General features: G+C 38.9%; 1 protein-coding gene and 1 non-coding gene across 5 annotated transcripts; both read left to right on the top strand.

The window, feature by feature from the left end:
* The first annotated feature begins 38,201 nt into the window (after positions 1 to 38,201).
* Positions 38,202 to 58,835, top strand: LOC138836083 (cytochrome P450 2C5-like). 4 transcript variants are annotated; one of them, XM_070034567.1, is made up of 9 exons: positions 38,202 to 38,369; positions 40,236 to 40,398; positions 40,566 to 40,713; positions 43,110 to 43,242; positions 44,784 to 44,960; positions 47,563 to 47,704; positions 52,311 to 52,498; positions 55,955 to 56,096; positions 58,654 to 58,835. In XM_070034567.1, exons 1-9 carry the CDS (start codon positions 38,202 to 38,204, stop codon positions 58,833 to 58,835), a joined length of 1,443 nt encoding a protein of 480 aa, XP_069890668.1. The 4 variants fall into 4 exon arrangements, with proteins under 4 accessions (XP_069890668.1, XP_069890667.1, XP_069890666.1 ...); XM_070034566.1 differs by having other exon boundaries at positions 40,566 to 40,715; positions 43,082 to 43,242; XM_070034565.1 differs by having other exon boundaries at positions 40,566 to 40,715; positions 43,082 to 43,242; positions 47,557 to 47,704.
* Positions 54,387 to 54,491, top strand: LOC138836133 (U6 spliceosomal RNA). Its single transcript, XR_011374914.1, has one exon. It is a non-coding gene; the product is annotated as a U6 spliceosomal RNA (small nuclear RNA).
* Positions 58,836 to 69,921: the final 11,086 nt, after the last annotated feature.

Here is a 69,921-nt window from a genome sequence, read left to right as displayed (position 1 = left end):
CAAGCCATATATGGAATAATTTCATCCTTGTACTCCTAGGAAAAAGACAATAAACAGTCACAATTTACTTATGAAAACTTGGTAATCTGTGCTACTGATCTGTTTGCAGCTGGCACAGAGACCACAAGCATGGCCCTGAGGTACGGTCTGCTATCCTGATGAAACACCTGCAGTTTGCAGGTACAACCACAGATGAGAATTAAGTGTTGCCAAGACACTGCTAGTATCCTTCATTTTATTTGTTAACAACAGCTTACTGTTTAACCATCTGTGCCACCAACTAAAGATAACTGGGGAAGACAGCTGAGAGAAGGAAGGATAGCAGTGTGGTAAGAAAGGCAGGGCAATACACTCTGTTGCTATAACTGTTTTTCTTGGAAGGCAATTTTTGGCAGGAGTGTGACAAACTGGCATGGGATCACATATTGGTCTTAATACTAAAAGCCAAGTTGAGGATGCATATAATGGCTCACACCTATAATTCTAGTTACTAAGGACTTGGAGATCAGGAGGTTCATAGTTCAAGACCAGTCCAGGCAGAAAATTTACAAGATGCCATCTGATGGACAGGCCATCAGATGTCATGTTACAAATCTTAATTATAGCTAACCAGATGGCTATGATGAGGAAGATGGCAGTGTTTGCCCAACTGCCAAAATTGCAAGATGCTACCTGTAAAATAAAAAGTAAATAAGAATGGGAGCCAAGGCTTGAGTGGAAGAGCAGCTGCCAAGCTATAGCAAGGCTCTGAGTTCCAAACACAGTACCACAAAAAGTAAAATTCATTTGAATAATAAGTCTATTGTGGATTGATATCTTGTTGTCAGATAATTCTAATGAAGAGAAAGAGAGGGAGACAGAGATAGGCAATCTGTGTTCCTTCAACCTCTAACAAATTTTTCTTTGGAAATAACAGATGTCAGAGAAGATAGGGTAAAAGGCTGACAATGGAGGCTTCCCTTCCCAGCCTTCCTCCGTGTCTCCATTCATCAGGGAACTGGTTTTCCTCCACAAGGAGAGGGTCACTTAGGAGAGGACGTGAGCCTGAAAAGTCCTGCACACTAGATTTTGGCTAGCAGAGAAAGTTGTACATTGGGCTAAATAGGAATATTTGTGAAAGACTTACCTTCAATTTTGACAAATCATCTCTTTTTCCCTCACTCATAACTCCTGAATGTAGGAACCAGATATATTTCTATATAGTTTAAAAAAACAAGCAGGAATCCCTCTATATTTTTATCATCTTACTTAAAACTTTTCTCCAGGTTTCCATAAAATTAAAGGAGTAAAGGATACCTAACCTAGACAGGGTGCCACGGTATTTGATAACACCTTATATAACCCCTCATCAGATTTCCTTTACAATTACAATAAATACATAAAAATAAACAAAAAGTCACCTGTTCTCTTCTAAAATAAAAACAAGCCCAAAAAGCAGGCCTAAAACCTGTTATAATTCAGTATGTTTCAAGTTAAAAAAATACAGAGAATTTTTTTATTGTGAAAATACCATACTGAGGGGTTATAATTACATGGGCAAGATAGTGAAGACATTTCTTATCAAGCATTGTTGCCTCCTCAGAAATTCTTTAGGAAACATTAAGCCTTTGAGGAAACAAAAATGACGCTAAAATTGGAAATTTCATTAGCTTTTTATCATTGTGGTGGGCATCGCTGTGTCAGGCAAAGATCATCAATGAAGCAAAGACTAGAGAGGGTAACTTAGTAGTTATTTCCACACATTAAGTATTTAGCCATGTTTTCATGTTAACATATAAAGGCAAACAGACAGGACAGAGGGATCTGACAGATACCATCTTATCAAATGAGGGAGTTAGCATAGATGGTAGTGAAATTATTGTCCCCCTCACTGATGTGATTACATAACAAAAATGTGAATTATACAGGGAAAAAATAACAAAATCTTTACAAGCTACAGCGCTTAAAACATAGCATTACAACAACAGATGCTGGAGGGGATGTGGACAGAAGGGAACCTTACTGTATGTTGGTGGGAGTGTAAACTTGTTCAACCACTTTGGAAAGTAGTATGGAGGTTCCTCAAAAGACTCCGCATAGAGCTCCCCTATGACCCAGCAATCCCACTTTTGGGTATTAACCCAAATGTTTACAAACTAGACCACACTAAAGCTACCAGTAGGATTATGTTTATTGCAGCATTATTTACTATAGCTAAGATATGGAACCAACCCATATGCCCCTCAGTAGAGGAATGGATCAAGAAAATGTGGTATATATACGCAATGGAATTCTATACCTCCATCAGAAAGAATGACATTGCTCCATTTGTTAGGAAATGGAAAGACTTGGAAAAATTATATTAAGCGAAGTAAGCCAGGCCCAAACAAACATAGGTCCCATAGTTTCCCTTATTTGCAATAACTAGTATATGTCTGAGTCAAGCAGAAAAGGTCAGGTTAGTTGACGTTAGGGGAATGAACCCTAAGATATATATTCAAATGTTTTTTTTTCTTTCATGTGATTATTTCTAACACATTTATGAGATTATTTCTTTGTTGCTTTGTATGTCCCTCCCCACAGTATAACTTCTCTTTTCACTGTATTTGACGTCGGTATAATTTGTGGAGGGGAAGAGGAAAAACAAATCATTTAAATAGGGATACAGGTGGACCCAGTGCAACAATGAGATGTACAAGTCGTTATGTCGAAAACGAACTTTACAACTTTGGTGAGGGGGTCAGATTAGGAGGGGGGGCGGTTGAGGATGGGAAGGGGAAACAAAGGAGGAGGCTACAATGCTTGATAAGAAATGTACTCATTATCTTGCCCATGTAATTGTAACACCTCTGTACAGTATTTTCACAATAAAAAAATTTTTTTAAAAGAAAAAGAAGCACTCTCTGAACGAATAAGGACATAGTATCATCCACAAGTTGCAGGAAATAATAAGCTCTTTTCAAAATGATATATTGATTTGTGTGTGTGCATGTGTGCGTGTTTGTGTGCATGTGTGTGTGCCTGTGTATGTGTGTGTGTGTGCATTTGTGTGTGTGTGAGTGTGTGTGTGTGTGTGTGTGTGTGTGTGCATGTGCGTGTGTGCCCATCTTGGGGCTTTCAGCTGCTTTAACTCATGGCTATAATTCTATCACTTCAGCCACAGCTCCACTTCAGCTTTTTTTTATTTGGTAGTTTATTGCAGGGCTGTGCTCCCTGCAATGTCATCTGTTCCATTGTTTTCCAGAATCGTTTTGATTATAAAGACCAGAACTTACTGAACTTGATGGAGAAATTGGATGAGAACATCGAGATACTGAGCTCACCATGGAAACAGGTAAAGCCAAGATCTTTGCTTCCTAAGAAAACACTTGTCTTTTTTTGTTGTTGTTCAACAGACTCAAATTAAATAAAGAGCCACTAGTAAGGTGAATACCTGGACACAGCTGTGCTGCCTAAAGAACGGTAGAGTGCCATTCAGGAAGTTACTGCCTATGGCAACGTGTTCTAGCGTTTTCCCTATTCTATTTTTGTAGTAGCTTCATTTCTGGTTTTATATTAAGATCCTTGATCAACTCTGAATTCATATCACTACAGGGCAAGAGAAAGAGTTATAGTTCATTTACTGCAGTTCCAAAATAGAGCAATGAAGCTTGTTGGAAGTGGTTTGGGAAGCAGGGAAGGGAAGGATGAGGGAGAGTAGCAGAGGAGGTGAGTCTCATCTAGATATATTGTACAGCTGGGCCCTGTTGCCTCATGCCTAAAATGCTAGTTACCCGGGAGACTGACACCTGGAAGATCAAGGATTGGAGCTAGGCAGGACAGAAAAGTCTGACAGAATCCATCTCCCAAATAGTCACCAAAACTCAGGGCAGGAGATATGGCTCAAATAGCAGAGCACCAGCCATGAGCAAGAAAGCCAAGCAAGAGCCTGAAGCCTTGAGTTCAAACCCCAGTACTGGCACTAAAAGGAAAAAAGCATTCCATTTGCATGTGGACATGTCATACTGAAAGCCTTTGAGAGCTAACTGATGCTAATAGAAAGGGAAGAAACCAAGTATATAGTAATCAGCTGAGAAAGATATCTAAGCCTATAAGACTGACTCAAGCTAATGAACTCAAGCAACTACTTTGATATTTCCCAAAGGATTCGCTTCTAAATTGCATTGTTCAGTTCCAGAGAGATGCCTAGTGGATCAGTGGATATCCAGGTCCTTAGTGAAGCTTTACATTTCCCACAGGTTTGTTTTCCACTAAGACATCTCATATTCATGCGATTCTGAGCAGAAGTATTTTTTCTTACAGAAGAAGCTTATTTTGGACAATGGAAGCTGCTAGAAATCACTGAGTAGAGTCAGAGTGTTAGCTGATTCCACTGTGATCCTAGATGATGAAGTAGCCTTGGGAGAAATGAGAAAACTGAACTATAAAAATTCCTCAAAATGTCTTCCTTTGTACTAATTTGGTAAGCTCTAAACTCTATAAAAAGTAATAATTATGGAGAAGTCAGTTAGATGGTCTGGCCTGAGGCTGAGTGTTAGCACATCCTTGAACCCCTCCTACTTAATATGTTCCATCAAAACTTCCCTTCAAACTGGGCACCAGTGACTTATGCCTGTAATCCTAGCTACTTAGGAGGCGAAGATTTGGGGGTTGCAGTTCAAAGACAGCCCAGGCAGAAAAATTTGTGAAACTATGATCTCCAAAAGAAACTACTGAGAAAAAGCCAGAAGTAGGACTGTGGCTCAAGTGGTAGAGCAGTAGGCTTGAGCACAGAGAGGCTCAGAGACAGAGGCCAGGCCATGAGTTCAAGCCCCGGGACAGGCCAAAGAAAAAAATTTCCCTTCAAGATGGTTACCATATAACATTTCTATTTACAGCCAACTTTTATATAATATGTATAGTATGACTATACAAATGAAATTTTAGTAAATTATTGTTTTTACTTTTAGATCTATAATATATCCCCTGATCTCACTTATTATGTACCAGGGAGTCATAACACAGCAATGAAAAATGTTGCTTATATACAAAACTAACTTTTGGAGAAAGTAAAAGACCATGAAGTATCACTGGGTGTTAAAAATCCAAGAGATTAAATGAAACAGTCAAAATGTTAAAATATCTGCATAGTTATTTGAATCCTTGAGCACTTTATTACACAATGAGTAGTTGGTGTTATGAGAGATGTTTAAACTATCAGACCAGCAGTGCTTGAAAAACTAAATAGCAATTAGGTAAACTACACTACTCATCCTAGGAAACTTAAAATTAATTTATTAAATAATTAGAATACATATGTTGTTTTTCTTCATATTAAAATCTAATTAAGGGGGCTGGGAAAGTGGCTCAGTGGTAGAGTGCTTGCCTTGCATCCATGAGGCCCTGGGTTCGATTTCTCAGCACCACGTAAGCAGAAGAGGCTGGAAGTGGGGCTGTGGCTCAAGTGGTAGGGTATTAGCCTTGAGCTGAAGAGCTGAGGGACAGCGTCCAGGCCCAGAGTTCAGGCACTACAACCGACAAAAAAATCTAATTAAGGAGAAGCAGAATCTAAGGACAAGTGAAATAAAAACAATTGCCATGCAAACAATTGTGTCATTATATAAAGATGTGTGTCATTATTACACATTGTATAGAATAGAAGACCTAATCATTGTGCATGTCCTGCATGTTCTGAGAGGTAGAATTGGCCTTGAGGAAATAATACTGGAAAGATCCTTAACTGGTAAGATTCATCATCCTCTAAAAGTTTTTTTACATTGTAGTATTTAAAATATATGTATATCGGTATTATATTGGTATACTTTTCACAAATTTATCATCTTGTACAATGATTTATTGTGATATTTTATAGATGCACATAATGTATTTCAGTCAATTTTACCTCTTCTATTATGTTTCCTAATTCCTCTTGTCTCTTTGTATATAAATTTCAGTGGGTTTCATTATGATGTATTCACATGAATATATACCTAATATATATGTAGCATGTATGTTCAATAAACATAGATAATGCATAGATTATATATGTATCTATAATTTATAATGTGCTGCAATCAACTACGCATAGTTGATTCCTTATTGGGTACCATGGGGATTACTGTAACAAACATATGCCAGTCTAGTGTGAAATTAGAGCAAATTAGCTTCTGACTACACATTTAATCCTCCTCCCCTCCAATTACATCCTACTTCAGTTGTTTTGGTCAAAAAGTACATCTTTCATATATTGGTACCCATAGCATTCATCCATGATTATTGCCTCATGTATTATCTTTAAAAAGTGTATATAAACTAAATAGAGGTTGCATATAAAAATATAGTATTAACATTCCTGTTCATCTGTAGGGTGATATATAACAAGGATATGTATTTCTTCATATGGCATGGATTTGTTGTTCAATATGTTTTAGTTTCTACTCAAAACCTGACTCCACTTAGCACTTCTTGTATTATAAATCTATTTGTGACAGACTCTCTTTTGTTTATCTTAGGATTATTAATTTCTCTTGCATGATAGCAGGATATGATATGAAATTAATGTTTTAGTCCATGACATGGAATCATTTCCACCTCTTAGATTTTCATTAATTTTTTTCAACATTTATACAGCTTTGATTATAATAGGCTATCTGATCTGTGACTATTAAATCTTCAAATTCATTTCAACAGATGGAAATTTTAGTATTGGTGTTTGAGCACACTATCTAGAGTAATTTTACCATAAGAGTTAAGAGTAATTGTAATTTGATGATCATAGAAAGGTACATAAAGTGGATATTACCTAAGTTGGTTTCACTTGATGAGCTTAGAAAGCACATGAAGTTGATATAGTCAAAGGAGATATCTCTTTTCCTAGCAAGTACAAATGTTGAGAGGTTTTGTATATTTTAATTATTTTAATTACATATTATTAGACACATTACAAGTCATCTGGAGAATTTAAAAGCATGATGGATTTAATGTTGGCCCAAGACCAGCTAGAACATGATGTAGTTTAACCACTTAATGATTTCCTCATTCAACATTTAAAACTGCAACCTTGTTGACAACTTAGTTTCACGCCATCTTCTCAGTCCTTGGCACTGCTTTATGCATCCTCTCTCCTTCGTACCAATGACAAGTTAATGTGAACACTTTTTGTCTTCATGATTACTGTCTCTTCACCTCATGAATTCCTAATCATTCCTTCTCAGGTTCCCTAGACCACCTGACTTGGTGCTTCCCATCTGCTGGACCATCTTGTTTTGATGAACCCATTCTGAATCCTTGTGACTCCTAAGTTTTGCTGCCTTTTAGCATTTTCACATGTAATATTTAGCATGTGCAAATTTTTGATACAAGAAGTTAAATTGGAACAAGAAGCTCAGTCCTATAATCCTACTACTCATGAGATTGAGATCTGAGGATCAAAGTTTGAAGCCAGCCTGGCCCAAAAGTCTTTGAGACTCTTATATCCACTTACCAGCAAAAGTGGGAAGTGGAGTTCTGGTTCAAGTGGTATCACACTAGCCTTGAGCAAAAATGCTCAATGACCACACCCAGGCCCCGAGTTCAAGCCTTAGGACCAACAACAGCATCAATAAGAAAGATGATTGCAGAATTTGCTTTGGACGTGTAATACCCATGTCCCTAATTTTCCTACTTGTTTTGTTGTTGTTGTTATTGTTGTTGTTGGACATAGGGCTTGAACTCTGGGCCTGGGCACGGTCCCTGAGCTCTTCAGCTCAAGACAAACAGACTTCCACTTGAGCCACAGAAACATTAACAGTTTTCTTGTGGTTAATTGGAATCTCATGGACTTTCCCACCCAGCCTGGCTTCAAACTGCACTCCTCAGATGTCAGCCTCAAGAGTAGGTAGAATTAAAGGCATGAGCCACCAGCGTCTGGCTACTTTTCCTACTTCTATTACTCAATTTTCTTACCCATTAAAAATTAGAGAAAATATAGTTATTAGTGGCTTAAATGAGTGGTGAGTTTCATGGTTTCAAATACAGAGTCACAGTATCATATCAGTTAGAGTAGAGACAACACAGTAGCCCTGAAGCCTTGGACTCAACTAAGGTCACCCCTGCCATGACATTGTGCATTTCTCTTAGTGCTTTACTCTCCAGGTTTATGTAAAATAGTGTAGATTCACTATAATCACTTCTACTGGTAAATAATGTATCAGATAATTATATCAATCCTAGGAGCAGGAAAATCAGAAGGAGCCACTGGAATTTAATAATGAAAGTTTGATTTCATACTGAAAGTTGCATCTGCTTTATTTGGTGCTGAGACAGAAATGACAAACAAAACACTGAGATACTCCCTGCTACTCCTGATGAAGCACCCCCACATCACAGGTAGTAGAATTTCAGGAAAACATGGGTAAGATGCTGCTAGAGATTTGCAGATATGTCTCACAATTCAGCATCCTGTGCCACTAACTGTAATCAAAGAGAAATGATGAGAAAAAGCAGTAGGAAAAGCAACAAGCTTCTCCTCTGGTGTCTGGATTTTATGGAATGTAATTATTGGAAAACTGCTCCAGCACAAGTTGATATACAATTTTACATGAATTTTACACCAAAAATGCCAGTTTTTATAATAGGTAAGTTCTTCTATGCCACGCCTACTCCGGTGAAGTCTGCTTCACGTGGGAAACCTGCTTTTAGATCTGAGAATGGGGCTTCAAAGAGGGCTACCTCCTGGAAAAGGCTGGCAAGCCCCTGGGAAAGATTTCTTGCTGTTTTTCTTTTCTTCGCTATATAGGAGCGCCTATTAATCTTTTACTGTTCCTGCTGCTTATTGTACTTACTCATGCTCAACGTTCCCTTATTCAAGGCTCTTTCTTAAAAGTGTTGATGACTCCAACATCTGATGAGTGTCTTGAGAATATGACTAACTCACCAGAGTTAAGTGCTACCCTGAAAGCCCCTCTTATGGAGGCTAGTAGACAAGTCATAAGTAAATATAAAAGTATTGGGGGTTTCATGACATCACTTCAGCACAAGGAATTGTTTGTAAGAGATTTACAAGAAGCTATAGACACGGCTAGAGCAGAAAGAGTATATGGCTACTGGAGACTTTCCTTTAATTCTAAAGCATATACAATAGATTCATATAGATATCCTGTAGATAAGAAAGGTGTAGAGGGATATTTAGACCAAAGCTAAATAAGATTCCTAAAAGGTTGGTAGATGGAAGGTGGCAATTTCTTATCAGAGGAAAATGGTGGGATCCTCCATTATCTAGAGGACCCCAGAGACTTCCCCCAGATCCATAGCTTTTTACAGATGTGTATAATAAGGATGGCAATCGTTGGGAAAACTACTTAGGAGAAAGAACTTCCTATTACTCTCTTTCATTTACTGAGAGACTTGCTAGATCTAGGTCTCCTTGATGCTTACTATTAAAGAAGGAACAAGAATGATCTTCTGAGACAGTTAAGGCCTCTATAAAAAAGAGTAAACAATTATGTGAAAGGGTTACAGAAAAGACACTATGAGCTTAAATTTCATATATGGCCAGATTTAACTAAGTATACTGAATATCAAGATTTTTGGCCACAAATTGGGAACCCTTCAAGCACAATTGCTTAGAAAATATTTAAAATGTATAAAGTACAAAACTAAACAAAAGTAACTATGAAGTACTAGAGTTCATGCCTTTCTGTTCAACACCTTGCCCATATGCTCTGGTTAATGGTTAATAGGTGATAAACATCAAAACCCATTGTATTTCTTAAAAATAGAGGTAAAGCCGAAAACAAGTGCCTATAGTCATAGCTCATCATCCAAAAAACAAGATTCGGTGACCAGCTGGTGACCACCCAAGAACGAAGCCTTGCAGCAAGATTGTGTAACCTTTTGCCCTTTCGCATGGAGACTTTTGCTATAAAAGCTTGTCATCCTCTGCATTAAATCGCACTCAGCATTCACTCCTCTTGTGTGTGAGTTGTCTGTTTGCCATCTCCCCACCTATTCCAGTTCCTCCACTAGGTGTCCTCCGTCATCCCATCAGAGCCGGTCCATGGCACTTCTATATACCTTTCCTCATTCTAGCGCTGCCATAAGCCAAAAGAATTCTTGTAATCAATGCATAAGTAGAAGTCCTAGAAATTAATGAGGATGTCTGAGATAAAGTCCATTCTTGGACATGTTCTAAAAACAGAGACTCATTAGAAAGGTACTATTAAGGCAGGAGCCATACTTGAAGGAATTATAAAATTTCAGAAGTCTATTTCCATAAAACTTACATCTGATAAATTTAGAATTTTATGGAAAGACTTGGAAAAAAATTATATTAAGTGAAGTAATCCAGGCTCAAAGAAACATAGGTCCCATGGTTTCCCTTATTTGCAATAACTGGTATATGTCTGAGATAAGCAGAAAAGGTCAAGGTCAGATAAGTTGACGTTAGGTGAAATGAACCCCAAGATAAGTATTCAAATGTTTTTGCTTTCATGCAATTGTTTCTAACAGATATATAAGATGATTTCTTTGTTGCTTTGTATGTCCCTCCCCCCACAGTATAACCCCTGCTTTCACTGCATTTAATGTTGGTATAATTTTTGGAGGGGAAGGGAAAAAACAAATTGTTTAAATAGGGATAGAGGTAGATCCATTGCAACAATGAGATGTACAAATCATTATGTGGAAAAACGAACTTTACTACTTTTGGGGGGTGGGTACAAGGGATGAGGGGGGAGATGGGAAGGGATGGGAAGGGGAAACAAAGGAGGCAACAACAATGCTTGATAAGGTGCTGAGGAATTGAACCCAGGGCCTCAGCGTTCTACCACTGAGCCACCTTCCCAGCCCCTGTTTGTGATTTTAACTATCAGTATTCTACAATACGGTGAAATATGTGAAATTTATGTAATCACCTAATATCAATTTTTTTTAAAAGTGAGAGAAGGAATAGGTCAGGAGCGATGGGTGACAATATTGTCAGACATCTTGTATTCATATACTATTTTGTACAATTGGAACTTCTTTGTAGAACTGATTAAAGATAATAATAAAAAATTTTAAAAAGAAATATAAATATTAGGCACTGTCTAAATATTTTTTTAATTAGGAAAGAGAATTTCAATATAGAAGGAATGTCTGTCTACTCAGAAAATTACAGAAGTGACAATATGAGGAAGAAAGAAATAGAAAGTCGAGGAGAGAGAGAGAGAGTGAGAGAGAGAGAGAGAAGTAAAAGAGAAAAAGAGATATAGGAAGGAAATCACATGGATTATGGGAATTCCAAGTATTTCTGAATGGTTCAATAGACCATATTATCCTAGAATTATAGAATATGAAGCCACAGAGCCATACGATTTCTCATTCATCAATTAAAATTTAGTCAATTTCATTTGACTACATTTTTTTCTTTTGAGTAGCAATATTTCTGGAGCATAAGTGTTATTTAGGTTCTCAGAAGGGCCTTTGCACAGCTGGTGGTGAGAGAACAGACTTTCATTCAATAAGATCCTGCTGACAGCTGAGAGCAGAACAGTGAATTATGTACCCTTAAGATAATATAATTTCTGAGATGCAATTGGTCTTACTTTCTATGGTGGTAATCAATCTGTGATTGGCATGTCTACTTAGAAGTCTTGGTATGTACAACATGATAGCATTCTATCACAGCATTATAGCTTAAAATAATTTTTAGCAACAGTAAAAGAGAAACATAATATTTTTATAGATAATTCAATTTACCTTGCTGCCAGTATTCCTTGCATAAAGGAAGGGTTTTATTGGGGGTAGAATATCACCTCTGAATGTATGAATATACTGCTCTATTGGTTTTATGGTGTCTCCCAAGACCTCAGTATTTCTGCTGTAATTATTTGATGATTTTTCAAATTGGTAAAGATAGATTACTGTTTGTGTGTATTTTTATTATATTTAGAACACCATGTATTTCAAGCAGGCAGATTTATGTTTTGATGAAAACATTTTTTTCTGCTCCTTTTCCCAACAGAGGTAATTCATAATGGGATGGAATAATCAGAAGACGGGGCTGGGAAGGGGCTCAGTGGTAGAGCGCTTGCCTTGCATGCCTGAGGCTCTGGATTCGATTCACCAGCAACACATAAGCAAAAAGAAAAAAGCCGGAAGTGGCGCTATGGCTCAAGTGGCAGAGCGCTAGCCTTGAGCAGAAGAGCTAAGGGACAGCGCCCAGGCCCAGAGTTCAGGACCCAAGACAGAACACACAAAAAAACAAACAAACAAACAAAAAAAGAATAAGCAGAAGAGAAATGACATCTATTAAAAAAATATGGTGCTTGGTTACAAAGTCAATATAAAATACCATATGTTGTCAGATATTGAAAATATCTAGAAAAATCAGTGCTAATTTCTTTCTTCTTTTTTTATGTTTTTTTTTTTTGGTCAGTCCTGGGGATGAACTCTAGGCTTGGGTGCTATCCCTCAGCTCTTCAGCTCAAGGTGAGCACACTACCGCTTGAGCCACACCGCCACTTCTGGTTTTCTAGTGGTTTATTGGAGATAAGAGTCTCAGGGCCTTTCCTACCCCAGCTGGCTTTGAACCCTGATCCTCAGCTCTCAGCCTCCTGAGTAGCTAGGATTACAGGTGTGAGCCACCAGCTCCTGCTCAGTGTTCTTCTTTCTATAGTATGACATGTGTTTGGTCTTTGAACAATTTTTTTTCACATAGCACTGTCTTCAAAATGTTGAACTTCAAAATGGACAATTAACCTGGATATTTGACTTTTAGCATTTCAATTAGGATTTGTTAATCTTGAACTTGTGTTAGTTACTTTGTATTCAGGAGGAGAGAGTAGAATTACTGGAAATATTAAACCACTCTTTCTATTCTTCAAAAAAACAAGAAATAATGGCTCAAAAGTTTCCAATTCACGGAAAGTCATGATTGATATTCATGTAGGAAATTCAATGAAAGTCAAGACAAAGCCAAAGAGATTCATACCACAGCATATTTTAATCAATCTGCCTAAAATGAAAGAGAAAGAAAACACTTAAAAGCAGCAAGAGGGAAGCAATTCCTCACATACAGTAGTCTCAATATGAACAGCTGGCTTATATTCCCTTAGAAACTGTGGAAGTCAGAATGTGTTAGCACAATATGTTTAAAATAGAGACAGGAAAGCTTTTAAGGAAGAATTTTATACCTAGCAATAACATTTCTATGAAATAAGGTTATTTGGGGGAAGGCACCCAGCATCTCTTGTATACTAAGCAAGTATTCTACTACTTGAGCCATAACCCCAGCCCTTTTGTTTGAATATCATTTTTGAGACAATGAGTCTGGAGCTTTGCTGTGCCTGACCTTAAAATTATCATCATCCTGCCTCAACCTCTCAAGTAGCTGGGATTATAAGAATCTATTACCTTGCTTGTAATATAGCAGTAATTAAGATATTCTAAGCTAATACAAACAGTAAAGTAATCCCATATGCAGATCTGAGAATGCTAAAGAGTGTCAGCTTTTAGACCAAACAAACAAACAACACTGGACAATAAATCAGTGCAATATTAAGAAACAAAAATCCTCATTCAGAGAAACTATATATGCATGATGATTAACACTACTGTTCTTTTATGTTTAACCATCCTAATTTCTATGTGCCTTTAAAAGAATTCATAAGATAATCATTGGAAAGGCACTGATTATACACTATGCATGAAGTGGAAATCATAACAACCAAATGCAAAGTGGGGATTGGATGAGATAAATGTTAAAATGTGTAGTTAGAAGAATCATTTCAAATTGTTCTATGTCTAGGATGCTAACAGTGAACTCTTTCAAATACACTGAGAAAAAAAATCAAGAGCCTTATGAATGCCATTCAGATTTTATTGTATATCTGACAAATCTAAGAAAAGTAAGGGAAAGAGTAGGTTTAAGTGGGGTGAGAATGTGGAAGGGGCTATCACTGATGAAGCTGCATCCTGTTTATAAACTACTTTGTTAAATCGAACTTGTTTTGTACAACTACTTAAAGATAAGATATATTTCAAAAACTTTAAATTCAGTAGTCAGATGCTAGTGGCTCACAACTGTAATGTCAACATATGTTGTATTTTATAACTCACTTGAAAATAGTTTTTATTTTGTCTAGTCTGTACAATCAGTTTGTCCTCAGTGAGAGGATTTTTATGTAAAGAAAGGAAATATGAACTAATTATTGAGCAAATTCAGTTTATGTTTTTCAGGATCCTTGATGTGGAATCACATGCATAATAAAACTTGAAGTGCTTTCAGTCCTTTCTGGCCTGAGCATGTGAGTGTCTCTAGTAATTACAGAAAATCCAGTGATCCACAGAACTCTTAAGCAAGGAAAGGACCAAGCTGATGTAAGCACTTTACCTGCTCCATATTTATCATGAAAGTCCCGAGGACTGTTTACATCCAGCTTCGTTTTGTGTTCTTTCACTTTCTCCACAACAAAATTTTTTAGCATAGTTCGCATTTTCAAGAATTCCTTTTATGACTTCCTGTAGATAATCAATGAGAGCAGGAAATCTGTTATAGATCTACAAGAAGAAAATAATTTATTTAATGAAGTATGCACTTCAATTCATACATATGTATATAATGTGTGTTGTATGCAATATATGCATGTGTACAATGGATATGAAATAATATACACACATATATACAGAAATTATATAGATATACCATAATATACATAAAAAACAAGTATGCCATGGGCAGATTTATTTCTACAAATAAGTATCAAATATGTCTGTCTGCAGCCGTTAGAGTGTCCGTGGGAACCCTGAAACCAGCTCTCCTGGATTTCTCTCCGAAATCCTCCAGAAAGTCAGCCAGCTGTAAAGATGGGCGCTTTAGCGACCTTAATACCCCCCCCCCATGCCCCATTCTGAGGCCTAGCTGTAGGCTGTGGCTACAGTAGGCTTCTGGAACATGTTCTGCGCTCAAAGTAACTGCTGTGTTCGGGTCCTCTGTGCGAGGCTCTGGTGTATCGTTTACATTTTGAGTTGTCTGAGGCAACTCCAAATCAACTTCCACCAGACTTGGGTCCGCCAGTGGGACAAGGCTGGGAGAGAGATGTTTCTTTGCACGGTGCTTTTTCTGTGTTCCACACGAAGGCTTGTTATTGCTTTGACTTGGAATGAGTCCTTTGACCGTGCACATTAGAACTGTGACCTGTTGGCGAATTCACCAGTCTCGAGTGGAACCAAATAGCCTCCCTACAAAAGGGCGCAGTGCAAGGGGGCGCAGGACGAGGGGGCGCCATCCTGGAATTCGAACGAGGTGTGTGGCGCATGCACTGAAGGAGCTGGCATCTGCATGGAAAGTTCCCGCGTACCCGGGCCTGTCCTGAGCCCTTCAGAGTGGCTCTCTGCCCCCGGCTCTCTGCTCTCTGCTCGCAGCTCGCGGCTCCCTGAAAAAGTGCTGGGTGTTCTGTAGGCACCATGGTTGTCTAACCAGCTCTGCTAACCCCCTTTGCTGAGTCTGCGCCGTGTTCATCAGAGAGTAGGGTGACACATGCAGGGCTTTTGTGCTAATTCTCCTTCTGCTTCTGGACCACACAAGTGTGTATCCAGCTGACTGGATTTTTCTGCGCTTGAGCGGCAAGGCTCCGAAGCGGAGTGTGGATTCAGCATGGCAGGCCTACGCAGTGGGACGTGGGGTCCTCCGCCAGCTGGTTGTGATGCATTGCAAGTACGAGACCTGGCCCCCGGGGCCATGCCTCAGGGCAGCAATGCTAGCTTTAGGTGAGATGGTCATTCATGCATTCAGAGCAAGTCCCATCTCTCTGTCAAGCACACAGACAAAGCAGCACTAAGAGGGATGGTAATCAATTAGTGGGTACCTGGAACATTTTATGTTCAATTAACGATTCAAAGAATCTTGCTAAAGTGTTCTCTGTGAATTTTTTTTTTTTAGTTTGATTCTTTTGTATGTTCTCCTCCCATGTTATAACCCCTGTCTTCACTGTATTTGGTTCTGGTGCCCTGCATCTTGTATATACGTTTTTCTGATTGGGGAGGGGAAGGGAAATAACAAAATGCTGAAATAAGGATACTGGTTGACCCATTGTAACAATGAGATTTACAAGACACTATGTTGAAAACGAACTTTACAACTTCCAAGGAGAGGAGAGAGGAGTTGGGGAGGTGGGAGAGGGAAAGGACAGTAGGGGAAAAACAAAGGAGGGGGTAACAATGCTCCATAGGAAATGTACTCATTACCTTACTCATGTAACTGCAAACTCTCTGTACAGTATCCCTACAATAAAAATTATATACAAAAAAAAAAGCTAAAGTGAGAAAAAGTAGGTTAACTTAAGAGTTGGAGGAAATAAAGATGAAAAGTAGAGCACACTTAAACTATGCGAGTTGAAAGAGTAATGTGAAGAATAGAAAATATAATATGGAATTTTTAGTGTAAACAAGTAAAAGTTTCTTTACTCAAGGTAAAGGAAACAACAGAAGAATTATAAAATGGTGCCTGAGTGTGATGTTTTGTATCCCTAATCTGTATTTAAGAGGCAAAATAGGGTAAAAATAATCTAAGGCTAGACTGGGGCAAAAAAAGCCCTAAGAGAACAATAATTAATGATAGTGGATAGTAGAAAGGAATTAAAAGGAAAGGAAGGAAGGAAGAGAAAGAGAAAGAAGAAAAAAAGGAAAAGGAGAAGGAAGGAAAGAAAGATGGAAAGAAGGAAGGATAATGAAGGAAAATGAGAGTTCCGGGAAGATGTCGAAGGAAAAGCTGGAGTCTAAACAAGCTCTCGCATAGAAAGCAGTTTTAGCGTTCCAGTGAACAGTCCTAAGCCAGAGAATCACACCAAGTGTGCCATCACAGGACAGAGAGTTAAGCCAGAGAGGGAAAATCCAGGCAAGGAGACACATCTGAGCTCTTGCAAGCAGCTACCGTGGGGGCGGCAGCGGTGGTGATTGGCGGCGGTGATCGCCCGAGCCATCCTGAGCCACAGAGAGTCTGGGACGAAGGAGCCAGACTCAGTGGGAGAGCGGATTCTACTCAATACCAGCAAGAACCGACAATGAGCGGACATCTTCATCCTGCAGTTCGCAGACCAGAGACAACCCAGGAAGCAAGACTCGGCCTGAGTAGAAGCCTGATGTCCTCACTCCTTCGCAGGAAGCAGAGGAGGGAAGGCCACCCCTCCCCCCACCAGTACCGGAGATCTCCAGCTCGGATACCGACAAAGCTTGGCGGAGCTGCTAGCTCCAACTCAAGCCTTGGAATAAAACGAGTCATTTAGCAGGTCACAAGAACTTAACGTCAGCGTGACCTGCCAGACTCAGCCCCACCCAGGGAAAAGTCACCCAGCTTGGGCGCCAGCCTTAAGAGTGACTTTCTTCACCGGGTAATCAGAGCCAGAGGCTGCCCCTCCCTCTAGCAGCCTAGACAATCAACTGAAATTCAGTAAACAGAAACCCTGAGAATGGCTCCCGGCTGGGCTCTGTGAGTTTTTCACAAACTAGCCCCCGGGAAAAGCTACTGTTTGTTGCCTCAACTCTACCCAGAACCTAGCCTCATCACAGCATCCCCCTCTTTTGCAATACTCAGGGCAGATCTGCCTCCCTTTGAACTAGCCTGGGAGGAGGTAAAGCAGAGCATTTTCCTACCTGTTCAAACAAACCGACTTAAGAAACCAACCAAGCCACAGGACCACAAGCAGACCAGAGACTCCAGCAAGAGGCTGGTTACGGACAAAAGGGAGATACAGGATTTTTCCCACCCCTCCCAAAAAAATCAAAGAACTTTTTTATTCTTCTTTTTTTTTTGGTAGCTTATAAAAAATTGTTTTTTCTTTTCTAAAACTTTTTTTAATCTTTAATTTTTGCCTTTTTTGAAAAAAATTGTTTTCCATTAACTTTTTTTTCCTCTTATAATTTTGATTTTAGGGATACATGAATGTGCGTTTTTCTTTCTTTTTTGCTTTCTCTCTACTTTAATTATCTTTTTTTTGTTTGTTTAGCTCTACTGAACTTCTGATCTTTTTTCTTCCTTTCTTATCCTTTTCACCTTTTCCTCTCTTTCGTTCTTCTTTATGTGACCTAATTCTTGTCCTGCACAGCCTCAGATAAACCCGTAGTTGATTATTAGACCCTATCCCCCATTGTGTACACACTTAATCCACAAATTTATTACTCAATTCAAAACCTCTGAGACTTAAATTCCTTAATAGCAGTACTACCTCTTTATACCTATATAATATTTTAAGCATTTTTATTTTCAAGTTTTTCACGTCTCCTTTATATCCCTCCCCTTCTCTCAATATATACACATTCTTCTCTAAATAGATTGTTTTTGTTTCTGCATTATATTATTAATTTTTACATTTCTATTTTTTCTGGTCTCTTTTCTTTTCCCTTTCCCTTTCTTCTTTTTTTTTCTCTCTCTCTACTTTCATCCTACCCAACCAATTTCCTGATTTGAGATTAGGACTTAGTTAACTCTCCCTGTGCCTTCCCACATCAATCTATTCCTATTTTTTACCCACATCTCTCCCTAACCCTAATAATTTCTGGTTTTCCAAATTCTTCTTTGTGGTTCATAGCCCATTAACATATAGTTGTTTGATGTTGAAAAGATGTATCTGTTGAACTAGATTGTATCTGTAGACTATTGACTGTGCAAATTCAGACTTTGGTTGATGCTTGCCTTAAGATAGTGTTCTAGCACAAAACTGGTGCTATTTTCATCTCAAATGGGCAGAGTAAGCTGGAAAAACACAAGAAAAATGGCAAATCCAGTATCTCAATTCCCAATCTTGATAATCAGGGGACAGAACAGATAATGAATAATCCAGAGGAGAGTTCCAAAATAGCTCTACAAACACTGCTGGCAAACATGATAAATGAAAAGATTGAAAACATACAAAGGACTCTGTATGAGCATGATAGGGAGAGAGAGGAGGCTATCCAAAAGTTTATACAGGAATATCATAAGCGTGAGGAAGCTACTCAAAAATTGATACAGGATTTGCATGAGCAGCTTGAGAATATACTCAAAGAGAAAGGCAGGAATAGCATGAGCAGCAGAGAACACTCAAAGAGAACTACAGGAATCCCACGAATGGGAGGAAGCTAATCAAAGAGTAATACAGGAATTGAGAGAGCAGGAAGAGAATACACAAAAATCACTAAAGGCATTCATGGAATCCATTAACAAACAGCTGAAGGAAGTCAGGGAGACCACAAAGGGAATGCTGAATGAAACCCAACAGAAGGACTGAGAGTCCAAGGAAACCATAACCAATCAACTAAGTGATTTGAGAATAAACATTGAACACCAAATTAAGGAAGTAAAGAAGTTCATACAAGACCTAAAACAAAGCTTCAACAAAGAATTTGAAGCCATCAAAGCTGACCAATTAGAAGGAAAAGAGATTAAAAAAAAAAAAAAAACCAAAGTAGAAAGTCTTGACAGCAAGTTAGACCATGCAGAAGATCGAAACTCAGGGATTGAAGACAGCCTAAATATTATAGAGAAAGAACATACAATCATCCAAGACAAGTCCAAGAAATATGATAGATCTATCCAACACTTGGAAGACACCATCAGAAAGCATAATATAAGGATAATGAGTGTAGAGGAGCACCTAGAAACAGAAGTTAATGGTCTAGGAAATTTGTTTAACAGGATCCTAGCAGAGAACTCCCCAAACATACAAAAAGATAGGCCTATTCAGATACAAGAAGCCTTTAGAACCCCAAATAGACCAGACCAGAATAGGTCACATTATAATCCACGGTCACATTATAATCCACACAGGATCAACTCAGACCAAGGAAAAGATCCTTAAAGCTGTCAAGGAGAAAAGATTAATCACCTATAAAGGGAAACCAATTAGAATCACCTCAGATTTCTCAGCAGAGACAATCAAAGCAAGAAGAGCCTGGAATGATGTATGCCATGCCCTAAAAACAAACAACTATCAACCAAGAATACTGTACCCAGCTAAACTCTCCTTCATAACTGAAGGGCAAATAAAAACCTTCCATAGCAAAGAAAAATTGAAACAATACATCTCCACCAAACCAGCCCTACAAAAGATTCTTAAAGATATCCTACATATAGAAAACCAACAAGAAAAAAAAGAAAGAAAGAAAACCAACAAGACCACAATAAAGGCCAAGAAACTGCACCCAAACTGAGAATCCAAGAACCATAGGAAGAACTCAGTTTTCGCAGCCCCCAAGAAGGTGAATAACATGGCAGGAACTCTCAAATACCTCTCAGTCCTATCTCTTAATGTTAACGGCCTTAACTCTCCAATTAAGTGACATAGACTGTCTAGTTGGATTAAAAAACAAGATCCTTCTATCTGCTGCCTTCAGGAGTCACATCTTGCCTGTAAAAACAAACACATTTTCAATGTGAAAGGCTGGAACAAAATATACCAAGCAAACGGCCCACATAAACAGGTGGGAGTTGCAATCCTAATATCAGATAAAATAGACTTCAAATTAAAATTCGTGAGAAGAGATAAAAAAGGTCACTACATACTAATTAAGGGATCTCTCCTTCAGGAGGATATTACAATTCTAAATATCTATTCACCAAACAATGGAGCACCCAAATTTATCCAACAAACACTACTTTCTCTCAAATCCCATATAGATCCAAAGACATTAATTGTTGGGGATTTTAACACACCACTCTCCCCACTAGATAGATCAACTCTGCAAAAACTCAACAGAGAAACCACAGATCTAAACAGCTGCATAGATCAAATAGACTTAACAAACATTTCACCCAGCAGCATCAGAATACACGTATTTCTCAGCAGCACATGGAACATTTTCTAAAATAGACCACATTTTAGGCCACAAAGCAAACTTGTCTAAATTCAGAAACATTGACCTTTCATTCTCTCTGACCACAAGGGAATAAAATTAGAACTCAACACCAAAACCACCAAAGAAAGTCTGGTATCACATGGAGGCTGAACAACACACTGCTGAATCACGAGTGGGTCATGGAAGAGATTAGAAAGGAAATTCAAATGTTCATGTTATTCAACACAAATGAACACACAAATTACCAGCTACTCTGGGACACAGCAAAGGCAGTACTCAGAGGCAAGTTTATAGCTCTGAGCTCCTATATCAACAAATTGGAGAGATCTGAAACCAACAATTTAATGACACATCTAAACCTCCTTGAAAAAGAGCAGCAAGATAAACCCCAATCCAGTAGACGGAAAGAAATAATTAAAATTAAATCAGAATTAAATGAATTAGAATCCAAAAAAACTATACAAAGAATCAACAAAACAAAGAGTTGGTTCTTTGAAAAAATTAAGAAAATTGACAGACCCTTAGCAAATCTTATCAGAAAAAGAAGAGAACACACCCAAATAAATAAACTCAGAGATGAGAATGGAAACATCACCACGGAAACAACCAAGATTCAGAACATTATAAGGGAATACTTCTCAAAACTTTATGCTAATAAGTTTGAGAACTTGACAGAAATGGACCTTTTCCTAGCAAATATTGACATGCCAAAACTAAACAAAGATGAGTTAAACCATCTTAACAGGACCATATCAAGCATTGAAATAGAAACAGCAATAAGAGACCTCCCAGCTAAGAAAAGTCCAAGACCAGATGCTTTTACAGCGGAATTTTACAAGGCCATCAAAACAGAGCTCACACCAATACTCCTCCAATTCTTTTTTTTTTTTTTTTTTTTTTTGCTAATCATCGTGCCTGAACTCTGGGCCTGGGCACTGTCCCTCACCTCTTCAGTTCAAAGCTAGTTCTCTACCACTTGAGCCACGGCACCACTTGCAGCCTTTTCTGCTTATGTGGTGCTGAGGAATCGAACCCAGGGCCTCAAGCATGCAAGGCAAGCACTCTACCACTGAGCCACCTTCACAGCTCCTCCTCCAACTCTTCAAGGAAATGGAAAGAGAGAATTCACTACCGAACACATTCTATGAAGCCATCATAACCCTCATCCCCAAACCAGGCAGGGACTCATCAAAGAAAGAGAACTATAGACCCATTTCTTTGATGAACATTGATGCAAAACTTCTCAACAAAATTTTGGCCAATCGACTTCAACAATTCTTCCAAAAAATCATACACCACAATCAAACAGGATTCATTTCAGGGATGCAAAGCTGGTTCAATATACGCAAATCAATTAATATTATTCATCACATCAACAGGAGCAAGAATAAGAACCACATCTCAATAGATGCAGAAAAAGCATTCGACAAGATCCAACACCCCTTTATGATGAAGGTTTTGGAAAAATTAGGAATCCATGGAACATTCCTCAATACGATAAAGGCTGTATATGACAAACCTACAGCCAGCATTATACTTAATGGTGAAAAACTAAAGCCATTTCCTCTTAACTCAGGAACAAGACAAGGATGTCCACTCTCTCCACTTCTCTTCAATCTAGTATTAGAATGCCTAGCTACAACAATAAAGACAAGATGCAGACATAAAGGGGATCCAAATAAGGAAAGAAGAAATAAAACTCTCCCTCTTTGCAGATGACATGATCTTGTATTTAAAGAATCCCATAGACTCCACTCCCAAATTACTCAAGCTGATTCAAAATTTGGCAAAGTAGCAGGGTATAAAATTAACCCCCCAAAATCAATGGCTTTTCTGTATGCCAACAATGAGGAAAGTGTGGCTGAAATTAGGAAAGTAACTCCATTTGTAATAGCCCCAGAAAAAATAAAATACCTAGGAATTAACTTAACCAAAGAAGTGAAGGACCTCTATGATGAAAACTTTAAAATCTTGAAAAAGGAAATCAAAACAGAACTTAGAAAATGGCAAAACCTCCCATGCTCCTGGATTGGAAAGATTAACATCGTGAAAATGGCAATACTTCCCAAAGCTATTTACAAATTCAACGCCATACCTATCAAAATTCCAACCTCATTCCTCAAGGAAATAGAAGAGGCAATCCAAAAATGCATATGGAACAATAAAAGACCCCGAATAGCAAAAACGCTCCTCAACAGTAAGAACACTGCTGGAGGAATATCAATACAAAATTTCAAACTCTACTATAAAGCCATAGTAATCAAAACAGCTTGGTATTGGCATAAGAACAGACCTCAGGACCAATGGAATAGAATTGAAAACCCAGAAATGAACCTACAGACATATAGCCATCTAATCTTCGATAAGGGAGGTAAAACAATAGAATGGAAGAAAGACAGCCTCTTCAGTAAATGGTGCTGGCAAAATTGGTTAACTACATGTAGAAAACTAAAGCTAGATCCTTATATATCACCCTGCACCAGAATCAACTCCAAATGGATCAAAGACCTCGAAGTCAAAGCAGACACTCTGAAAATATTACAGGATGGAATAGGAAAAACCCTAGGTCTCCTTGGCTCAGGCTGAAACTTTCTGAATAGAGACCCGGAAACACAACAAATTAACGAAAGGTTGGACAAATGGGATTGCATGAAGTTGCAGAGCTTCTGCTTAGCAAAGGACATAGCTAGTAAGAGCAATAGAAAGCCTACGGATTGGGAGAAGATTTTCACTAGCCATACAACAGACAAGGGTCTCATATATAAAATATACTTGGAACTCAAAAAATTAAATCTCCCAACAACAAATCCTCAAAGAAACAACTGCCCAATAAATAAGTGGGCTAAAGGCTTAAAGAGAAACTTCTCTGAAGAAGAAAGAAGGATGGCCAATAGACACATGAAGAAATGCTCAACATCCCTAGCCATAAAAGAAATGCAAATCAGGGGCTGGGAAGTTGGCTCAGTGGTAAAGCGCTTGCCTTGCATGCCTGAGGCCCTGGGTTCGATTCCTCAGCACCACATAAGCAAAAAGAAAAAAGCCGGAAGTGGTGCTGTGGCTCAAGCGGTAGAGTGCTGGTGGGAATGTAAGCTTGTTCAACCACTTTGGAAAGCAGTATGGAGGTTCCTGAAAAGACTCCACATAGAGCTCCCCTATGACCCAGCAATCCCACTTTTGGGCATTTACCCAAATGTTTACAAACAATACCACACTAAAGCTACCAGCACAACTATTTTTATTGCAGCATTATTTACCATAGCTAAGATATGGAACCAACCCATATGCCCCTCAGTAGATGAATGGATCAAGAAAATGTGGTATATATACGCAATGGAATTCTATGCCTCCATCAGAAAGAATGACATTGCCACATTTGTTAGGAAATGGAAAAACTTGGAAAAAATTATATTAAGTGAAGTAAGCCAGGCCCAAAGAAACATAGGTCCCAAGGTTTCCCTTATTTGCAATATCTAGTATATGTATGAGTGAAGCAGAAAAGGTCAGATAAGGTGATGTTAGGAAAATGAAACCTTAGATTTGTATTTTAATGTTTTTTTCTTTCATGCATTTGTTTCTAACGCATTTATAAGATTATCTATTTGTTGCTTTGTATGCCCCTCCCCCGCAGCATAACACCTGCTTTCACTATATTTGATGTCAGTATAACTTGTGGAGGAGATGGGGAAAAACAAGTCGTTTAAGGATATAGGTGGACCTGTTGCAACAATGAGAAGTACAAGTTGTCATGTCGAAAACGAGCTTTACAACGTTGGTGGGGGGGAGGGGAGAAGATTGGGTGTGGGGGTGGGGGGAGGCTGGGAAGGGATGTGAAGGGTAAACAAAGGAGGAGGCTGCAATGCTTGATAAGAAGTGTACGCATTATCCTGCCCATGTAATTGTAACCCCTCTGTACAGTATGTTCACAAAAATAAAATAAAATTTAATTTAATTAAAAAAAAAAGACTTTGGGGAGCAAAAAAAGAGAAGGAAAATGAGAGAAAGGAAGAAAGAGAAAAAAAGAAGAACAATGAAAGAAAGAAAGAAAGAAAGAAAGAAAGAAAGAAAGAAAGAAAGAAAGAAAGAAAGAAAGAAAGAAAGAAAGAAAGGGAAGGAGGGAGGGAGGAAAGAAGGAAAGAATAAACCTAGCAGAGAAATGAAGGAAAGGGAAAGGAAGGGAAGAGAGGGGAAGAGAAGGCAGATATTTTTCTCAGTGGTTAAAATGGTACATATACACCCTGAGGGAGTAAACCCACACCAACTCCAATAAAATCCAAATATTAATTAACTTAGACATAGTTGACTTTTGTGGATTTTGGGATACTGTTCTACACAGTTACCAATTGAACAAAATGCTTAGTTTCTCGTGGTTAGTTGAAGAGTCTGATGGACTTTCCTACCTTGGCTGTCTTTGAACCTGGATCCTCACATCTCAGCCTCCGGAGTAGCTAGGATTACAGTCATGAACCACTGGTGCTTGGCATATCTGAGATAAATTTGTGGGCTATTCTGTCATTAAAATTAGAGATTTTATGTAGGTGGCTCATGCCTGTAATGCAACTATCTGGGGAAGGAGTTGACAGAAGGGTGACACAAAAGTCTTCATTCCAGCAGGTCCAATGTAGCTGTCATCTTGCCTCAGACACTTGATAGGCTTCCATCCTTGACTGACTATAGATATCTTTACTTGTTTGTTTGTTTGTTTGTGTGCCAGCCATGGGGTTGGAGCTCAGGTCTTGGGCTCGATCCCTGAGCTTCTTTTAGTAAAGCTTGTGCTTTACCACTTGAGCCATAGCTCTACTTGTGACTTTTCTTTTGGTAGCTTATTGGAGAAAACTGTATACAGACTTTCCTCCAAGATCTGGCTTTGAACTGGCATCCTCAGATCTCAGCTCCCTGAGTAGCTAGGATTATAGGCAGGAGCCATCAGCCCCGATTGATGTTTCTACTTTTTATTTTCCTAAATTAGGAATCTTTCAGTGTTTCTTTCAGTATCTCGACCTTCCCAAAGAAGCAAACTAGCAGCATTTCCCAAGTTCCAAAGGGTGATTTTTGTGTCATTGTTTTTGATGGTTTAGATTCCAGAAATAATTCATAATGAAGATGGCTTGGTATGGCAATCATGTCAGTGAGGGGGACAATAACTTCACCTAATAAAATACCATGTATGCTGACTCCTTCATTTAATAAGATGGTATCTGTCAGATCCCTCTCTTGTGGATGTTTGCATTTTACATGTTATTATGCAAAATGGCAAAGTACTTAATACTGGGTAGAAATAACTAAGTTACCTTCTTTGCTTTTGTTTCCATTAATGACCCTTGCTTGACTCAATGATCCTGACCTGAAAGGCTAAACAGGATGAAATTTCTAATTCTATCTTCACTTTTGTTTTCTCAAAGGTTTACTGTTTCTTAAAGAGTTTTTTGTATTGAAACAAACTGAATTATGACAGGTGTTAGGCCTGCTTTTTGAACTTGTTTTTATTTTAGAAGAACACATCTGATGTTTTTATTAAAATGTTTTTATTGTTATTATAAAGGTAATGTAGAGAGAGGTTACAGTTGCATGCCAGGTAGAGTATATTCCTTTTTGGACAAAGTCTCCCTTTCCCTTTTTCTCTCCAAGTTTGTTCCCTCCCATCTTAACCCATAAGATGATTCATTTTCTTTCATGATACAGGACTTCATTCATGATTCATTCATAAGATGGTTCATTTTCACCATAGAGTCTAGGGAGTACCATTGCTTTCTTTGTTCACCCTTTTGATGTTTATTTTTTAAATCCTTTAATCCTGTGCTCTGAGAAATCGCCCTTAAATCTATCATTTGAATCCATAATCCACGTGAGTTGTGTGGAATGTTCAGCGACAAACTGGAGTGAGAGGTGGGACAGGCCCACTCTGGAAGAAAGCATGAAAGGCTCAGAAGTTTTTGCAATACTAGAGTGATTGGAACTTCAAATGCTTTTTGAGGGCACATTATTCTTCTCTTTGTCCCTATTCTCAGAAACAGTCCCATTGATTGCAACATCTGTTTCAATGGAAATGTCATTGCTCTTTTTTTGAAAAATAGAACTAATTTGTTCCAAATGGAATTCTCAACTTCATACATTTTTTTTATTAGCCTGATGTTCTGTACATGTGGTTTCCAGCGCACAACCATTTTGATGTCTGTGCTATATGATAACAAGGAATTCCCTAACACAGAAATGTTTGACCCTGGCCACTTTCTAGATAAGAGTGGCAACTTTAAGAAAAGTGACTACTTCATGCCTTTCTCAACAGGTATCAGTCTACCATTAGTCCATTTGCCTGTGTATCACCCATTCCAAAGTCCATCCAACAAGCATATTCTCTGGGGCAGATGCAAACACAGGGCTTCATATTGTAATAATTACATACCAGGAATAACTACATGCTAGTGGATTTTTTTGTTTCTCTAGTAAAATGGGCTTGTGTAGGAGAGGGTTGGGCCCATATGGAGCTGTTTTTATTGCTGACTACCATTTTACAGAACTTTAAACTAAAATCTCTAGTTGACTCAAAGGACATCCACACCATCCCAGCGGCCAATGTATTTGCTGTCTTTCCACCCACTTACCAGCTCTGATTCATTCTTGTCTGAGTAGGTGCACTGTGACAGCACTTCTTCTGAGACCCTGGCTCCTTCTTTCCCTGTGCAGGATGCCTTCCCTCCACTCAATGCTCATTTCACCTGCTGTGCTCAAGATCCAGGAAACACATTCATCACTTTGTACATTAGTGGAAGGTGGGGTGAGAGTGGGGGGGTGGGGAGGAAGGGTGTCATCGCACAAACACACCTGCTATTCCTTGTGTTTTATTGCAGTTGTTTTGACCATGCCAATTTCCAGTGCACAGCTGCATCTGTGTGGTTCGTATGCTATCACTGAAAAATGACAAAATGATTCACAGATGATATTTTGGAGCCATTTCTCCTCTGTATGTTCTTGATAACAAATATTCTTAATTGTTCTGACCATTCTTATATCTCCTTTTCTGTGTCAAGGAAGATGAAAGAAAACAGAAATGCAAAGAGGCTCCTTTTCCACTCAATGAAAAACTAAAGAATTTAAGGGGAGGATGGTAGAAAACAGAGTCAACTGAGTGTCACTCAGTGTTTCTAGAGCTTTTATTTTAAAACAGATGGACAATTCTTAAAAGCATATCCGGCCTATAGGGAAATAGAATGGAAATGAAACATAGTTAGGAAAATAAATTAAGGTTAAAAATCATGATCCTGTTTTGATGTTTCTGTGAACATATAAGAAAACTTGAAATACTATTTAGATAACCTAGATCCATGTGGGAATGTGTATTTCCATATTTGTGGGTGTTATTCATATGGGTTGAGTCTTCTTTCTCCCCAAGACAAAAATCCTAGTAAACATCTCCTTTTCTATTATTTTCTACCTTCCATGTAGTTTTACATTCCATCTAAATGAGTACAGCAAGAACCTAAAGTCATTATCCCATGATAGTGTACATCTAAAACAGGACTGAAATTCTTTTCCTTGCCTTTCATCTTAAAATATTATAATGCAAAGTAACTTGTCATTACACTTCCTCCACTCTCCCAAAGGGAACAAACTTGTCTGGCAATTTTCAGTTAACACTAAAGTCTATGTGGAGATGTGACTCTGAAATACATGAGTACACGGACACAGATCCACATATTATACATATTCTTTATAGATATGGCTTTATAAATAGAATTCTTTATAGAATTGTTTGTAGGTTTAGGTGCATGAAGTGTGTACAATGTGTTGTTATGCCACTAAACCATATGCAAAGGAAAACCTTCAAGATTGTAAAAATATGAGACACAATTTTTATATTTAAGTTAATTTCAACTGATATGTTGAAAAGCTAAAATTATGGTATATTTTGGGTATTTTGAAGCATATATGTATTGTATGTAGTTCACATCAGAATAAACATATTTGTATCCTTACATATTTGTAATTTGTGGGTGATAAATCATTCTCAGTCATTTCTTCTCTTTGGAAAATAGACACTATTTGAAAGGTTAAAGTTTGAAGCAGTGACTACCACTTGTTGCTTGTTTCTGTCTAGCAAAGCAACACGTGGTGGTAATCAAAACACCTGGTTGAAGCCGGGCGCTTGTGGCTCACGCCTGTAATCCTAGCTACTCAGGAGGCTGAGATCTGAGGATCGCGGTTCAAAGCCAGCCCGGGCAGTAGAGACCATGAGACTCCTATCTCCAATAAACCACCAGAAAACCGGAAGTGGTGCTGTAGCTCAAGTTGTAGAGCGCTTGCCTTGAGCTGAAGAGCTGAGGGACAGCGCCCAGGCCCAGAGTTCAAGCCCCACAACCGAAACAAACAATCAAAAAAAAAAAAAAAAAAACACCTGGTTGATTGAGTGCCTATATAAGACCTACAATTCTTAGTCCAACAGGAGGGTTACAGGAATCCCAAGACACAATCACAAAGTAAGTCAGCTGGCACTGGCAAGACTGACAATTCTACCAGCATACTAAATACACCTCTTCCACAAACCTTAAAGCCAGGATGGGGATTTAAGGAAATAATGACTACTTTGAGGTATAAGGCTGGCCTCTCTTAAAGAAAAATGTGTCATTGCTCCTCCTGTCTCAGGGGCTTCTAACGAAGGGCAATCTGGTGAGAATAAGTTTGTTGCAGGCTTGAAAACAGTCATAGCTCAGGGAATCTTGGGATAGCTTGCAACAATGTTTGAATGAAATATGAACACAAGAGTTGGTGGTGGACAGGGAGAAGGCCTCACATGGACCCACAGTGAAGTTTCAGTGTCTCAAGTAGTGAAGGGTGCAGTGGTCAGAAGCCCTAAGTCACAGTAGATCCAAAGCACTGAGTCTTGGCTGGCAGAGTGTGTGTACTGAAGGAGAGGAAAGTCAGAGGGCTGAGTACAGTGGACTTATATTCAAGTCTTATGACACATGTACCGTACTCAAGTATTTGTCATAATGGTAGAATAGAAAAGTGTTAATGAATAAAGGCCAAGAGAAGATTTTCACAAATAGGTGAAAATGATCCGTGGCAAAGCCACCCAGTCATTTGGTTCTTTTTTTTTTTTTTCCGGTCTGGTCCTAGGGCCTGAACTCTGGGCCTGGGCACTGTCCCTCAGCTCTTCAGCTCAAGGCTAGCACTCTACCACTTGAGCCATAGCACCACTTCCAGCTGTTTTTTTTCTGTTTATGTGGTGCTGAGGAATCAAACCCAGGGCCTCATGCATGCAAGGCAAGCCCTTTACCACTGAGCCACTTTCTCAGCCCCAGACATTTGGTTCTAATCTTACCTTGTCACCATGTTGGGGAAATCTGTGGGGAACACAGGTAGCAAAGATGGCCCTGAGAGGAAGTTGAGTGGGCAGACCTAGATTTGTTTAGGTTCAGTGTGTAAACCACTCATGGAAGCTTAGGTGCATGATAAGGTATGGCCTTTCAGTGATTGGTTGGTTCCATTTCCTCCCCCCACCCCAGCAGTCTTTTGCATTAAAAAGGGGATGCTGGGGCTGGGAAGGTGGCTCAGTGGTAGAGCACTTGCCTTGCATGCCTGAGGCCCTGGGTTCGATTTCTCAGCACCACATAAGCAAAAAAAGAAAAAAGCTGGAAGTGGCCCTGTGGCTCAAGTGGTAGAGTGCTAGCCTTGAGTTGAAGAGCTGAGGGACAGCGCCCAGGCCCAGAGTTCAGGCCCCACAACCGGACCCCCAAAAAAAAAAAAAGGGGGGATGCTCCCTATTAATAAATGAGTTCCTGTTTGACTTGACTCCCCTCTGCTTCTGATTGTCTCCTGGGCTAAGGGAGGCTGGAGAATGGGCAAGAGGCCGCACTTGGCACTTACCTCTCCTCAGACACCATCCGTCCAAAGACAGACAAAGACCCAACATCTGGCGCCCAACGTGGGGCACGAAAGGTAAAGATATGGGCCAAGGCTAAGCGGTCTTTTGGGGTAAGTACAACCCTAAGTATGGGTAATGCTATATCACAAAAGAAGGAAGAGGGGGAAACATTAGGCCTAGAAAGGGTCCAGGAGGACTTGGAAAGTGAGAAGAAAAAGGAACAGGTCAAATTTGACCAGGAACGCATTATCTGCGCCTGCAGGGGAGGAGGCAGCTACTCAGGTGCCCCTTGACTGTCCTAGGCCCCCTCCCTATTCCCTCGATTGGAAGGGAGGTACAGCACCCTAAGAGACCTGAAAGAGGGACATGCAAGACCCAGACCCCTACCCCATATAGGGGCCGAGGGCTGGGGAAGTAACCTACTCGGATACCTCCTCTGGAAAGGAAGGGCCACCCAAGAGCCCAGACTCTCGGCCACAGGATTTGCTTCCCCAAGCATATCCGGTAAATATGGCAGTAGGGGTAAACAGGCCCTTGGAATGGTATCCATGGAAACTAAGGATTTTAAAGAGCACCGCCAGGCCGTGGCAGAGGATAGCCCAAACTCTCCCTGGGCCACAGCACATACAGGAAAAAGGACTAAACATTCACAAGCACATTTTCTTCAATGCTTTGCCACCTTGGGTCTACTAACACAAGTTAAAACCTATAATGGACCCTGTTTTGTCAATAAAACAATGTCAATGTTTTTTGACAAATGGCATATTAATCATACTACAGGAATTCCCTATAATCCCCAAGGCCAAACAATTATTTTAAAAAATCACCAATGTCTTAAGGAGCAATTAAAACAAAAAGGGGGAGTTAGCCCCCTATATACAGTTAACATTTTCAGTTTTTCAAAAGGGGCAATTGACCGGGGACAACTAAACCCTAATCCCCGAGTGAAAGTGAGGTGGAAGGACCCACTGACACAACAATGGAGAGGACCTGACCCCCTAGTTACCATGGGCAGGGGATTTGGATGCATTTTTCCCATAGGGGAGACAGCCCCCATTTGGATTCCTGCCAGGAACCTTAAGTTTGTACCCATTTCCTCTATACAGGAGGATGCCTAAGGATAAACTAACCATCCCCCAAGGGCAACCAGCCCTTGAGAAGCTCTTGTGTTCTTTAACAACTGCAGATGGTGATATTCCAGCTGATGGCTGTCCTGACTTTCCCAGTCCTGGCAATGGCTATGGAATCCACATCAACCTCAACGGGTGACCTGGGCAGTGATCAGCACTGGCAATGCAGAAATCATCAATAACATCACAAGAGAAGCTGTCCCTTCGACCTGGTGGTCTGACCTTCATTTTGATCACCACCCTATGTCATTACCTATGGACTGTTTAAAACATATTTTTGTAGAAGCTATATATTTTAATGTTACCTCCTCCAATTTTTGCTTATACAACCACCTTTTGTTATGCGTCCTGTAAGTATGTCTAAAACCTGCTCTAGAACAAGCCCCACCTCTGGACTCTAAACTGGCAAAGACTGCTATCCCATCCCTGACCAAAGTTAAAGGGCTAATGACATTGCTTGGCCTGGGAATGCTTTTGCTGATGTTTTTTCTATGCCTTCCTTACATTATACGTGCACTACAAAACTCTTATGAGCCAGCCAGTTACATAAGATCAAGCTCCAAGTAAATAAATTTCCCCCGAGAGGAACAGCAGCCAGAGACGGGTAAGAGCGGGTGCCAGTCTGACTAACCTAAAACAGGGCCTTCAGCTTTGCTCTGAAGAAGTTCCCGATGACGGGTAAGACAGACAAGGCAATCTACCCAACCTAAGATGGGCGGGTTCGCTTCTTTAAACAGAGACGGGGTGTTGGGAGCTGACAGTAAAGTTTAAAGGTCATCTTGACCCTGTGCTCACTTAAAGACACGTACAAGGAATGGGCTTACTTAAAAGACATCAGGTGGCCGGGATTGCTTTGCTATGTCTACACAGTTTGTTTTAATTTTACTGCTTGGGACATTTCTAACTGTGGTGGGGCTAATGTTTATTATTGTGCTAGGTGGGGATGAGAGGTAACTGGGATGGGCTCTTATGCACAAGGGCTCTCCTTCTCCCCAGACTTGCCTCCAACCTCTGTGTGGCCAAATGTAATCCTGTTAAAATAACCTTTACAGAGGAGGGAAAAAAGATAACTGGGAGGTGGATCCGCCATTAAAACAAAAAGGGTGAATATGTGGGGAAATCTGTGGAGAACACAGGTAGCAAAGATGGCCCTGAGAGGAAGTTGAGTGGGCAGAGCCGGATTTGATTAGGTTCAGTGTGTAAACAACTCATGGAAGCTTAGGCGCATGATAAGGTATGGCCTTTCAGTGATTGGTTGGTTCCATTTCCTCCCCCCACCCCAGCAGTCTTTTGCATTAAAAAGGGGATGCTCCCTATTAATAAATGAGTTCCTGCTTGACTTGACTCCCCTCTGCTTCTGATTGTCTCCTGGGCTAAGGGAGGCTGGAGAATGGGCAAGAGGCCGCACTTGGCACTTACCTCTCCTCAGACACCATCCGTCCAAAGACAGACAAAGACCCAACATCTGGCGCCCAACGTGGGGCACGAAAGGTAAAGATATGGGCCGAGGCTAAGCGGTCTTTTGGGGTAAGTACAACCCTAAGTATGGGAAATGCTATATCACAAAAGAAGGAAGAGGGGGAAACATTAGGCCTAGAAAGGGTCCAGGAGGACTTGGAAAGTGAGAAGAAAAAGGAACAGGTCAAATTTGACCAGGAACGCATTATCTGCGCCTGCAGGGGAGGAGGCAGCTACTCAGGTGCCCCTGACTGTCCTAGGCCCCCTCCCTATTCCCCCTATTGGAAGGGAGGTAAAGCACCCTATGAGACCTGCGAGAAGGACTTGCAAGACCCAGACACCTACCCCATGGAGGGGCCGAGGGCTGGGGAAGTAACCTACTCAGAGACCTCCTCTGGAAAGGAAGGGCCACCCAAGAGCCCAGACTCTCGGCCACAGGATTCGCTTACCCAAGCTTATCGGGTCAATGTGGCACCAGGGGCTAACAAGCCCTTGGAATGGTATCCATGGAAAGCTAAGGATTTTAAAGAGCTCCACCAGGAGGTGACGGAGGATGGCCCAAACTCTCCCTGGGCCACAGCACATACAGGAAAAAGGACTAAACATTCACAAGCACATTTTCTTCAATGCTTTGCCACCTTGGGTCTACTAACACAAGTTAAAACCTATAATGGACCCTGTTTTGTCAGTAAAACAATGTCAATGTTTTTTGACAAATGGCATATTAATCATACTACAGGAATTCCCTATAATCCCCAAGGCCAAACAATTATTTTAAAAAATCACCAATGTCTTAAGGAGCAATTAAAACAAAAAGGGGGAGTTAGCCCCCTATATACAGTTAACATTTTCAGTTTTTCAAAAGGGACAATTGACCGGGGACAACTAAATCCTAAGCCCCAAGTGAAAGTCAGGTGGAAGGACTTCTTGACACAACAATGGAGAGTACCTGACCCCATAGTTACCATGGGCAGGGGATTTGGATGCATTTTTCCCATAGGGGAGACAGCCCCCATTTGGATTCCTGCCAGGAACCTTAAGTTTGTACCCATTTCCTCTATACAGGAGGATGCCTAAGGATAAACTAACCATCCCCCAAGGGCAACCAGCCCTTGAGAAGCTCTTGTGTTCTTTAACAATTGCAGATGGTGATACTCCAGCTGATGGCTGTCCCAGTCCTGGCAATGGCTATGGAATCCACATCAACCTCTACGGGTGACCTGGGCAGTGACCAGCATTGGCAATGCAGAAATCATCAATAACATCACAAGAGAAGCTGTCCCCTCGACCTGGTGGCCTGACCTTCATTTTGATCACCACCCTATGTCATTACATATGGACTCCTTAAAACATATTTTTGTAGAAGCTATCTATTTTAATGTTACCTCCTCCAATTGTTCTTTTACTAATTGCATATACAACCACCTTTTGTTATGCGTCCTGTAAGTATGTCTAAAACCTGCTCTAGAACAAGCCCCACCTCTGGACTCTAAAGTGGCAAAGACTGCTATCCCATCCCTGACTAAAGTTAAAGGGCTAATGACATTGCTTGGCCTGGGAATGCTTTTGCTGATGCTTTTTCTATGCCTTTCTTACATTATACGTGCACTACAAAACTCTTATGAGCCAGCCAGTTACATAAGATCAAGCTCCAAGTAAATAAATTTTCCCTGAGAGGAACAGCAGCCAGAGACGGGTTAGAGGGGGTGCCTGTCTGACCAGCCTAAGACAGGGCATTCAGCTTTGCACTGAAGAAGTTCCCGATGACGGGTAAGACAGGCAAGGCAATCTACCCAACCTAAGACAGGCGGGTTCGCTTCTTTAAACAGAGACGGGGTGTTGGGAGCTGACAGTAAAGTTTAAAGGTCATCTTGACCCCTGTGCTTGCTTGAAGACAAGCGAACTGGCTTACTTGGAACTGGCTTACAAGGAACTGGCTTACTTGAAATACACCAGGTAGCCGGGATTGCTTTGCTATGTCTACACAGTTTGTTTTAAATTTTACTGCTTGGGACATTTCTAACTGTGGTGGGGCTAATGTTTATTATTGTGCTAGGTGGGGATGAGAGGTAACTGGGATGGGCTCTTATGCACAAGGGCCTTCCTTCCCCCCAGACTTGCCTCCAAGCCCCTGTGTGGCCAAATGTAATCCTGTTAAAATAACCTTTACAGAGGAGGGAGAAAAGATAACTAACTGGGAGGTGGATCTACTATTAAAACAAAAAGGGTGAATATGTGGGGAAACCTGTGGGGAACACAGGTAGCAAAGATGGCCTCTCCTCGGACCCTGTCCATCCAAAGACGGACGAAGACCCAACAACCATGTGCTCATTCTTTGGGAAAAAAACATTTTTTTAAATAAAATTCAAACTACTTGGTCTGAAAGAATGTTCATATCATTGTAAGAGGAAAAGGGTCATGTGGGATCCTCATTTCACCAGAAAGAAGACCAAACAAAGAAGGGGCATCTGTTTCTCACAGTATAAAAGATGCATCAAAACTACTGAGGTTGTTTTATGCAGAATAAGGTGGTGTGATACTTTTTTCGTCTATAGCTATGTAGGTCAAGCATTGACCACTTCCTCTTTCTACATAACGTGTTTTCCAGCATCTGGGGTCACTCAAACTCTAAAGGTTATAAATGCATACTTTTCTGAACTCTATTAATTATTAACTAAAGGTATATTTATTGGAATGTCACTGATTAAGAACAAAGTCAAGAATTTTTTGTAAACACAATTGAACTGAATGTTTTCATCTGGAGGAAGGGAATGTAGACATCATAGCTAATGTAAGACAAATAGAATCTAAGGAAATGTGTGTTTTAGGCTCAGTTCAACTAACTGGTATTTTGACTTTGACCAATGTCCTCAATATCTAATATTCAGTTTCTAAGCATTAAAAGGAAACAATTTAATGACAGGCAAGGAAAAAGGAGAGAATAAAAATGGTTATGAAAACTATGTAAGATCTCAAAATCCCTATATACCAGGCTGAAACAATGGTAGGCAACTGGATTTTAACAAGTATTAATTTTCCATACAAAGGAAGATAAGAGACCAAGTACAGTGGCTCAGGCCTGTAATTCCATTAGGGGCAACTACCATTTAGGAAGCAAAGATTCAGAGGACTGCAATGAGCCAACTTGAGCAAATAGCAAAACCCTGCCTCAGGCATGGGGGTGTGTGCTTGTAGTTTTAGCGTTGGTGGAGGGCTAGGTAGGATGATTATAGTCCAGGATAGTTTGAGTGAGCATAAATATAAAATTGTATATTTAAAATAAATAACTAAAGCAAGGATGGAGGTGTGTCTTAAGTGTTATAGCACTTTGCACTTGTAAGTGCAAGGCCTGAGTTTCAATCCCAGTACCACTAAAAATTAAAATTAAAACTATCTGCTCTAGTCAACTTAGAACAAATATGATATCCTTACAAACATACCTTTACTTAAGCATTACTTTTGGAACATTATATGTTAATTTAGTAGTATATGAGTCTTTCAGTGTTGCATCCTGTGGTTGTATTTTACTTGAGTTTAGATGTCCTTATGATCCATGATGACTCAATTATGTCCACATAATTCAGTAACTATTACTCTCTATACTGTCCCTTCTTTACTGTGTATTATTTATTGGCATCAATGAGTTATACAAGAGACTTTCATATTGACATGTTCATTTATGCAAACATTGTATCTTGTTTTATTTTCCTTTCCTTAAAAAGAGGTGGACCTGTTGCAACAATGAGAAGTACAAGTTGTCATGTCTAAAACGAGCTTTACAACGTTGGTGCGGGGGGGGGGGGATGGCGGGGGGCGGAAGGGGGGGAAGAGAAGGATTGGGATTGGCGGGGGAGAGGAGAGGCTGGGAAGGGATGTGAAGGGTAAACAAAGGAGGAGGGTGCAACGCTTGGTAAGAAATGTACGCATTATCCTGCCCATGTAATTGTAACTCCTCTGTACAGCATGTTCACAAATAAAATAAAATTAAATTTAAAAAAAAGAGACCAAAATGAGCATAACAGCTTTTCTGGTTTTGAATGAAAAATAGAAAAGCTGTCATTCCTCCTACCCATCCACTAAATCACATGACGAAGGCTTTCACCTCAGTTATACTGAGCAAGTTTCAATGCTGCAGTGGTGGGAAGAGAATTCCAGGACTGTTCTTCAGGAAGCCATGGTGCACGGCAACGGCCATGAGACATCTCCCTGAAACCTAGCTCTTCCACCTATGAGCCATGTGGCATCCACAGCTCTGTACTCCTGCTCCTCCCTTACCTCACTAGACAAAGAAAAATAATAAAGATCTTAGCTATCCATTTTTCTGTTGTATAATGGTCAAGGACCTGCAACTTTTGCTCAGTACTCAATATATATTTGGCTTTTCAAAATGCATGACTGATGCTAGGTAGTTTACATTGAGTTAGAAATAGCAATGGACAAGTCTACCAACTTGTTGAAGAGTCTCAGTAGTGACAACACATTTGGAAGTGTTGTATAGCAAAAAACAAGTTTAAATACACATTTCCAAGAAAATACAGAATACCCTAATTTCCAAAACTTCCCAATGTGACACCAATCTAAGAATCAAGAAATAATCTTTCTTTGACTTATGTAATTGTAATCCCTCTGTACATCTACCTTAGAATAGCAACAATTTTTTAAATGAATGCCATATTTGAATAATGTTCAAGTTGTTGACTTTAATACTTCTTAACCATAGCTGAACATTGAAAGCAGGTAGGTTTGTATTTTAAGTAGCAATATTTGATCGCTAACCAGTGCAACTAAATCACAATTGCCTCTGTGGCCTCTGGAAAGAGGGACATGTGTACAGGTCATTCTACTTTTATCTCTATCATCAGGACAAAGTATAATCAGAAGAGATGTTAAAGTAAACTTCCAGCTAATCATGACTAACACATTGAAGAGGCACACCTACAGTCTCAGGGAGCATTATAAAAGGTCTGCCCTGCAAGCTCACAGTACTCTCAGAAGAGAAGGCCTCAATGGGTCCAGTAGTTGTCTTGGTGCTGGGTCTCTCCTGTCTTCTTCTCTTTTCAATATGGAGACAGAACTCTGGGAGAAAGAAGCTCCCTCCAGGTCCCACTCCTTTCCCAATTATTGGAAATATACTGCAGGTTGATATTAAAGACATCACTAAATCTTTAACCAAAGTAAGTACTCTTCATGTTTGGCCAATGTTCTCTGACAGATATGAATGAAACCATATTTTAAATGTAGTGCTGAAGGTAGAATAGCATGATTTGTTATCATAAAACAAAATCCTTGTAAAAAGTGTAACATGCTTGTGACTTTTCCAGTTTGTATTTTAATCATGGAATGAAGTAATGTATTATGTGAGTGGTTTACTGTCTATTTTAGTCTCAGCCACAAAATTGCACAGGTTATGGATGGCTCCCCCCATCTTAGTTAGATAGTGACATTTATGATGGTTTTTTTTTTTCCTGAAGCTCCATGGTAAGGAAAGTTCTGTGATTAAAAGTTCATATGAAAAACTCATATAGCGGGCTGGGAAGCTGGCTCAGTGGTAGAGCGCTAGCCTTGTATGCCTGAGGCCCTGGGTTCGATTCCCCAGCACCACATAAGCAAAAAGAAAAAAGCCGGAAGTGGCGCTATGGCTCAAGTGGTAGAGCACTAGCCTTGAACTGAAGAGCTGAGGGACAGCGCCCAGGCCCACAGTTCAGGCCCCACGACCGGACCAAAAAAAGAAAAAAAGAAAAAGAAAGAAAAACTCATATAGCATATTAGACATTGATTTTTTTGTAATCATGAAAGCTAACTTCTCTGAGAAGCTATGAGTGATTGAAAAGAGCTATCTGTGAGGATGAGAGAACATAAAGACATGAGACCATTTAGGGGATACTGGTGGTATCAGAGTCTACCTGGATTTTTGCTTAAAACTTTGTCTGGAGCAAAAAATGCTGCTGGGTGAGAAATTGTTTGGGAGGATGTTTCATGTACTAGGGCAGCCTCTGCGGGGCCCACCCTCTGCTTCTAATACCGATAGATCCCAAACTGCACTTGCCTATAGAAACACCTGTGCTGACTTAAACTGCAGTTTCTCTTGTTTGTCAAAGGAAGTAATATTCTCACCAGTCAGAGCTTCAGAGGTTATCTGAAAGCAGTAATCTGACACTGGTTAGGAGTACAAATGAGAATTAAACATATCTTAAGCATGGAATGTCCAATAAGCCTTATCAATGATGCTCTAGAAATGAATTTAGAATCCACAGACCTTTGTTTTGTTCTTTGTGAATCATGACAAGGCTTCTGTGTGTGTTGATGTGAGGATGAATGATAATGTTGTATCAACTGCCTTGTCCATTGAATGGCCAATTATAGGCCATTTCTAAGTAACAGCTATAATAAACCTCCTTTATAACATATGATCTTTGCAATATTTTAAGTTATGTTGTAAGAACCAAACTAAAGCCAATGTATGACAGCTTCTAAAAGTTAACTTGTGTCAGTCCCTAATTCCTGTTCTAAGTTAATGTTGCGAAGGTTGCAAAAATGAGTTAAACAATAATATGTCTGTGCAAAATTTTTGGAAACTTATTTAAAGTTTGCAGAACACCCCAGAACAGGATGGTTTCGAAACCCAGTCAGTAGAAGATTAACCACAGGAGATGTCAGCCTCGATGGTTCAAGCAGACATCGGGTTCCTGACCAATTAGAATAGAACTTGTCCCTAAACCATATCATTGCTGTAATTTTGTGGGTTTTGCCTTTATAAGCCCAGCTATACTGTTACTCGGGGCCCCCTCCCTTCCTCTGCTGTGTCGGGGGGTACCGGACAAGGCCTGAGCCTTGGCTTGTTAAGTAAACCTTGCATTTTGCAGTTTGGGTTCCCTGGTCTCTCGGTGGTCGTCGGAGGGTCTCTGGGACTTGGGTATAACAGTGTTTGCCAAAATAAAGAAGCATAAAAATACAATGATGGTATCAGTTTTGCTCAGGCTCACACTGAGGAACAAATAATGATCTCTGTCTCTAGTATTTGTTTTCTTTTCATTTTCCAGTTCTCAAAAGTCTATGGCCCTGTGTTCACTCTGTATTTGGGCATGCAGCCCACTGTGGTGTTGTATGGCTATGAAGCAGTGAAGGAAGCTCTGATTGATCATGGAGAGGAGTTTTCTGGAAGAGGCAGGCTCCCATGGGCTGAAAAAGCTAACAGAGGCCTTGGTAAGTGTACATATCCATGTGTGTGTATATTTGTGTGTGGACAGAGGAAGTGTGGATAAGGAGGATGGAAAAAGAGCCAAAGCTTGGCCATTCCTGTACCTGCCAACTGTCAGCTTCCTTTTCCTTGCTTGACTTCTCCATCCATGTTTCTGCTTCCCTTCATTTAGGAATTGTTTTCAGCAATGGACACAGATGGAGAGAGATGAGGCGCTTCTCACTCATGACCTTGCGGAATTTTGGGATGGGGAAGAGGAGCATTGAAGAGCGTGTTCAAGAGGAAGCCCGCTGCCTCGTGGAGGAGTTGAGGAAAACCAAGGGTGGGAGCTGCTTTATATCACTATTTTAGAGAGGAATATAAAAGGCTCCATTAAGTCCCTTCTGTTTCAGAAATGGATTCTTTTGTTTTCTAATCAGAAATCATGAATGTAAATTTCCTTTTTTGTTTTATGGCAGTAATTGGGGTTTGAACTCTGGGCTTTAAACTCTTGCCCAGATCATGGCTGGTGCTCTTCCATTTGAGCTATACCTCCAGTTCAAGCTTCTAGCTGGTGAGATAGTATAGGTGTCATAGATTTGCAGCGATTGTTTGCCTGGGCTTGTTCCCAACCACAATCCCCAGATTTCAGCCTCCTGAGTATCTGGGTTTTTGTCAAGAACATCACATCGCCATGTAAAGGTTTCCAAAAGGGCACTCTGGAGTGGTTGAGAGAGGGAGAGAGCAAACTTTAGCCTCACAAAATGGAATTGGGCGGAGCAAGAGAGATTATGAGGGGAGGAGAAAAATTATATAGGGAAGGGCGGGGAGGGGGTCTGTCCACAGTGGAAGCAGAGATGATCTCAAAGGGACCTTGAGCTGCACCCAGGCATGCCAGATGCTTGGGTTTCAAGTGCTGGCCAGGGACTTCTAGGATTCAAGAGGAAAGAACCAAAGGAATAAGCCTCTAGCCTCTGGCTTTCCATGCGGACCTAACACACCAGTGTTTGGCTAAATAGATATTTTCTGTTTCTTTTCTGAAGAGTTAAGGAACAATGCTTCCCTCTTAGCATAATTGAGGGTACGTAATGTAGCCATTGCATCATCGTGTGCGCTAATTGAACAGTGAAGTAACGACCCTGTCTACCCACAAAGATGCAACTATATGGTACGCTTATTATCATTGACATTTCAGTGATTTCTCAGTATCCATGCCTACAATTGTGGATAGTCGTGGTGTGTGTAAGATTTCATTTGCTTTATTGTCTCAATAAACTTCATTTCAAAAATTATTTCTCTGAAAATATAGTACAATTTCTATAGGTCAACATTGCTTATTTCTTCTTACCCAGTACTTTAGAATTTTATTTATGTATTTTGAATAAGTATGTGCTCTATCTGTAAAATACACACAATTAGCTATATTTCAACTATTATGATCAGTTCTTTATCCAGTCTTCTTTTAGTGTATTCTAGTTCATTTTTCAATTTTGTCCGTCTCTTTTTCCCCATGTGTATTGGATTTTATCTTAAAAATCTTCTGTTAATTACACACTTAACAAATCTACTAACCTATAGTTAACAATGGATAGCATTGTCCACTTGGATTCCACATAACCTGGCTTTTTAAATTCATTGTCCCAAATAAAATGAAAGAGTTAAAATCAGATTTAATCTGTGAATGTCACACCTGCAGTCATAGCAAATCTCAACAACTTCCCAAATAACTGCCCCCTTCATAGTTATAATAAAAGTTTTTCTGAGAGCTTAGACTCATTTCAATCATTAACTAACCTACATATATGCAACTAGCTCAATGACACTTGTTTAATCCAAACAATCCACGTCAATTCACAATGTCTTTAATTCATGACTATTTACTTTCAGTTTAAACTCAGTAGCATTTTACATGTTGATGATTTGCTCATAGACATTTCATTGTACAGAGTGCCATAAATAAAATTAATCTGTCAAATAATAGAACCTCAGAGGCAAACAAATTTAAATATATATGTATATATTGTTTATTGCAGAATTCCAAAAATTCAGCCCTGTCCATAAATTAAATTTTGTGTTTGATTAGACTTAGTGTCTACTTATTCCTTAAGGAGGGGAAATTTACTTATTAATTTTGAAATGAAAAAGAATCTCCCATTTATTAATGCTATGTTTTTGTTTGCCTTCCCTGACATTTACATTTAATAACAGGCTTAAATTTAGTTATTACTCTTTTTCCTCATGCAACATGAAAACATTCTGCTTTTTACCTTGGTTCATTCTAGTACTTGAACTCTGGTAAAATCTCTCTTTAGTTTCTCTCCATTGGTGATTTTAAAAAGCTATAGACACCTGATATTCCATCACAGACTTTCTCAGTTTTGTGTAGTCTAGTCTATAGGTTTTGGAAACAGATGTATTGCTACTCTGAATGGTTGACTATTAGGTATGTAAAAGTCTTCTTTTTCCAACATAGCATATATCTGATGGAAAGACTATAGGTAAAGGCAATTAGTATGAACTGACATTATTTTGCTAGTTGGTTTGTACTGGCCAACTCAGGTTCCATGTTAAAGATATGCAGGTTTAATTCAAATGGGATATTTGGCTGTTAGAAGAATTTACAGTAAAACAGTAATAAAAATTGGTAAAGATGACAAAGGCTGAGTACAGTATTTCATATGTATATTTCATTTGTTTCTGACTCTTCAGGCTCACCCTGTGACCCCACCTTCATCCTGGGCTGTGCTCCCTGCAATATCATCTGCTCCATTGTTTTCCAGAATCGTTTTGATTATAAAGACCAGGAATTCCTGAACTTGATGGAGAAATTGAATGAGAATGCTGAATTGCTGAGCTCACCATGGATACAGGTGAAGTCAAGATCTTTTCTTCCTAAGAAAACACTTGTCTTTTTTTTTTTTTAACAGACCCAAGTTAAATAAAGAGCGACTAGTAAGGTGAACATTGGACCCAACAGTGCTACCTAAAGAATGGTAGAGTGCCATTCAGGAAGTTACAGCCTATGACCACACATTCTAGCATTTTCCCTATTCTATTTTTGTAGTAGCTTCAAAGTTTCTGGTTTTATATTAAGATCCTTGATCAACTTTCAATTGATATAACTTCAGAGAAATAGATAAGGGTGTAGTTCATTTTCTGCAGTTCCAAAATGAAGCATGTTGAAACTGGTTTGGGAAACAGGGAAGGAAATGATGAGAGAGAGTAGCAGAGGAGTCTAGATATATTGTCTCATCTAGATGTATTTTATAGCTGGGCCTTGTTGGCTCATAGATATACATTAGTTACTCAGAAGAGTGAGACCTGGAATATCAGGGATTTGAGCCAGCCAGGGCAGAGAAGTGTGACAGAATCCATCTCCCAAATAGTCAGCAAAAAAGAGTCATGACCAAGAAAGCCAAGCAAGAGTCTGGGGCTCTGAGTTCGAACCCTGGTCCTGGCACCAAAAGGAAAAATGCATTTTATTTATATATGGACATGTCAAAATGAGAACATTTGACAGCTAACCTATAATAATAGAAATGGAAGAAAAACAATATAAAGTAATCAGCTGAGAAAAATGTCTAAGCCTAGAGGATTGATTCAAGTTAATGTGCTTATGCAATTAATTTGATATTTCCCAATAAATCCCAAAGGGATTTTCCTATAAATTGTTTTGTTCAGGTCCTGATAGATGCCTAGTGGATCAGTGGATATCCAGGTGCTTACTGAAAGCTTACATTTCCCACAGGTTTGTTTTCAGACATCTCATATTCATGCTATTACAGAGCAGAAGTATTTTTCCTCAGAAAGGGAGCATATTTGCAACAATAGAAACTACTAGGAATCTCTGAGTAGAGTCAGAGTGTTTGCTGATTCCACTGTGATCCTAGATGATGAAGTAGTCTGGGGAGAAATGAAAAAATAGAACTACAAAAATCTTCACAATTGGGACTGGGAAGGTGGCTCAGTGGTAGAGCGCTTGCCTTGCATGCATGAGGCCCTGTGTTCAATTCCTCAGCACCACATAAGCAAAAAGAAAAAAGCTGGAAGTGGCTCTGTGGCTCAAGTGGTAGAGTGCTAGCCTTGAGCTAAAGAGCTGAGGGACAGCGCCCAGGCCCACAGTTAAACCCTACAACTGGACCCCCCAAAAAAATCTTCACAATGTTTTACAGAGTTTGACATGGCTTAAACTCTGTAAAAGTTAATAAATATGTGATCACAGAGAGGTTAGGTACTCTCTCATGAGACTGAATTTTAGGGTATCCTTGAACCCCTCTCATTTTATATGTTCCATTGAAATTTCCCTTCAAGATGGAAGCCATGTGTCATTTTTATTTACAGCCAAGTTTTCTATAATATATAGGGTATTTATATGCAAATATGTTTATTAAGTTATTACTTTTGCTTTTAGATCTACAACCTTTTCCCTGATCTCATTGATTATCTACCAGGAAGTCATAAAACATTACTAAAAAATTTTAATGATCTACATAGTTACATTTTGAAGAAAATAAATGACCATGAAGAATCACTGGATGTTAACAATCCAAGGGACTTGATTGATTGTTTCCTGATTAAAAAGAAACAGGTAAAATGTCAAAAATCACATTTATTTGAATCCTTGAGCATTCTGTGACATATTAGTTAGTCTGTTTTACTAGAAATGTTTAAACCATCAGACCAGCAGTGCTTGAAAAAGTAAGTTATCAGTTATATAAAGGAATCTACATTAATCATCCTGGGAAACTTAAAATTAATTTCTCAAATAATTAGAATACATTTACTCTTTTTATATAAAATAATATAATAAAGAGAAGCAGAATGCACATGGCAGGTAAATAGAAACAATTTTCCTGCAAAATATGTGTCATTATATAAAGATGTGTGTCATTATTATATACTGTATAGTATAGATTATGTAATTATGGTGGACTTCCTGCACGTTCTCTAAGTCAGAATAGGTTTTGAAGAAATAATTTTGGAATGATTCTTAATTGGTCTTGGTTAATCTTCCTTATAACAGATTGTTAATTGTGGTATTTAAAAATATATATCACAATATTATTTTATTATGCCTTTCACATTTTTATTAACAAACTTATTGTGCAAAGGCTTCTATTGTGATATGTTATAGATGTGTATAATGTAATTTAGTCATATTCACCTCTCTGTTAGGTTTATATAGATTTTAGAGGTTTCCCTTATGCTTTTTCACATAAACATATAGAGTATATTATATAGGTAACATATATGTAAAATACATATAGATAATGCATATATAATATGTATTATATATCTATATGATATACTGCAATCAACTAAGTAAAATTAAATCCTCATTACTTACCATGGGATTACTAAAGCACACTTATGACAGTCTAGTGTGAAATTAGAGGGAATTAGTGTCTGACTACACTTTTAATCCTCCCCCCTCAAATGGCATCCTTCCTTGGTTGTTTTGTCACACATTACATCTTTAATACATTGGGTATCCATAGAATTCATCTATGATTATTGCCTCCTATATTTCCCTTAAAAATATATATTAAAAAAACCTAAAACGAGGTTGAAAAAAAGTAATATAATTAACATTCATATTTTCTGTATGGGTATATTTAACAAGGACATGTATTTCTTGACTTGGTGTGAATTTATTGTTGAATATGCTTTAATTTCTACTTGAAAGCTGATTCCCCTTAGCACTTCTTATATGGTAGATCTATTCATGACAGACTCTCATCTCTTTTGTTTATCTTAGAAGCATTAACTTCTCCTGCATGATGATAGCATATGAGATAAAATTAGTGCTTTAGTCCATGACATGGAATCATTAGATTTTTCATTCATTTAGATTTCCATTAATTTTTCAACATTTACACAGCCTAGAGTATAATACTCTAAGTGACCTGCAACTATTAAGTCTCCAAATTTATTATGACAGATGGAGCTTTAATATTGGTGTTTGAACATACTATGCTAGAGTAAGTTGACCTCAAGTTTTAAGAGTAGCTGTAGTTTGATGATCATAGAAAAGTAGATATTACCAAAGATTGTTTAACTTGACCAGCTTTCAAAGCATGTGATGCTGATATAGTCAAAGGAGATGACTCTTTTCCAAGAAAGTACAAATGTTGAGAGGATCCGTTCATTTTCATTGCTTTAATTACATATTATTAGACATACTGTAAGTCATCTGGAGATTACAAAAGCATGATGGATTTAATGTTGGCCCAGGGACCAGTTAGAAAATGATGTATTTTGACCATTTAATGATTTCCTCATTCAACATCTAAAACTGCAGCCTTGTTGACAAGTTGGTTTTGGGCCATCTTCTCAGTCCTTGGCACTGCTTCATCCATCCTCTCTCCTTGTTCCAATGACAAGTTAACGTGAACACGTTTTGTCTTCATGATTACTGTCTCTTCAGCTCATGCTCTCCTAGTCATTCCTACTCAGGTTCCCTAGACCACCTGACTTGGTGCTTCCCATCTGCTGACTCATCGGGTTTTGATGAACCCATTCTCGTTCCTTGTGACTCCTAAGTTTTGCTGCCTTTTAGCATTTTCACAAGCAATATTTAGCATATGCAAATGTGTGATACAAGAAGTTAAATTGCAATGAGGACCCATCCCTGTAAAACTACTATCAAGGTGCTGAGATATAAGGATTAAAGTTTGAAGGCAACCTGAACATAAAAGTCCTTGAGACTCTTATCTCCAAATCAAACAGAAAATAGTGGGAAGTGGCGCTGTAGTTCAAGTGGTATAGCATTAGCCTTGAAGAAAAAAGCTCAAGGACAATGTCCACACCATGTTCAATAACATCAACAGCAAAAAAAGTTTAATTGCAGATTTTTCCTTCAGGCTTACAACACTTATGTCCCTAATTTTCCTACTTCTAGTATTCAATTTTCTGATCCTTTAATATTTAGAGAAAATTCAGTTATTAATAGCTTAAATGAATGATGAATTTCAGACCTCAAATACAGTCACAGCACCAGATCAGTTAGAGTCAGGACAGCCCAGGAGGCCTGAAGCCTTACTTAGCTTAAAGTAGTCACCATGCCACTATCAATTGTACATTGCTTTTATTCTTTTACTCTCCAACTTCATACCACTGTGAGATATTGTGAATTCACTGTCATCACATGTGCTGGTAAATAACATAGTTGCATCAAATCTTAGGAGCAGGAAAATCACAAGGAGCCATCGGAATTTACTAATGAAGGTTTGACAATACTTGCATCTGATTTATTTGGTGGTGGGACAGAAACGACGAGCACAACACTGAGATACTCCCTGCTGCTCCTGATGAAGCACCCTCATGTCACAGGTAGGAGCACAGGGAGAGACCTAGGTGAAACTTCAGAAAATATAGGAAAGATGCTGGTAGTGATATGCCTTGTCAGATATGTCTCACAGCTCAACATCCTGTGCCACCAGCTGAAATCAGAGACAAGTGATGAGAACACAGCAGTAGGAAAAGCAGCAAGACTGTCTTGTGTCTGGATTTTCTGGCAGGTAATCGTTGGAAAACTGCTCTAGAATAAATTGACATACAATAACATATTAATTTTACACCAAAAACTCCAGCGTTTACAATGGATTCTTCTATATATTTTTCCTCATTCTGACTATTCTAATGTGACCATAGGCCCAAGAGATATCTTGTCACCAATGGATAAGTACAAGTCCTAAAAATTAATGAGGAAGTATGAGATAAATTCCATTCCAGAACATTTTCTAAAAAGAAACTCATTAGAAAGGTATTATTGAGATAGATGCCATACCTGAAGGAATTTTAAAATTTCAGAAATCTAAGTCCATAAAACTTATGTTTGGTAAAGTTAGAATTTTACAAGGGCATCTGTAAATTTTATCTTTTTCAATGTTGTTTTGTATTTATAGAGTTTTAGGTGTGGAAACACTATGTAAGGTTTAGGACATAAGTATAAAATAATTTAAATGAGAATTAGTCCCCTCACAACAAAAAACAGAAGAGAATACTAACCAGATAAGATGTCTACCAAAATTCTGATACTCAGAGTAGATGTAATTGTGATAAAGTAACTGAGCCAGACACATGTTGCTTTCACCTAAATGTGGTAACAGGAAAAGTTCTGAGGGAAGAAAAACCAAGCTATGTCTCCAAAATTCCATAAAGTTTCTCCCTTTTTATGTTGCCAGTCCTAGGGCTTGAACTCAGGGCTGGGCACTGTCCCTGAGCTTCTTTTGCTCAAGGCTAGCCCTCTACACTTGAGCTACAACCCTACTTCTGCCTTCTTCAGTGTATGTGGTACTGAGGAATGAAACCAAGGGCTTTGTGCATGATAGGCAAGCACTCTACCACTAAGCCACATCCCCAACCTCATAAAGTTTCCTATTTAGAAATAACAAGTATCGAAGAAGATAGAAAAGAATTTAGCAAACAGACTCTCCATGTTCAAATTCTTATCACACTTCCACTCCTCAGATGAAAAGAAAAACTCTCTCTCCACACCAAGAAAGCTCTTTCTCTCTGTACTAAGAATCTGTGCTCAGAAATTTTGGGCAATCCCAGTGAAGTATAAAGTTGAGAGGCCTGAACAAACCCTCTTTTTTATGCATAACATTTTTTGTATATATCTTTTATTGTAAAGACACTGTACAGAGGGGTTACAGTTACATGAAAAAGGTAATGTGTAAATTTCCTATGGAGCATTGTTACCTCCTCCTTTGTTTTTTCCCCTACCATTCCTTCCCTCCCCACCTCCAACTCCTCCCTTCCCCACCCACAAAGGTGTAAAGTTGGTTTTCAACATAGTGTCTTGTACATCTTATTGTTACAATGGGTCAATCTGTATTTTTCTTTCAGCATTTTGTTATTTCCTTTCCCCTCCCCAAATTAGAAAAAATGTATATACAAGATGCAGGGCACTGGAATCAAATACAGTGAAGACAGGGGTTATACATAGAAAAGAAACAAAAGTATTACATACTACATTATAAATACATTTAAAACAACAGCAAAAAAGATAAAACTTCTTGTGTCCCTATCTTTGGGGTCATTTCACTTAGCATCATCTAGTATGGTCATACATACATAGTTTCTGAACTTTTGTGCTAGTCATAGACATATACTTGTTATATATAATATATATGTATATTATACCACATTTTTCTGATCCATTCAGCTACTGAGGGTCATCTGGGTTGGTGCCATATCTTAGCTATGGTGAATAATGCTGCGATAAACATAGTTGTGCTGGTAGATTTAGTATAGCCTTGTTCGTGATTGTTTGGGTAAATGTCCAAAAGTGGGATTGCTGGGTCATAGGGGAACTCTATGTGGAGTCTTTTGAGGAACCTCCATACTGCTTTCCAAAGTGGTTGAACAAGTTTACACTCACACCAACAATGCAGTAGTGTTCCCTTTGGCCACATCCCCTCAAGGTGATGTACAACTTTTATCTGTCTTTTTTCCTGAAATTCTTCCAGAATGAAGAATTCTAAGACCCTCCATATTTTACCAATTTGATAAAAAAAAAATACTCTCCAAGTGTCCAGCAGAATAAAGGGATAAAAGCCTTTACTCAGCATAAAGTTGTAGCATTCCAGAATACCAGGGTTAGAAAGATCATCACAAGTTTCAGAAAGACACAACTGGGTCAGATGTCAAGAGATGATGGGAGTGCATCAAAATTCTTAAGAGTAAAGAGAAACGATGGGAGAGTAGACTTCCAAATCAGCCATAAACTTCATACCCCATTTTCTCTTTTTTCACACAATATGTTTTGTTCAGTTATCTCAAACCAAGTCAAAGAAAATCATGGACTCCAGAAACTGGGACAGGAAAGTTATGGGGTATTCTGAAACTCACTGACATCAGAACTCAAAAACATCAGAACAAACCAGAAACCAATGATGCAAGGAGGGAGGGGAGACACTGAGAATGAAGGAGACATGGACAAGAGCCTCAGAATTCTCACTAACCATGAATTGATAGATTTTTTACACAAGTATTTGTGAATTTTCAAATAATTCTAACTCAGGAAATAGAAAATCATGAACTGACTGATAAGAAAGAAAAGAGAAGTACAATAAATGGAATGCAATTCTAATTTACACCCTGGGAACAATATTTCTGAGCCAGAATGCTTGAAACTGTAAATATTGGTTGAAATACTGATACATAATATCTAGTATATTGTTATGAATGAAGTAAGGTGAAACATACATGTTTATCTCTATGTGCCTTTTTAGATGTGGCTAAATATATAAGACAGAGGTGTTAATGCACATTTCACTCTCACATACTAGGATATCAATAAATATTCTCTAAAAGTGATTTAAAAAATCAACTGGGCATCCAGCACCAGTGGCTCATGCCTAGATTCTTATGTACTCATGAGGCTGAGATATGAGGATTGAAATTTAAAGCCAGGCCAGGTATTAGAGTCAATGAGACTCTTATCTCCAATAAACTACTCAGAAAAAAGCCAGAAGTGGTGTTGTGGCTCAAGTGATAGAGCACAAAGTACATATTATTGAGCACAAAGAAGTTCAAGGACAGCAGCCAGGCCCTGAATTCAAGCTCCAGGTCCAGTTAAAAAAAAAAAAAAAAAGAAAGAAAGCATCATTATTTAGAATATGAACATAATTTTCCAAAGCAGATTCTAGGATGCCCAATATGGATATCATCAGAAAGTGTTTCGATAATGTGAGTAGTACTGTACATTGTACACATGCATACACAAAGATATACACTATTTGTATAATGCTTAAATAATAATTATTTTAAAATAAAAAATAATGGTTATTGTTTTTCTTTGAGAACTACCATTTCTTCTTCTGCATTTTTATTAGGGTACATTTATTGTTCAAATGTATTTAATGCTGATAATTCCATAGATGCATACAAATATTTTCATTTTCACTATTTAATTGCTGTATAAAGGGTTGCAATTCAGCACAACCTTTCATGTATCATAATGTGTCTGGACCAAAGTCAATCCCTATTTATAGTTTTACTTAATTATGTCCTGTTTAGTTTTTGAAATATATTCTTCTATTGATATCAACTACAGAAAAAGTAAACTCCTTTTTAAAAAGACACATTATTAACTTATTATCTATAAACTAATAGAATTTAAAAGTCATTTTACTGTAAAATTATCTCTTTTATCAGTAAAAAATACTTCTGAATTTGAACAAAATGGGAATATTTCATTAACATCTTCAAAGTCATACTTAGAATGGTTTATGATGGCTAGCCCATAAATTAGCATTCATATTTGTGGAGACTTGTGAAATCTGAAGATACAAGTGAAGATAATAGTGTCCTCAAAAGTGTACTTTTATTGTTCATATTTTATTCCCTTCTTTTATAATGTTTTATTATTACAGTATTATAAGTATGTAGTTCCTATGATAATATACTTTTTACATATTAAATAAAGGTATTATACCTCAATGTAAAGTATATTACATGTACATTAATAATCTTTTTGTTTTTTTGTTTGTGTTTTTCTTAACAAGAAACTAACCTCTATGTCTTGATTAACTCATTATAAGGCTACTAAGCAGGAAGATGATGTGTGTACATGCTGAAGTATTAATACTCCATGGGGCATGTATTTTTTTACTTCAAAAAAAATTTTTTGGTCCAGTTGTGGGACCTAAACTCTGGGCCTGGGTGCTGTCCTTCAGCTCTTGAGCTCAAGGCTAGCACTCTACCACTTGAGCCAGAGGGCCACTTCCAGCATTTTTCTTTTTTCTTATGTGGTGCTGAGGAATCAAACCCAGGGCCTCATGCATGCAAGGCAAGCGCTCTACCACTGAGCTACCTTCCCAGCCCTTACTTCAAATCTTGTTAAGATTCACTATCACAATTTATGTACTTACTGTGATCAATGTGTCTCTTTCCTCCTGTTTCACCATTTCTTATTATGTCTCACCAGCTAAAGTGAAGGAAGAGATTGACCATGTGATTGGCAGGCACCGCAGCCCCTGCATGCAGGACCGGAGCCAAATGCCCTACACAGATGCTGTGCTGCATGAGATCCAGAGATACATTGATCTTATACCCATGACCTTTCCCCATGCAGTGACCCGTGACATTAAGTTCAGAGACTACATCATTCCCAAAGTGAGCTTCTTTTCTGCTGAGTCTCCATAGGAAGCCTGAGTTCTTGAGGTCACTGCAGGATTCCTCTCCTCCATACCACCTGAGAGAGCTGCAAAAGTCTCACCGTTGGCTGCTCAGGAGAGGTTGTGGTATAGCAAGATTGGGGTTGTATATCCATGCAAAATTATCCCTGGTATCCCACACTGTGAATCCCAACTTTGTTATGCCCCTTAAATTCTTTTCGTTTTAGAGACTTCTCCTTGTTCTTGTTGTCTTTTTTTCTCCTCCTCCTCCTCCTCCTCCTCCTCCTCCTCCTCCTCCTCCTCCTCCTCCTCCTCCTCCTCCTCCTCCTCCTCCTCCTCCTCCTCCTCCTCCTCCTCCTCCTCCTCCTCCTCCTCCTCCTCCTCCTCCTCCTCCTCCTCCTCCTCCTCCTCCTCCTCCTCCTCCTCCTCCTCCTCCTCCTCCTCCTCCTCCTCCTCCTCTTCTTCTTTTGGCTATGTTTTTGTATTTCCAAATGAATGCAAAAGCTTGTTATTTTTCAATTTCCCAATATGTTCTGCTATAGATAATTTTGGGGAAAAAATGTTACCTTAATTTCTTCAATTCACGAATGAATCCTGCTTCTAATTTACCTATGCTTTACTTTAGTTTCCAAGTAATATTTTGTTTTCAAGATCGGTTACAAATATATTCATAGACTTTCTCTAAATACATAGCATTCTCACTATTACTGTTTTATTTTTTCATTGGCTTGGTGCTTGTTGGCCTGTGCACTGTCCATGAGCTCATTTGCTCAAAGCTAGTGCTCTACCAGTTTGCACCACAGTTCCACTTCCAGTTTTCTGGTGGTTAACTGGAGATAAGAGACTCATGGACTTTGTTGCCTGGGCTGGCTTTGAACCATGATCCTTAGATCTCAGCCTCCTGAGCAGCTAAGATTACAGACATGAGCCACCAGTGCCTGGCTTGATTGTTATTATTTTTATGGTGCCTTTGCTATCATTTGTACCTGATATATAGAAACAAAATTGCCTTAATCATTCTGATGACCTCATAAAATATAAACTCATGAAATTTACTAGTCATTGCTAATGAATTCTCTGTAGATTTGTTTGGAACTTTAGGGTGCATTACCATAATATCTGCTTTAATATTTTATACTTGCTTTTCCAATTCCTGTGCCTATAATTTTGCTTTATTGAATTTTTGCACTGGCAGCCAGGATGGTATAAACAAAATAGATTTTAGTGATCATCTTTGTTTCATTATGATTGGCAAAAAAGATTTCAAGCTTGGTATTTCATAGTCAATTTTGATATCTTAAGTAGATTAAAAAAATAACAGTAGGGAAATTTACGCTATGTTCTTACTTATGTATGAATTTTGAACATAAACATGATAATATTTTGAATCAGATCTATTCTCTGTAATGATTCTTCTTCTTTGAAAAGTTTTAATTATACAGGTGATGTGCAGAGGGGTTACAGTTACATAATTCAGGTAGAGTAGGTTACTTCTTGGACACTGCCACCCCTTCCTTGGCTCTCTCCCAGTTTTTCCTTCCCATCGCCATCCACAAGTTGTACAGTTCATTTTGAACATAGTGTCTGGTGAGTGCCACTGCTGCATTTGTTCACCCTTTGTCCGTCCATTTCTGTGCCTCCCCTTACACTCCCAAAGACAGATAAATGAACAAACAGAACAAAGAGGAAGAAAACAAAAAACAGCAAAAGAAGGAAAAAACCCTCATTTTCATTTCCTGGAGTTCATTCCAATAAATATTACTTTGTATGATCAGATGCACATAGGCATTGAACCTTTGTGTTCTTCTCCCCAAAGTATCCTCCTGTGGTCTCACAGTGCGAATGCCTGGGTTTCTTCTTTTTATGTGTTTAAAATTTTTGTGTGGTGCTGTCTTAGGCAGCATACATGGTAAAAAGAAACAATACAGAGAAGATTAGCATGACCCCTGCATAAGGGTGACTCTCAAATTTGTGAATCATTCCATATTTTTATCAAAATGGATACCAGGCAATGGAAACATTGGAGTAGGGACATGTAGGGGCACAGGAATGGAGGAAGGACAGGTAAGCAAATGCAGCCATTGTATTCTGGATGGGTAGTTGTTGACCTTCTATTGCTTTATGCCCTTCTTGCTTTTAAGGTTTCTGCTGTTGAGAAATCTGGTGTTATGCTGATGGGCCTGACACCATAGATGACTCATTGCTTTTCTTTGGCAGCTGTCAGTACTGTTTACTGTTTCTGAACATTTAATGTAACTTTAATGTGTCTTGGAGTGATTCATTTCTGATATGATCTGTTTGCTGTCCTAAAAACTCTTGTACCTGGATTGTTAAAGATTTAGGAAATAGTCTCACATCATTTTATTGACTATGTTTTGTATTGTTTTAGCATGGGCCTTTTCTTCAACCTCTATGTCTATGTTCCATAGGTTTGACTTTTCAAATTTCCCAGGTGGGCTTGTATAATCATTTCATACTTTACTTTTCACCTAGTTCTTCATCTGACTATTCTAATATATCTACATTTTCCTTGATCCCTGATATTCTGTTTCAATTTGATACACTCTTTTCTATTGTTTTTATGATTCATATAGTTTTTCATTTCCAAAATTTTAGTTTAACTATTTTTTTAATATTTATGTATCTTTATTGAACTCCTCATTTATATATATTTCATTGTTTGTCTTACTTCATTCAGCTGCTTATTTGTATCCACTTAAAATTCACTCATTTTTATACTTGTTCTTTTTATTGTATTGAAATCATTTTGTTGAAATAATTTTTCTTGTAGTCATACTTTTGAGTTCCTTGGGCTTTAATCTGCTTCAATATCCTTTATGTCTATTGGTATAGAATTGTTAAAATTAGGAGATACTTGCCTTTTTTCAAAACATTCTGTGTTGATATTTATTGGTTCTGAAGCCAGTTCACTGGATGGAAGTCTTCATTACCTATAGACCAGAAGATTGAACTAAGTGATTTTCATTGTACCTGTCACTGCTTTAACTATGTTTTTTATTGGTCATGGGGCTTGAACTCAAAGCCAGAGCACTGTCTCTGACCTTTTTCTCAAAGCTACTGGTTTACCACTTAACCACAGTGCCACTTCTGATTTTCTGGTAATTGATTGGAGATAACAGCACCATGGGCTTTCCTGCCTGAACTGTCTGTGAACTGTAGTCCTCAGATCTCAGCCTCCTCAGTATCTAGGATTACAGGTGTGAGCCTCTGGCACCTGGCTTTATATACATACACATGCATACATATATCTATATATCTACGTATGTGTGTATAGATTTATATAGATCTATCTATATATATAAATTCATACAGAGCTTGGTATATATATGTATAGATCTATGTATATATAGATATAGATATAGGTGTCTCTATACATATATCTACATCTATATCTATCTAATTAGCTTATGTTATCTGTGTGTATTGTTTCCAGGGCACATTCATACTGACATCACTGACATCTGTGCTGCATGACCCCAAGGAATTCCCCAATCCAGACAAGTTTGACCCTGGCCACTTTCTGGATGAAAGTGGTAACTTTAAGAAAAGTAACTACTTTATGCCTTTCTCGGCAGGTAATAAAATTTCAGATAACTTTGGGGGGGATGTCAGTGGGAACTTACATAAAGCCTCCTTGGGCCTGGCATATTTCCCAGAAACTCTGGATTAGGAGCAGCACTCTCAATGCCAATGCACTTTCCTGTTCATGATGCATCTCCACTGTTTGATCAGATTAGCGAGACCTCAGTTTCTCTGTGCATTTCTTCCAAGTTCAACAAGGTAAAGCAAGCAATTATGGCATTCTCTCTATACATATATCATAATGATCTCTTCCTAAACAGTGAAACTCATTTAGACTGCCCTAACTCACAATGAAAAAGAGGATCTCATCAGAGGTCCCTCCCACATCTTTTTGTGGCATTTGTCACTCCCCAGGCTTCTCTATAGAATGAATCTCTCCCAAAAGGCACAGAAGAACACCAAAAGGCAGTGAGGGAAGATCATCACTGATGACAAGACATGAGTATTTGTGGGTGGAGTATGAACCCATTTGTCACGTTATTGAACTTGATTATTAAACAGAAAATGTCATTAGCAACATTTTAAGACATTTAAGGTACTTCAAAAGGGACAGATAGTAGATGGAAGACAGAGTAAAACATTTTTAAGAAAGTCATGCACCACAAGAACAGAACATGTACTCTTAACAGTGTCAGAAACTGTGAAATAATCCTATGGACATATCAGGAATGTATGATAGATATCCCACAATGATCACAGAGCACTCTGCTCTTCTTTCAGTTTAAGACATGTGTCTGGATATTGTATCCCCACACCTGCAGTATGTGTGCTGTGTGTCTGACCAGGGAGCAGCCTTCCTTCACTGACACTGTGACTTTTTGTCTTTTTTGTTTGTTCCTTCATTTGTTTGTTGTTGTTTTTTTAATTGTCAGTTGTGGGGCTTGAAGTCAGGATTTAGGCCCTGTTCCTGACCTTTGTTGCTCAATGCTAGCATTCTACCACTTTGAGCCACAGCTGTACTTCTGCCTTTTGGTGGATAATTGCAGGTAAGAGTCTCAGGGACTTTCTTACCCCAGGCTCACTTCTAATCACGATCCTCTCATCTCAGCCTCCCGAGTAGTTGGATTGTAGACATGAGCCACTGCACCCAGCTAATAACCTGAGCTTTGATATCTGTTTCACATCTGTCATATAGATACCATGGGAAAGGCAGTGATCTCTCTTCAAAAATTCACTTCTTTTTTACACAAAGGGAAACATTTTAAGTAATGAGAAAATTATGGCTTCAAATGATTTGAGTGTCAGTGACGATCTGAAATGATATTTGGGAAGCTGAATGAGGGCAAGATTTTATGGCTTGATGGACACAAAGAGCACAAGAAAGGACATGAAATGTGGTCTGGGTCTTGATGTCTGTAGGGAAATGTATCATAGCCAAAAGGAATTTCATGATGTAGTACTTAAACTTTGTAATTTTATGTAGGCTGATAAAATGGATAGTTGGGCTGGCAATATTAAAATGAAAAATGTGTTCACTATTTTTCTGGGAACAGTTCACATGAGCAATATGAATAGGTTTTCTTAGAAAAACATAGATGTCTCTAGAACATACAAAGTGTATCATTGAAACCTGAGACCCAAAATTTTTATAAATCGATCATGAATACTTGATTAAAATTGTAATAAATCAAAATCAATTATTTTAATTTCTCACCAACATTTTATAAAGGAATTATTAGCATCCCCATTTAATATTAGGAGAAAATAAGGCTCAGATATTTTACTAACTTACCCCACATGGGTAGTTAATGACAGTGTCAAGATTTGACTTCTGAGTTGACTTGGAAAGCAATATTTCCTACCACTATCTTTATATGTGATGAATTCTACTTGGAGTCATGGGTAGGTCTATGTCCTACATATTTATTACTCTATAGATACAAAGGTTTAGAGGAAATCCCAAAATATGATCATAGGCCTTCCTGATTAGTAGGGATAATACTAAGAGAGAAGGAATGGGACTAAGCATCCAGGTTGAAAAAAGGAAAAAATTAAGATTGGGAGGTAAAAGATCTTCCAGAATTATGATCCTTTCCTTTAGCAGGGAACATACTAGAATAACTGACATAATAATTTGGCAATCCCCAACCAAGCATAGAGAAAGAGTAAAGAGGGAGGAGAGGAGGAAAATTTTTTTAAAAGAGCATTTATCATGTAAAAATTCTTAATAAAATGCTTACATGAAGATGGAAATCTGTTTTCTTAAAATATAATTTAGTTTGGTATGATTTTCTTTGGATTTGTTTTAGAGAAGATCTTAAAAATGTAGCCCAAAGTAGTTACCAACTCAGGATTCTCTCTATTAGTCTCCTGTGCTAGACTTACAAGTTTGTGTGTGCCTGTGCTGCCATTCTCAGATAATGTATTAGTGAAGATTACATATTCCCAGGTATCTGTACTGCTTTCCGGCTCTCTTTGCATTCGGTAATTCACTGAAGGCATATTGACACTTTCTTTTACCAGTTAAAAATGCAATGCTTCACACTCTCACACTTACATACGTGGAGTCATTTCCTGCTTTGACTTGTTTTTGTTTTACAAAAATTTCAGGCAAACGGATTTGTGTTGGAGAAGGCCTGGCCCGCATGGAGCTGTTTTTATTCCTGATCATCATTCTACAGAACTTCAACCTGAAACCTCTTGTGGATCCACAGGATCTTGATACCACTCCAGTTCTGAATGGGCTTATCTCTGTGCCACCATCATACCAGCTGCGCTTCATTCCAGTGTAAAGAAGAGCTCTGCTGTCTGACTCCAGCTGTTCAGCAATCTGCAGTTCCCTCCTCTGAGTATCACTCACCAACTTCCCCTGCCAGGAATGCTTTCCTGTCCTCCCTTCTCACATCTGCTCTCTCCCCGATGCCCCCACATCCAGGAAGATCTGTTCTCCATTTTGGAGGGATTCCTGTGTCACTGCACTATTACATCTATAGTCTCTTATGTTTTATAATAGTTTTATTCACCACTCCATGTTCTAATATTTTTCTAATGCTGATTTACTAATATGCTAGTATGACAAAACCAAAAAATGATTACCATGTGATAGGTCAGACTGCTTTCTCTGTATATAATCCATAATAAACATCATGCCTTTGGTCATTCTTGGACTGTCCTACTTTGTTCAAAATTCAGTGAAGCAATGAAACAAACTAGAGTGCCATGTTGAACCCATTCTAACAAGCACTGGGAATGGGAAGGGGGAGGTTGTAGGAAAACTCTTTGATGATGTCACCTGTCATATCTAGGGATGCAGATTTAATGAACAAAAGCAATGTCCACAAGTGTCTCTCCCTGAGGAAAATATTGTAAGACACAGACATACAGAGAATAACGTTAAAGGCTAGTGTTCACGTCTTTACTTTTGTGTTAGTGTAAAAAAAAGAAAAGAAAAGAAAAGAAAAGAGGGAAAGCCGGTGGCCTGTGGCTCACACCTGTAATCCTAGCTACTCAGGAGGCTGAGATCTGAGGATCAAGGTTCAAAACCAGCCCGGGCATGAAAGTCTGTGAGACTCTTATCTCCAATAAAGCACTAGAAAACTGGAACTGCCTCTGTGGCTCAAGCGGTAGAGCACTCGCCTTGAACTGTAGAGTGCAGGGACAGTGCCTAAGCCCAGAGTTCAAGCCCCACAACCAACAAAATAAATAAATAAATAAAAGTGAAATTTTCTTGTCAATTGATCTTTGCAACTGAAAGCCAGATATGAGTTTATGTTTTCATATTGATAATCATATGCTCCATTATTTTTATTTATGCACATCAATTGTACATTTTGAGATGTTTCATACCTGCATACATTTTACTTTGACCATACAAGTTTTTCCTTCACTTTTAGAAGTACTAAGTTTTAAATTCGGGGCTTTGTTCTTCCTAGACAAGAACTCTATTGATTGGACTATATCCTGCATCTGTTTTTCTACTTTGTACACATTGTTTTACACTCAACATAAATGTGATGACAATTATAATAAGGACACTGAAATCACTCCTCCCATTTCATTCTTCAAACCTTCACAATTATTCATTTTACACACAATTTTCCCTTCCTTCTACCTTGCTATGCATCACATGAGAACTACTGTCATTCTTCACCAATTATGGACTCATTCACAAAAGGAAGCCCCTTGGCCCAGGATTTATTTATTTTTGTAAAGATGCTGTACAGAGGGGTTACTGTTACACAGGAAAGGTAATGAGTATATTTTGTGTAGATCATTGTTACCCCATTCGTTGATTTACTCCTACTATCCCTTTTCTCTCACACTTCCCCCAATCCTCCCTTCCACAGAAGTTGTAAAGTTCATTTCCAACACTGTCCTGTGACGGGATTACCCTGTGTCCTCGTTTCAGCATTTTGCCATTCCCCATCCCCAAATTATGTAAAAGTATATACAAGATGCAGGGTACCAAAATCAAATACACTGACAACAGTGGATATATCATAGGGGGAAGAACATACCAAAGAAACAAAAATAATCACATACTACATTAAAAACAACAACAACAAAGAAAAACCTCTTGTGCCCATATCTTGGGGTTCATTTTGCTTAGCCTCATCTTATATGGTCATATGTACATACGAATTTTTTATCTTATATATTTGGGCCTAGATGCATACACAATCTGTACATGTATCAGTGGATTGTTATGCCTGTTTATATATACAAGATGTATTTATACAGGACATAAGCATACATTATACATGGTTTTCCATAAAATTGTCTCACTATGAGAGTATATTGAACATGCACTGGAAGCTCATGGCTATAATCCTAGCTACTCAGGAGGCTGAGATCAGAGGATTGGGGTTCCAAGCCAGCCCAGACGGGAAAGTCCATGAGAATGTTATCTACCATTCATCACAAAAATGCCAGAAGTGGTGTTGTGGCTCAACTGATAAAGCAGTATCCTTGAGCAAAAATTCAGGGACAGTGCCCAGGCCCTGCATTGATCCCCAGGACCTGCTACTCAGCCCCTAAAAAAGCATTTGTACAACTTGCTTTTTCCTGTTGAAAAATATGCCACTCAAACTTTCAAGATATGGAAAAATTAGATATGATTCTTTGATATTTAAAATAATATACAAAATAAAAAATTATATTTATGGAGCCCCATGTTTTTACTTTTGGTGGAGTTGGAGTTTGCACTCAGGATTCCATCCTTGGTTGGCATACTGTCTTTGGTGTTGTTCTACCACTTGAAATATCCCTGTAGCCTGATTTACTAGTAATTTTGGAGATGGAGTGTCATGTACATTTCTGCTGGGGCTGGCTTCAAGCTGCAGTCCTCTAGATCTCAGCCTTCTGAGTAGTTAATAATACCAGCAAGTGCCACTGGACCCAAGCTCCATGTTAGGTTTTAATAATTGTATACACTATGCAGTATTTAAATCAGGTAACTAGATATATTTCTTGGAACATGCAGTATGTCATATATCATTTATCTATTGTAAAACTCTTCAAAATCCTTCTTTGCATCATGACATGAAGAGAAGAGTGGGAATACTCATAGGGAATAAGGCAGATAATCTACAATAGAGCCATCAAATGTAGTTCATCCAAAAATAAAAGATTTTGTTCTATCACTCCTGAACTAGATTGCAATGGCTTAGAGTTTAGAGCTCTGTGAGTTGAAAACATTATTTGATGAATGAACTAAAAAAGTTACTGCTTAGTTTTGTTCTGGAAAAAGAGTTCATTCATCATAAAGTATTTACAAGTTGTCAAGATGAAAAACACAAGGTGGTCCTAACCCTCATTTTAATCAATGGATACTACCATTATGAAACTCTTATTTGTTTTGAAAGTCAGTGATTAATATGAATATTGAAAAACAGTACAAACTGAAAGAACTTTTAATTTGTTTTAACTGAAAGTTTTAACTACGTAGCATCTTATGAGACTTGGGGTTTATGTGTTATGACCTCATCTCTAGCCCTTGCAGTGGTATATCCTTATCCAAAAAATGAGGCCTGGGTCATAACACGGAAATGATTTTTTTTTTAGCCAAAGGTAGACTGAAGGTAGCATTCAAGTGTCTATATGTATTATGTGTGTGTGTGTGTGTGTGTGTGTGTGTGTGTGTGTGTGTGTGTGTGTGTGAGTGAGTGAGTGTGCTGATGGACAGGGCCTGGGTAGTGACACTGAGCTTTTTTGTTCAAGGCTAGCACTCTACCACTTGAGCCACAACTTCATTTGTGGTTTTTTTTGGTGGAAGATAAGCTTCCAAAGTTTAACTAAGGGTCCAAACCAGGCCCAGGGCCACCTGCACTTCCCCGCTTCTCTTCCCATAAAAAAGCCCAAAGTATAAAGTTGGAACTATGACACACTAAAGAAGGATCCCCACTACACGGTGTACTAATTCTTAAGAAAACAGAATGAGACAAGATCAAGACAGAAACAGAAAAACCGAATCCTGCTGTTAGGCAGGACCTACCACCTCAGCAGTTCCCCAAACTCCCTACAGTATGAGAGCCAGATGAGCAGGCTCTGAATTTCAACTTTAGTATTGTGAAAATGAAGGAAAAAATGACATGGTCATAGTATATTGTACACACATATGAAGCACCTCAAATTGTACAATTGATGTACGCCAATAAATATGCTAGAACAGGTGATTAGTAATATAAAAACATAAACTCATATCTGGCTTTCAGCTGGAAACATATTGACAACAATATTACAGTTTTTATTTTTTATTCACACTAATGCCAAGCAAAGACACGAACCCTAGTTTTTAATGTTTATTCCTGTCTATGTCTGTGTCACCGAGTATTTTCCTCCAGGAGGAGCTGCTTCTGGTCATTGCTTTTGTTTATTGAATCCACATCTCCCAATCTGACAGGTGACATAGCCAAGGAATTTTCCTACCATCTTCCCCTTCCCATTCCCAGTGCTTGCCGTAATGTGGACAACATGGCACTCTATTTTGTTTCATTGCTTCACTGTATTTTGAACAAAGTAGGACAGTCCAAGAAAGAAAAATAATATTTTTCTTTCTTGAAAAATATCCAGGCATGAAAAATAATATTTATTACGGTTAATATAGAGAGAAAGGAGTCAGTGTTGTCACATGGTAATCATTTTTTGGTTTTGTCATACTAGCATATTAGTAAATCAGCATTAGAGAAGTATTAGCCTGTGGGGTGTTGAATAAGACTATTATAAAGCACAGGGGACTATAGATGTGACAGTGCAGTGACACAGAAAACCCTCCCAAATGGAGAATGGATCTTCCAAGATCTGGAGGGAGAGGGGAGATGTGAGAAGGGAGGACAGGAAAGCATCCCTGGCAGGGGAAGTTGGTGAGTGATGGCTCAGAGGAGGGAACTGCAGATTGATGCACAGCTGGAGTCAGAGAGCAGAGCTCTTCTTTACACTGGAATGAAGCGCAGCTGGTATGATGGTGGCAAGGAGATAAACCCATTCAGAACAGGAGTGGTATCGAGGTCCTGTGGATCCACGAGAGATTTCAGGTTGAAGTTTTGTAAAATGGTGGTTAGGAAGAAAAACAGGTGCATGCGGGCCAGGCTTTCTTCAGCACAAACCTATTTGTCTGAAAAAAAGAATTTTTTTCTGGTCATGGGGCCTGAACTCTGGGCCTGGGCATTGTCCCTCAGCTCTTCAGCTCAAGGCTAGCACTCTACCACTTGAGCCACAGGGCCACTTCTGGTTTTTTATTTATTTATTTATTTTATTTATTTTTTTTGCTTATGTGGTACTGAGGAATTGAACCCAGGGCCTCATGCATGCAAGGCAAGTGCTCTACCACTGAGCCACCTTCCAAGCCATGTCTGAAATTTTTGTAAAAAAAAAAATTCAAAGCAAGAAATGACTGCATGTATATAAATGTGAGAGTAGAAGGCATTTCATTTGCAACTGGCAAAAGAAAGTGTCAATAATTTGTTCAAAGATTACCGAATGCATGGCAGATATTTGTCTACTAACACGTAATCTTAACTAGTACATCATTGAACTATTTTTTTTAAATCTGAGAATAGCAGTACACACCTGTCATTCCACCACAGGAAGCTACGACAGAAGAATCTTGAGTTGATAACCCATTTGGGCTATATTTTTAAGACCCTGTCTTTAAAAAAAATCAAAGGCAAACTACACCAAACTAAATTATATTTAAAAGAAATACAGATCACCAGCTTCATGTTAACTTCTTATTAAGTATTTCTACATGATGTATTCTCTTTTCAAAAATTTCCCTTCTCCCTTTCTCTGTTTTCTCATTCTCTGTATGCCAATTTGGAGGGTGCTGAATTATTAAGTCAGTTAGGTTCTCTGCTAAAGAGAAGAGTCAGACTTCTGGAATATAATTAAGTTTCCAATCATATTTTTTCCCCGTGGTTGAGATGAGGATTTGATATGATTTGTCCTCAACCTGTAGGCTTATTCCCATTCTTTCTTTCTTAGTATTGTCCCTACTTACCAAGAAGGCCTGTGACCATGTACTTTGGGATTTCCTCCAAACATTTATATCTATAGAGTAATATACATGTGGGGTAGAAGACATAGACCTACCTGACACTCCAAGTGGAATTCATCACTTGGAAGTAGTGGTGAGAAGCACTGCTTTCCTGGTGAACTCAGAAGTCAAATCTTGACTCTGTCACTAAGTACCCATGTGGCTGAGTTACTTAAACTATTAGAGACCTCGTTTCTTCATAAATTAACTAAAGATGCTAATAATTCCTTCAAGAAGTGTTGGTGAGAAATTAAAATTATAATAGATTTTGATGTGTAAGAGTTTTAATCAAGGTTTCATTATTCTATTTATAAAAACTTTGAGTTCAGGTTTCCATTTGTATGTTCTAGAGACACATGTGTTTTTCTAAGAAAATACATTGCTCTTGTGATCTGTCCCCAGGAAAATATTCAATGAACACTTATTTTTGTCAGTTGTGGGTCCTGAACTCTGGGCCTAGGTGCTGTCCCACAGCATTTTCTTTCAAGGCTACACCCCTATCACTTGAGCCACAGTGCCACTCCGGGCTTTTTCTGCTCATGTGGTGCTGAGGAATCTAACCCAGGGTCTCATGCATGCAAGGCAAGGACTCTAACATTGAGCCACCTTCCCAGCCCCTCAACCAACACTTTTTGCATTTTAATACATTCCAACTCCCCGTTTTCTCAGCTTACAGTACTTTCCTGTCCTCCCTTCTCACATCTCCCCATTCTCTACAGATCGAGGAAGATCCATTCTCCATTTTTGAGGGTTTCCTGTTCACTGCCCTATCACATCTATAGTCCCCTGTGCTTTATAATAGTCTTATTCACCACCATATGTGCTAATACTTAATGCTGATTTACTAATATGCTAGTATGGCAAAACCATAAAATGATTAATACTTTTGGCAATGATATATTTTCCCTAGAGACATGAAAACACAGACCACAGTTCATGTCATTCCTTGTACTCTTTGTGTCAAAGAACATATTCAGATTTTCATTGACTCTCAACATCATTTGAAAGCATACTTTTCTCATTGTTGGACATGTTTCTCTTTGTGTAAAAAAGTGAACTTTTGAAGAGAGATCACTGCTTTTCCTCATGGTATGTAGGTGACAGATGTAAGGCAGATGTCAAAGGTCACATCATTAGTGGGGTGCCAGTGCCTCATGCCTACAATACTAGCTACTCAGGAGGCTGACATCTGAGGATTGATTAGAAGTGAACCTGGGGTAAGAAAGTGGGTGAGACCCTCATCTTCAATTAACCCCCAGTAAACCAGAAGTGGAGCTGTGGCTCAAACCTCTAGTTTGAGGAAAAATATCAGAAGGGGTCTATATAGGGAAGGAAGAAATTAAACTATGCCTATTTGCAGATGACATGATATTATGCTTTAGCAACCTGAAAAACTCCACTCCCAAAGTCCTTGAACATATAAAACACTTCGACTATGTAGCAGGATACACAATTAACCCACGAAAATTAGTTGCCTTTCTGTACATCAACTATGTACAAAAAGAAAAGGAAATCAGGAAAACAAACCCATTCACAATAACCGCCCCCCAAAAAAATCTAGGAATTAACCTAACCAAAGAGGTAAAGGACCTATTTAGTGAAAAGTATAATAACGTAAAGAAAGAAATCAAAGAGGACACCAGGAAATGGAAAGACCTTCCATGTTCTTGGCTAGGCAGAATCCATATTGTGAAAATGGCCAGACTGCCAAAAATGATAGAAAAATTCAATGCAACCCCCATCGAAATCCCAATGACGTTCTTTACTGAAATAGAGAAAACAACCCAAAAATTCATTTGGAACAATAAAAGACCTAGAATGGCCAAGACAAAGCTAGGCAAAAGGAACAACACAAGGGATCATGATACCAGATTTCAAGCTCTACTACAGAGCCATAATAACAAAGACAGCTTGGTATTGGTACAAGAACATACTGGAAGACCAATGGAATAGATTAGAAGATCCAGAAATAAACTCAAGACCTATACTCAGCTGATATTTGACAAAGGAGCCAAAGACATACAGTGGAAGAAGCACAGCCTCTTCAACTATTGATGCTGGCAAAACTGGGCGGACACATGCAAAAACTAAAAGTGGACCCCAGCCTGTTACCATGCACTAACATCAACTCAAAATGGACTAAAGACCTTAACATCAAATCTGTAACTCTGAAACTACTGCAGGACAGAGTAGGAGAGACGCTTGAACTTACAGGCACAGGCAGGAACTTCCTGAACAGAGTCCCAGGGTCACAACAAATTGGAGAGAGATTCGACAAATGGGACTACCTTAAAATAGAAAGTTTCTACACAGCTAAAGACATAGCTGACAGATGAGAAAGACAACCAACCAACTGGACAAAAATATTTACCAGCAACATCAAAGGCCTAATATCCATTATATACAGGAACTCAAGAAAATAATCCCTCTCAAATCTAACAAACCAATCATTAAATGGGCAAGGGAACTAACGAGAGACTTCTGGAAGAAGAGATAAAAAAGGCAAAGAAACACACGAGGAAATGTTCATCAGCCCTGGCTGCAAAGGAAATACAAATAAAAACAACCCTGATATACCACCTTACCCCAGTCAGAATGGCCCACAACCTAAATTTAGTCACCGACAAATGCTGGCGGGAATGCAGAGAAAGAGGAACCCTATTGCATTGCTGGTGGGAATGTACACTAATACAACCACTTTGGAAAGCAGTCTGGAGTTTCCTCAGATAGCTAAATATAGAGCTCCCCTATGACCCAGCCACACTGCTCCTATGTATCTATCCTGAGCAACAGGAACCAGGATACAAGGACACATGCACCTCCATGATCTCAGCCTCCTGAGTAGCTAAGATTATAGGCATGAGCCACCGGTACCCGGCTTTGTTTTTTGTATTGATTTTAATAAAAAGTTTATTTTGTTAGGTATCAGGATGGCAACTCCTGCCTTCTTGCTGGGAGCACTTCCATGGAAAATCTTCCTCCATCCCTTTGCTCAGAGTTTGTTTTTATCTTTGGCTGTGAGATGGGTCTCTTGAAGACAACAAATGGATGGATCTTGTTTTCTGTTTCCAATCTGCATTTCTTTTTCTTTTGATTGTGAATTGAGTCCATTCATATTTATGGTTATTATAGAGAGGCAAACTGTGCTTCCTGCCATTTTCTTGCTTCCCTGTTTTTCTTCTTTCCTTTCCTCCTGTGCTTACTAAATTTGTCTCCTACTCATCTGTCTGATGTGGCTCCATGATCTTGATTGTTTTCTTTGGACTATATTCCCCCTCTTAGTATTTTTTTTTGTGAGGGCTTACTGCTTATGAATTCATTTTGTTTTTCTTTACTATAAAAACTTTTAGTTTCTCTGTTGAAGGTGAATGCTAGTTTTGCTGGAGATACCAGTCTGTGTTGGCAGGTGTTGGTTCTCAGGGCTTGGATGGTACTTTTCCAGGCTCTCCTTGCATTCAGGATTTGTGGAGAGAGGTCTGGAGTGATTCTGATTTTCCTTCCATTGAAGTATAGCTCCTTCTTTGATTTTGCCAATGCAATTTTGCCTCTTTGTTACTCAGGTTTAGTGTTTTTACTACGATGTTTTCCTCCTGGGATCCTGTTTGCTAGGTCTTCTACATGGTTTTGATATGTAGGTGAGATTTTCTCTTTTAAGATTGGGGAAATTTTTGGCAATAATCTTAGTGAATAAGTGTTGCATACCTCTATTCTGGTAGTCCTCTCCCTCATCGATCCCAGTTATATGAAGATTAAATTTCTTGGCATTGTCTGCATGCTCTTAGATTTCCCTTTGGTAAATTTTGAGAATTTTTTCCCAAAATCTGTGACTTTTTCCTCCATCTGCTGCATTTTGTCTTCAGTGCCTGATATTCTATTTTGCATCTCATTTGCTTTGTTAACTATGGATTCCATTGTGGTTTGCATGGTCGAAATTGATCCACTTATGATTTCTATATTGGTTCTCAAAGTGTTAATTTCACCTTTTAATGATGTGTGTACTGCATCTATTCTTGGTTGCATCTTTTTTTTTTTTTTTTTTTTTGAGATCCTGGAATTCTTTTGATATTTCTTTCCTGTGTTCTTTGAATTGCTGATTCATTTCTCACTTTAATTCTTGGGCTATTTACTTTATCATCTCTTGGATAGAACGTTTGTCCTCCATTTCTTCTTTGCCTTCACTACAGTTTTTCCCTGAGGGATGAGATGATTTGTTGTCTTGATTGTTGATGAAACTGTAATTTTTCGCTATGATTTTCGTCTGAGGATCAGGGATTTCAGACTGGACTCCCGAGCTCTGACTGTTTTGGGTCAGTAGGTGGCAGTCTTTACTTGGTTCTGGGTTGTTTCCCTTGTCAGTTGCCTTTGCCCCTTCTTGGTTCCCAGGCTTGGCAGGTTCTGTCGGGGCTGTCCTGAAAGGGCTGTCCTCCAGATTCTGGGCGGATCTGCTCCCCTGGAGCAGGAAGATTTGATCCTGGGACTGGTTGTGGGCTGATTGGCAGTGCTGTGGAAATGGCCTGGGGTCTCAGCCTGTTGGTGCTGTCCAGGTTCGGCTCTGTGGGGCTTTTCTGCGTCTGGGTTCTGCAGTCCTCTGATGATCCAGCAGTCCCCAGCAGCCCAGGGCGGTGTTTGTGGCTTGGCCTGGAGCTGGGCTGGGCTCTGGCGCCTGGAGGGCGGGGATGTCACGAGTTACCCTGTTTGTATATGCAGTCTCTAAGAGTTGTTTTTTAGTTTTTTTTGTTTTTCTCGTTTCTTCCTCAGTTCCTGTAGTTCTCGCTTGTTCAGTTTTTTTTGTTGTCTTTCTCTTGGGGTTTTGTGTGTGGAGATTCTTTCTCTCTTTTCGGTTGGACAGTGTTAGGATGACTCCTGTTGTTTCTGTGCCACTTTGGGGTCTCCCGGATATGATGGGCTTTTATCGTGTGTGTGTGTGTGTGTGTGTGTGTGTGTGTGTGTGTGTGTGTGTGTGTGTGTGTGTGTGTGTGTGTGTGTGTGTGCTTGTACTAGACCAGGGGCTTGAACTCGGGGCCTGGGTGCTATTCAGGAATCTTTTTGCCTAAGGCTAGTGCGCTACCACTTGACCCAGTGCTCCACTTCTGCCTTTTTGGTAGTTAATTGCAGTTAAGAGTCTGATAGACTTTCCTGCCAGTGTTGGCTTCCAACCATGATCCTCAGATCTCAGCCTCTTGAGTATCTAGGATTCCAGACATGGGCCACTGGCAACGTATGTTTTTATTCCTCTTTAATTGTAACTTAATATGATTAATTGAACTTCCCAAAAATCTCATTCCACACAACTCTTCCCAGATTCTGAACACTCAATTTCAAGTTCAATACTTCAATAATTATGT

The sequence above is a fragment of the Dipodomys merriami genome, unplaced genomic scaffold (assembly GCF_024711535.1).
Source record: "Dipodomys merriami isolate MVZ:Mamm:240054 unplaced genomic scaffold, mDipMer1.0.p SCAF_249, whole genome shotgun sequence".
Classification (NCBI taxonomy): domain Eukaryota; kingdom Metazoa; phylum Chordata; class Mammalia; order Rodentia; family Heteromyidae; genus Dipodomys; species Dipodomys merriami.
Note: the sequence above shows the minus strand (reverse complement) of the source record. Positions and strands in the feature narration are given on the sequence as shown.

Bases quoted from the DNA above. Each gene is read 5' to 3' on its own strand.
- LOC138836083 (XM_070034565.1), top strand. From the start codon at position 38,202: ATGGGTCCAGTAGTTGTCTTGGTGCTGGGTCTCTCCTGTCTTCTTCTC. The intron at 43,243-44,783 runs GTGAAGTCAAGA...TTTTGCTTTTAG, and splicing joins TGAGCTCACCATGGATACAG to ATCTACAACCTTTTCCCTGA. The intron at 44,961-47,556 runs GTAAAATGTCAA...ATCAAATCTTAG, and splicing joins TCCTGATTAAAAAGAAACAG to GAGCAGGAAAATCACAAGGA.